The 72,089-nt window shown below is 38.6% G+C and overlaps 1 protein-coding gene across 1 annotated transcript; it reads right to left on the reverse strand.

The window, feature by feature from the left end:
* Positions 1 to 26,760: 26,760 nt before the first annotated feature.
* LOC119730547 lies at positions 26,761 to 38,161 on the reverse strand. The gene is made up of 4 exons (XM_038203525.1): positions 38,134 to 38,161; positions 36,857 to 37,087; positions 29,527 to 29,685; positions 26,761 to 27,867 (listed from the first exon to the last, which is right to left on the reverse strand). Exons 1-4 carry the CDS (start codon positions 38,159 to 38,161, stop codon positions 27,602 to 27,604), a joined length of 684 nt encoding a protein of 227 aa, XP_038059453.1. The 3' UTR covers positions 26,761 to 27,601.
* Positions 38,162 to 72,089: the final 33,928 nt, after the last annotated feature.

Here is a 72,089-nt window from a genome sequence, read left to right on the forward strand (position 1 = left end):
TGGGTTTCCTTTTTATTGAAACACCCTGTACAGCATTTGTTTTGGGTTTTGTGTTACTGTGCGGTATCGTGAGAAGTTTTTGGTCACCGTTATCCTGCCTTAAATTTTAATGCTAGGCCTCAGCTCAGCGCAGCCAGCGGTAGGCGAAGATATGGAGATTGAGCGACCTTTGATTGAGTCCTACAGTTTCCATTTTATAGCTCCATGGTTAGACCTAATTAGGATAGTTGAATTAGGCCTAATGATAGTTAAAGTGAACAAAATGTCCAAATGGGCTCAAGAGTTACGACACATTGAATGCAATATCACCATGATCACTGAGACCAGGCATCGGTGTTGACGTAGGCATAGGCCTTTTATTTGCTAGAAATTCGATCATTCGCTGAGGTTAAGGGCGATAGTTAAATCTAAAAGGCCCTATCCCAGGCGCGGTTCTACGGGGGGGGGGGGGGGGGAAGGATCGTGATGTACATGCCAACGGTCTCCCCCTAAAGAAGAAATAGCAGTGACAAGGGCGCATTAGTTAATATAGCGTGAATGATTTTAGGATTTTATTGGCGCTCCCCATTTAAAATATGGCATGAATCCTGCCCCCCCCCTCCCTCCCCCCCCCACCACCTATTGATTTTCGGAGGCCTATGTGTTTCGAAAAAATAACCGGTCAACATTTCTGCACGCCTCCCTGAAAAAAAAATCTGGATCCACCGTGCTAGCCCCCCCCCCCCCCCCAAAAAAAAAATATATATATAAAATATATTGGTTCTAGAACCGCGCCTGCCCTAACCCCTAAAAGCTGAAGGTGAATAGGCATCACCTGATCACCGAGGCCTTCATTTCGGTAGCCTACTAGGTCAGCTTTATACCTGGGTAGCTTGTTTGCATGATCCTGGTTTCCTGCAGCTGAGCTAGTCTAAATGCTTGATTTATTCATTTCCTTTTGCAATTACCTTCATCAACGGAGATGTCTGGTCCCTACTCCATTTTTTTTGAAAGAGAAAATACAAATTATTGAATTTTAGCAGTGGTTTTGATTCTGCAGCCAGCTATTATAATTAATAATATAATTTATAGTTAGGCCTTAATATTATAACGATATAACGTTGAGGCACGCAGTAGGCTAATGAGGCTTGTTTCATTTTTGTATGGGACCAAAACTCATGCAAGTATTCAGCTGGGGCTAGCGCCTATTTAGCCATTTTATTTGTTTCATTTGTATTTGTCTCAAATCGTGGCCAGAGTGCCAATTTGAAAATTAAAAATTGGCCTAATAAAAACAAACTAACGAATATATTTATATATACTTTAATCCAAAAAAATAATAGACATAGCAGTTCTAGGCAATTATTTTTTTTCAGGCCATTTCTGACAAATGTTATTGTTCTGCAGCTAATCTGTGCCTACCTTGCGGCATTGTTTTTTTTTTCAACAAATAAATTAAAAAGGGGGCCTATGGATAACACTGCGGCAAAACCTGAGCAGTTTTTGGCCAGTGCATGTAACGCTAACAACGTAATTATAAACATAATCATGATAATATAGTACACAACTAAATATAAAGACAGCACATTAATACAAATTAGAAAAAAGACAGGAGTGACAGTGTCCCAGCTGGCATGATTAATCTTGACAGTTCATAAGATAAAATAATACTTCGTTCCACATTGTTTGGGATTTTTGCAAAAGATGAAATGATCACTAGTGCTGTATTTCAGAGCAGCTGCTTTCGGAGCAGTTTGGCATATCACCGGATGGGCACTATATTTAACTATTTTTGAGATGGCATGTTTATTGTTAACCCCATGAACCCGGCCAAGGAGTCCAAATACACAGTAGGCTCCGCTTGATATTGGGTATAAAACCCAACTTTAAATAATGTCGGCAAAATGCCAGATCCTTTTTCACACAATTAGGGGGTACCTCATCATTGGAAGTACAGTTTCTCTCCTGTTTAGCTTGACATCCTTTTCTGTCACTTAGGCCAATTTATGAAGCCATATGAATTAGCCTACTAATATTTAAAAGTATAATGAAATACTAAAAGTATAATAATTAAATAATAATATTTTCCACTAATGCTATAATAGGGAGACTTTCCCATAGACTTGTGCACAAACATAAACTATCACCTTACCCAAGTTTACCTTATCCTTTCTTCACAAGATTCGGTGTTTTTTTTTACTAATTGGACCATGAGGAATCGATCTGGATGGTTTGCGACACTAACAATCGTTGTCCTAAGGGTTGTTTTAAGAATAGGGTGACACCAATTTGTCAGCCCAACAAGGCGTGTTGCCCTAATCTAGACGCGACTTGCAAAAAAAATGATTCTGTACATTAATAATAATAATATATTGATAAACACCCCAACAAAAACAAATAAAACAAACACCCCAAACACCCCCCCAAAAAATACATCTAAAGAGGTGGATATGTTTGCAATGGAAAGCTGCTGCTTTAAGTATTTTCTGCGGACATCCATTTTAATTAAATTGACGCAATATAAAAAGCATGATGTCATAGCGGAGGATGAAAATACACCATAAAGTGTACGCTGTTTTATATGGTCTGTAGAAACCTATACATTTAACCATACGTTGCTTGTTTAAGTGCTTGACCCAGATCTTTTGCAGCCTGGTTTTACTATCCATATTTAAATGTTATTATAATTTCCCATTATCATGTTGATGCACCTTACGTAGGTCTCCTACTGGGCATGATTTTTGTTGGCTTCAAAAACAAGAAACAGATAAAGCTTGCTAGAAACATGAAATGAATATTGCTACGTAAATTACAATTTGGAACTTTGTAAATTAAGTTCAAGTGTTTGATGATGTCATTGTATCGAATTGTACATAGTGCTGGCTATTTTGTAATGTATTTTATTTTAAATTAAACACGGAGTAGGCCTACTCATCTTATTATCAAATGGAAAAAAATAAGCTAACGTTTAAATGACTAATATATTTGGTAGTAACGGCTACTTCAACAAGTTCAATGTATAAGGGAGTGTATTCAATTACAATTATGCTTTTGTAAAAAAAAAAAATCTTAACGCCTCCCGATAATTTCGTTCCAAAAGTATGCAGCAAACGTGGTCGCTTATTAAGGGGCCAGAACCTCTATTGACAACATTATCCAATCAACAAGTTGTGGCGAAATGATTATAATACCGAACTTTGTAATGTGCATTATTATCCATGTTTAGTTTGCATTCTACACCAATATTGAAAAGAGGCAGATTGTTTGGTTTAGGAAGAGGGCCAACGATATGTGGCAAGCATGCCAATGATGTTTACAACATAATTGATGTTTGCAACATTAACTCTTTCTTTTAAAAAAATCACTCCTTTTTTTGGGTTATACTCTTTGGGGTAAAAATGTGTGTACTGCCTGTCGTCCCATGGGGAGCGCGTTGCGTCTTTGGCGAAATTGGCTTAAAGCGACGGGCAGTTCCTCAATTCAAACTAAATAAACAAGTTGGGTAGATAGTTCTTAAGAAAGACTTTGAATTTGGCCGTTAAACATTTAACAAGTTGTATTTAATCTTTGTAAAAAAGTACTGATGGGTCATGCCATCCGTCTCTACATTACGGGCACACTCTAGCAAAATGTGGTTCGGCAGCTTTCGATACAAAAACCTCGTTGGCTCGGGGTGTTGTGCGTAAACCTTATCAGTCAGCCAATCACGCTAAATTGACTTCGGCCAAACCGCAAGTCCCATCATAAGGAATAAGTTAACCAGACCATTTTTTTCCAAGAGTATGTCTCTAATGTACGAGCGATGGACCAAATCGGTGTGCTTTAACTACAAATAAAGTCTTGAGTAATATAGGCATATAAATAATAAAGTCACGTGACAAAATATAAACACTTTGGCTAGCACTCACTTGTTGTGGTGGGGCTAGTGAATGGTTGACAAGCGTTCCAAGGTTTTGGGCCCAGTGATGCTAAGCATGGCAAGAGTTTGGGGCAAGAGAGCCCCGTGTTAAGCTTGTTTAAAATGTTTCCAAGGCAAATATCTTTTAGCGAATGGAAAGGTAATTATTGTTACGTTATAGCTTGTTAACGTATTTACGGACATTTAATACAGTTAAACATTGACCGAGGAGAAATAAATTAGCGGCTCAAAAACTATGCCCAAAAGTCAAATCAACTCTTACTGTGTTTTTTTTTGTGTTGTCTGAGAATAATGTTATTATATCACGTTGTAAGTTTCGAACACTGTGAAATATATATCGTCTTTTGTTTGTAGTGTTCCTTCTGGTGTATCCTGTGCACGGTGTGTTTTGGAGGATGCCTTACAGCCTTCTGTTAGATTTTGTGTGTAACGTGGTCCTGATTGCCTATTGCATGGTGTATTACACACTGCCGGAGAATAAAGAATCCATACTGAATGGAGAAAAGATGCAGAATGTAGATCTTACGTACAAGATCGTAAGTGAAATGTGTGCACATAAAAATAAGGTGCTCCAATATCTTCTCATTCATAATTATTTAGTTCGTATTCCTGTATGGTTAATTTCAAACAATCTACAGGCCGTATCGTATTCGGTAATCCCCTTTGCTATTTCCCATGTTTTCAGCATTGTCAATATTCCTAGCATCGTGACTTTATACGTAATTCCAGTCATGTAGGCATAATACAGGTTATTTATGGATTATGACAAACTGCCTTTGGACAAAAACACAAATTGGCGAACCGTCGACATTTGGCTTGAGAGCATAATTGGTAAAGTGCTGAAATGGCAATTTAAAGGTCGAAGATGCAAACGCAGATTCACTCATATTTAGTTAAGAAATAAAGTCTGGGTTCCTGTATAGGTCATGTTCACATAATTCTTGTAGACGATTTAATAGAGACATTTGTTGCCCGTCTTAAATAACACCTCACGATTCACTAATTTTCTTTCGATCGCAGTTATTTCTGGTCTTGGGTGGAGCCGCTGGTCTTGTGAAGGTTGTTTTGATTCCTCACTCTTTCGGAAAGTACTGGGAGGCAAGAACAATGAAGTTTCTGTGTGAAGCAGATACACCAGATCAAGGTAACTCAAGTTGATTCAAGTGCGCATAACTAGGCTAGCAGGATTTTTTTCTCCAGTGTCTGCTCTGATCAAGGGCTACTAAATAAAAGTGAATCTAAATTGATTTCAATTTCCAAAATTTAAAAGTCAGCAGGCGCGGATCAAGGAATTTGTGTGTGTGTGTGTGGGGGGGGGATGTTTCATCAGCAAATCAATGCTGAAATGTTGACAGGTTTTTATCTCCGGACTCTTGGCTTCCGTAAAATGAAGGGGGGGGGGGGTGCTTGTACCGTACTTTCAATGGGTGCGCTGTTCAAATCCGACGATCATGAACATTATATTACAGAAACCCCTGTACCCCGACTGCCTCTGTCGAAGTGCTGTTGACAGGCAGACATGATTAACAGTATGATTCTTAGAATCGGGTGTCACAGCTTGGGCAGGGGGGCAAATTATTGTTCATATATTTCCTTGAAAAGAAACTGCAATCGGAGCTAGGGGAGGTGGTGTTTCGACCAAAAAAAAGCCCTACTGGATCCGAACCTGGTATGTAAAGCTTACCCCATTTTTCAAAACTATCCTTTTAGCGCTCTGAACATTATTCAAAAAGATAAGAGTGTATGGGGGTCCGCAGTGACTGGCAGGCGCGGCGAATCGGTCGTCTGTTGTCGACTTAGTCCGTCTGAAAAAAGATCAAGATAAAATAAAAACAAATTATGTCCATGCGTTAATGTATTCGTCGATGCATTCTTACGCAATGCTGATGATGACTCTCCCATCCTCTACCAACCCAAGCACGTGTTCCTTTCTGAAAAAATAGCATTGCTTCTGATGCGTCGTCAAGAAAATACTTGATAAAATGTGTGCCAAAAAAAAAGCATAACGTTTTTTTGATACATTGGCATTCCCTCCGTCTAAAAGTAATGAATGGATTCTCTCCTGGGCTTTAAGAAAGAAAACCTGCATTGATCTGTATGTTATTTCTAAACTAAGGGAGGAATGGAAACCGATGATACGGTTCTCTACCTGATTTGGACGGTTCCAACTTGATATCACATGATCAATTTTCTGAAAAAAAAAAATTGTTCTGAAAAAAATACATAAATGCCAGTTTAGTAACATTTATTACAGTAGTACGTGTTTTATGTTTTGAATGCCATTCATTGCTAGATGCGAAGGTCAAACATCTGTTCGTGATGTGTTTGCTGTTGTTGAATCTTCATCTGGACGTAAGTTTACGAATAATATTTTTGTTATGATTGCAATGGAAAGAATAATTTCATGAGGCAATAGAATATTCCATCCTCATGAACCTTCCTTTGCACGATACGAACCATTCACAGATGTGAAACGTCCATTGTTTGTTTTTTCTTACAACACCATAACATATCCTCGTCATGTGATTGGTTATGGGCTCCGTGCCCAAGTACCCCATCAATGACCAGAAAAAAAAAGAGTTGGGGGTGACTTAGACAGGTTCACGATCCATCCACTGTGCATTTCGAATGTATCCAAAGTTATTGGAGGCGGGGAGTAGTCTCGGAGACCATCGCAAGTTGAATTCGAACCTGGCTTTACACATTCAGAAAGTCGTGCGGACGCTGTGCACGCTGTCATCCACGAAGCTCTCAAAAGAGGTACAAACGTGCCCTCTTTTGTTGGCGCACGGAGCCCATTGCCGCCATAAGCTTGACTGTGCAATGGAACGTTCATTGTTTTTGCCTTGCGGCCGTGTGTTGAATAATTTAATAATACGCTTTTAACGTCCCACCAATCAGATGAAGATGAAACTAAATCATAAAACTCACTTGAAATGCTCAATTTGATTTTAAGGTTATATTGATTGATCCGGGTCCAAACAGTTTTCTCTGATCTGTCAAGTTTGTTCCGTCTGATCTGTTTATTGTGTGATCTGTTATGTCAAGTTTGTCTATACTGAATGTTTGGTTTGAATGTTCTACTGTGCATACTTAATTCATGTGTAGGTTAAATGTTCTTACTATTCTATTTTCGGCAGCTGACGTTCGTGGCGTTTGTCCTGAAGATTGACAAGACAGGATTGGCAAATTCAGAGATTGTGAAGCTGATTCTAGGAGTTATTTATTCCACTAGTATGTGTGTCCTTGGCTTCTTGTTTGTAAGTAGTCCATGCTATCGTTTGATTCCCAGTGAATTACAAATATTCATGAAAAATCACCCTAAAAGAAATCTTACTGGAATAAACAAAAATAAATTATTCAGGTATGAGGAGTGTCCCAGGCTTGATATAAATGGTGCTGTTATATTTTTGCAGTTATACAAAAAATGGAAGCTGCTGGTGTTTGTCATCCCTTTGGCAAACTTGGCTGAGTTGGCCTACATCACATACTACCTGATCGTTGTGAGTATGACTAATGCAATCCGTAACAAATCTATCATCCTCTATTCCCTCCTGACAATGACATTCCTGTGAATTCTATGGTTGTTTTTTAACGGCTGAAATTAGTTAAGTAGTTTTACATTGTGGTAAAATTAAAGTCGAGGAAAACATTCTTTACAAAAATTTCAACTCTTCTGGAGAGGGGTAATCTTTTTTAAAAACAACTGATTTATATTGAATTTTCTTTCAACAGGCCGCACAGACCTGGACCAGCTTTCCCGATGAGGTCACCCATGCATTTATCATTGCTGTATGCATCGGAAGTCTTTATGTGAGGATCTCTGTATGCTGGTCTGTGATCTATATATACAACAAAATTCGGACCGAAGTTGGTATGTCAAACTCTTGCGACAAAAAAACGTTAACTTAATCTTTTTCTCATCTCTGTACCGACATTAGTTATTGGGGCCTTTGTTTAATTTTCATTTAAACGTTTACTAACTTAATCATCTTCATTGTTTTAATAACTCATCCCTAAAAATAGAGAAAAAAATGCCACTTTGTTAACCCGATATATTTCTTTGTCAAAGGAGGGGGAAACTAACTATTGGTAATCTCGTCAGTTCTCCATAAATACAATGGAGGTGGGAATATGACTTTTGGGGGACAAACGTGCTGGTATCTACAAACGACAATGTTTGTTTGTTTGTTTTGTCTCAGGACAAAACTTTGATGGGCCTTAGAACCAAATATCTTTCTTAGGACATACTATTACTGTGTGCCAAATGCAATGCTTGTATCATCAAAGGTAAAATTCCCCCCAAATATTTCCCCTATCTACCCAATTATATCATGAAAAACTTTTGAGAGAAAAAAATCCAGTATTAGAGCGTCGTGCATTGGCTCGCTAACCATAGTAATGGTTGTTTAAACCGACCACCATATAGGATCATCATTGCACATCATTGGATCTCTTAAATTAATCACAGTGTCAAGTTAAAAACCGTTGCACTTTTTGGACACAAACAAACAAACAAACAAACTAACAAAAGTATTTAAAAATATCTCACTTAAATGAAGACCGGCGTATTACGTATACAATTTATATAATTCTTTTGGTTTAAAAGTATCGGGTTCAGAAATGCTCTCTATGTTTTATTCAAATTAAAGTGAAAACGTCACAACATTTATGCTAAATTGGTCATCAAACCTGAATCACATTGTGGGTACAAGAGGGCACATGACAGGTCACCATAATTTATAGGCCTACAAGTGAAAGATTCCCATAGCAACGTCGAAATGCGCCTTCCCTCATGATACGCGTCATTTGATAGGCCAGTTCTAGACAACCAATTTTACACTTTGCACCTTTTTTTTCTTGCAAAGATGATGAGACAACCAAACTTGTGGAGATAAAGGTGATAGAATGAAAGTCCTGGTGTTCAACATCTATAGAGGTCGACGGGGGCGTGTCCTAACTGACATTTGTATACAGGCATTCAGAATGTGATTTATATTTTTCTGACTGAAGACTGGTGGTACTTTTTTGTTTCGTTTTAAATATCACAGTAAATAACGGTGAAAACTGTTAGGAAGAGGAGTAAATTTGAATTTATTTTTACATAATTATACACAACAACGAAGTTAATGGGGTCCTTAAAAAAAATCCGTTTAGTGATTGTTCGTCATAGTGATTGTGCATTTTAATAGAATTTACCACTTCGGGAGCCAAATGGGCTATTCGTTATAGCCAAATATTCGTCAGAACGGTGTTTGTTATAGAGGCTTTTTAAATTGTATTTTATTATATAATTTAATGTATTAACTTAAAACACGTATATTACACAGGAGGCAGTGGAACATCAAGTGATGAGTACACAATTAATTTAAAACCCAGTATTGTAAGCTGTATTGGAAGATGATGTGCAGGAAGTAGATTAAGATCACGACAGCAACATTTCCGAAAGCCAAAAACAATCCAAAGTAAGAACATTTTTAAACATCAGGACAAAAATTGAAATTGAAATAGGAAAACAGGCCGGGACTCAGGAGAAAATGTTGACCAAAGGTCAATTGTTGACATTTGATCTTAAGCAGGGTAGCAACGAGCAAAAAGCCTATAAACGATTGTCACACTTTTAATCCAGAGTAAAACGGCAATCTGCATCTGCAATCGTTCAATTTCGTTTCTTTGTTTCACACTGAACGTGTGCGATACTTCAATGTATTGGTTTAAGTAACAACAAAACACTGTTCGTTTTTGTTATATTTTTTTTTTCCTTTAAAAATAGCTTTAGCATATACATCGTATATTCTATTGTATTATATTTATTGCTTATTTTAACTGGTGGGCGATATAGTAGAACCCACCGGTATTCCATGGGTCCCAACATACAGAGAAGACAATTAACATAACAAACAATCAACAGTCAAAACTACGTGTTCACATAAGGTCACATTTATTTTCAAAGTCACCAAGCATATGAAAATAGGACCTGCCCGAAAGTAATATAGCCTATATTATCACTCCCAGTGACAAAGTTCCATGACTGCATGCTGGCAATTTATTCAGTTTAATTCCGTTGTCTGGATGTTTTATCGGACAACAATGTAGCACTTAGTTAATTAAACCTAGCATTAAGATAAACATTCACAGGGTAGCCAAATGAATTAAGGGAAGAAACCTAACATTACTTATATGGAGCCAATTTTCTTCGGGTTGATATATACATTCATCATTGTTTGTCAGTTTTATTTATACCAGATATAAATCGATGGTGTGCCTTGCTATTAACTCATAATCATTAGTTCGTTGAAGTTTTGTTTTCTTTTTTCTATCTTTACTTTGTAAAAATGCCGGAAAACGGTAAATTCATTACTGTTTTTGTCATCCGTTATCAGAAATACTTGGGTAAAACCATTTTGTTTATCAAAAATGATTACCGGCCACGTTTTGAAAATTGGCTACGTTTTACGATCTTTCAGTCAATGCTACTTGATAATTAGTTGATACACATACATTTGTTATATAGTTCAGTTTTTAACTTTCGATTAAACTGCTTCTTTAAAGACATTTTCGATTGCTAATTTGTGTACAAATCCTCAAGTAGAAGTTGCGTTTGCTGTAAGATAAAGCTTTTACGTTATCATGCTACTACGATGATCTAAAGACCCCAAATGCAGACATGCCACAGGGTCGGCTTAAAAAAAAACCCGGAACTGGGTCTGCTTGAAAAAAACGGACCTTTTTTTGTGTGTGAAACAGCCACTCCGAGTCTGACACAAAGTCCCCGTTGTCATCTTTATCTTATAGCCAAGCCCAGTTCCGTGTATAGTTTAAATTTGCATCTATGGCCTTTAAGCTGTCGGTTCGTTCAATCACTATGACTTTTTCCATATTCCTAATATTGTATTTTTACTACCCGAATTTCCAACGTAATATTCGACAGGAAACATGCACGATTCCATCCACAATGCTGCTGTTTGCATTACGCGATGCGTTCGACGAAATTATGGTAAGGCAAAACAAAAAAAACCTCCGGTTTCTGGTATGCGCGCGAGTCGCCGTAGCCATGCGCGTCGGCAAAATGAAAAAGTTGTTTTTCTTCAATGAAAGATGAATGTCTCAAACCGCCAAACTCACTGGTTTGACTGGAATCCTGCTGCTGCACAATTTTAACGTGTTTTTAGATGGGTTTATGATCGAGAATAAGCTTTATGTTGCCTCTCTGGACTCCCATATATTTGCACGAAGTGTAGCCGGGCACTATTTGCAGTCATCAGTCGACATTTGAAGCAAAAAAGTCAGGTAAAAAAAAAAAAAAGTCGCGTCGCCGCACCACTTTTTGGGCAAGCTCCATACCAGAAACCGGAGACTTATTTTTTTCTGGCCTTAGTACCTGGCTTTTTTTGTATTCACAGAAAGGCTAGGGGGCGACACCCCCCCATGAAACCTTGTCCCCCCAGTGGCCCCCCCCCTGCGATTTTGAGTTTCTAAAAAGATTATCATTGATCTACATCACGCCCCCCCCCCCCCGTGAAATGTTCCAGCCAACCAAGCGCCCCCCCCCCCCCCGAAAAATTCCTGGCTACGCCACTGGCATGTTATCATGTTGTGTTGCGCCCGATTATATGACTGGTTTGCTAATCCCACTTGTCTGCATAAAGTTTTGTTTTCCTTGCATCATATTAAGTACTTGTTTGTTTACCAAACTTTGCAGATTCCTCATTATTAGTTAATTAGGGATTTCTTTGCAAAAAAAAAAAGCTGTTTCGAAAAGTTGTAATGTAACAATAATTACTTGTGTAGATGGATGTTTGTTATTAATCCGGGATTATTGTGTAACATAGATACTAAGTACAAATTGATTATATTACAATCTGGTAATTTCACCCATAATAAGATTCAAATCGTATTTGTAAACGTCCGCTGTCTTTTTGTTTGTCTTTGTGTTTACAGTAAACCAGGCAGACTGAAAAAGCCCAATTTGTATGTTAAATATTCGGCAATTTGATCAGCCAGACATATAAGACCAACAAGCCACCTGCAGTCTTCGTCGAGTATTAATATTTGTTTTTGACAGTGTTGTTCCAGCCACTCCCCCTTGACCATTCAACTTCAGTGTTCGAAAATATATCTATACAGAAACTTAAAAAAAAAACTGAAACAGATCCGGTTATGACCTGGTCGCGTAAAATGGCTATATCGGTGACATAGTTGCTTCTTACATTTAGCCACACATCTAAATTCTCGTGATATCCGTATGTTAATTTTTAGTTGAACTTTATCAAGGCCTACTAAGGCCAAACAAAAAAAAAGTCTCCGGTTTCTGGTATGCGCGCGTGTCGCCGTAGCCATGCGCGTCGGCAAAATGAAAAAGTTTTTTTTTTCCATACAAGATGATGTCTCAAAACCGCCAAACTCACTGGTTTGACTGGAATCCTGCTGCTGCACAATTTTAACGTGTTTTTAGATGGGGCTATGATCGAGAATAAGCTTTATGTGGCCTCTCTGGACTCCCATATATTTGCACTAAGTTTAGTGGGGCACCATTTGCAGTCATCAGCTGACATTTGAAGCCAAAAAAAAAAAAAAACAGGTAAAAAAAAAAAAAAAAAGCCGCGTCGCCGCACCACTTTTGGGGCAAGCTCCATACCAGAAACCGGAGACTTTTTTTTTGGGGGGGGGGGGCCTAAAGGTCTTCCAAATTATTATTATTTTTTTGCGAAGAGGTAGAGTCTGATTCGTTTTTATACTGCAACCGTTTGACATCATTATGACGTATTATATTGCAACTAACAATGAAATTCCTGCTTAATCTTTTAAAATACGACCACAGAATATGGAATCTACAATGAGGACAAATTTGCCCTGGCCAGTTTCTGAGCAGACACAAAACCTAAATTGAACGACTCCATTTTCCGTGCTGATCCTTTACCGAGAAATGTACAACACCTTCACGATAGACCGTCAATTCACACGATAACGGCAAATGCACCAAGTATCGTTTGCTTATGTAAATGAGGAAACTTTGAACGTCTGCTTCCTAGGCATTCTTCATAGATAACATTGTCAACGAGTGTGTTATCAGAAGAAAAACATGCACTTTAGGGTCGCGTCGGCCTTACCATGTTTAATGCTGTAGTGTGTTAGTGAGTTTGTTTAGAGGACAATAGGGTTCCCCTGTTCCCGTAGTGTCCCAAATTTGGCGATGTGTACAAAACATAAGGGAGGTATTCCTAAAAGGTACAAACAAAAAAGGGATAATAGGGGGTCCCCAATTGTAGGCAAATACATGCTGCACAGTGGTTTAAGACCCACACATTTAAAAAAAAATCCCCTAATATCATGCTTTAATTTAGTTTAGTAGAATCTAATGAATTAATTTATAGCAGATAAAAATATTTTCCCCAACATCTTTACCGTTTATATCACTTAAGTACATAACGACACAAAACTAAGAGGGTAAAACTTATTTTATTTGGTGCAACAATAAAAAAAACCCTGTTCTTCTATACCGAAATTGTATCTTCAAATTAAAAACTGTGCATCATCTTGTAGCTTGTTTAGTACCCTTTAAGCTAATATAACATTTGTTATGAAAAAGGTCTCAGAAAGTGCACAAACGTGCGGGGACTATTTACGGTAAATTATTGAGAAGTATCCAAAAAAAAGCAAAACAAACTCAAATTATGTTCGCTGATACATTTTTACAATCGGCCATAAACGGCCTGGGTAAAATTGTCTACTTTCTTCATAAATTGGTACTCTGATTTTTTTGGCTACAAATATAATCAACCGGAAAAGTCGCGCAATGCATCGTTGTGCCGAAGAAAATTTATAAGCAGTCTTCAGCTGGGACCTCACGTAAAACGTTGTCGCTGGCGACAAAATGAACAGCGCCCTCTAATGTTGAGATTTGTCTAGCATGATCGCTGTGTTGGCCTAGCTCGGCGTCGTCGATGGCACTTCGGAAATTGTGTAAGAAGGTTCAAGTCTCGGGGCTCGTGTGGGATATACAGTACCATTATTGCAGAAATTGAGCTGTTATGGTTTTCTTTTTTTTAATGGAAAATGCAGATAGAATAAGAGATGAACAGATTTTATTTTTCGCACAACGTGTTGGTGTAGGCCCACACTGGGCGCGATCAGCCAACCGACAACATCATGTTCCTGGTGTTTGTGATTTCAGCCAACCAAACGTGTTTTCCTCACGGAAGCCAGATACTTTCAAGCACTGATTTGTTGATTATAATGTCCAGCCACAACTCCTGACCATAGCTGTCATTGTGATGTAAAGCATCGACAATGACTTAAATGTAAACACTGAGATCATAATATTTTTATTTATTTTCATTTATTTATATTTTTCTGTATGACTTTTGTGAAACCAAGCCCCAACGTCCCCCTTTTTCTTCTTATGACAAGGACTCCTCCACTCCATTGTGCATGGTATCACATTTTTTGTTCTGTTCCATTAATTTGGCAATGGACAAGAAAATCGGACAAACAAATACGCCACCCTCTAAGTGAGACGTGGAATAAATATTTGAAGAGAAGGGTCGGCCGGAACAAGAGGCCGGATTATATAGGAACTAATAATAGACTACAACCGACACAGGCGAATGTTACATATTAAACTGAACATTTCGAAGCGATTAATTAAGAACATTCAGGAAAAATAAGATATGAGCCGAATTTAATAGACCACCACCGCAGCTACTCTCTCAAAAACAACCACATTTTCTTATATGAGCATTTTATAAGTTTTGAAAAAGAGCCGTCTCAAAAACTAATGTTCGACACTTTATCATTACTGTTGCAGAGGATATGGATTTCACAATAACATATGTTTCAGAAGGGGATGAAGCTGATGTTACCAAAGCTGAGCTTGATCGCCTGAGAATTAATCCTCTAGATGAAGTGGGACCACGCCAGCAGCAGAAGAACGGGCGCCGGATATAAGATATATTGAGGAAAGCCATTTTTGTAAGAGCAGTGGCCCAATATATGATTGTATCTGTTTTCACAAATTAGTCTCAAGAATTACAGAGTTTCTCTTAGCTAGAAGAAACAATTGACGGCTGCACCACTTAAGAGCACCATTTTCGGATTTCCACGGTAAATACAACAGTAAATAATAATAAGATTAATGGTAACATATTTTTGCTAATAAATGGCCTTAACACAGTAATAACCTTGAAAACTTGCATTTGCAAGCTGGTTTAATCTTTATTTTACATAGTAATGGGCAAAATAAACAGTGTCTTTTGTAAATTGAATTTGATTTTAAACAATTTGAAAAGATTTGAAAAGATGTGGTCACCATCTATTTTTTTGATTTTATCTTATTGTCATTTTTATTTTCCTTTTTTTTTAACAGACTTAAACACATTTCTGCCCACCATGAAAAACCAGTACAGATTAGTTGTTAATCAGAATAGTGTATTTAATACAAATAATGCTGTTTTGCTAACTACCGCTAGGCATTCGCCATCATCGACGCTATTTCATTACAAAATAAAACCATACAGTCTCGATCGTAGTGTTTTGAAGGCACTGTGTTAGAACTAGTCCGTGGGCTATGGTGGTCCCAGTGCACCCCCCCCCCCCGAACCGCCATCGATATTTTTTTTTTCGATCCTTGGTATGTCCCCAATAGGAAAACAAATGTTAACAGTGAAAATTTAGGGATGCTCTCTCTCAGGAAGCCAATATTGGAATTTCCTATGATTGAGCTGAGAAGGCATGTTCTTAGCACTAGGGTTGGAAGGGGACGAAACAAAATGCCATTAACTGAGTAGACCTTGATCGATCTTAATCAAACTCGGCATACTTGTTCTTCACGAAAAGGTCTTTTTAAAACCATTTTTAGTTGCCATGGAAACTAACTATAGAGGGCGCTACAGTCAAACGAATTATATATACATTTTTATTTTGAAAATTGTCCGAAAAGTTGCTCATCATTTAGGCCTACATTACAGCTTACTTTTCGTCTTTAAAGCCACCAAATCATCAAACAGAAGTTAAGTTATGATTATTCAACAGTTCGAATGTGCATGACGACGCTAATAATGAACTAAATATTTAGAAACGAAATGCAAGTAGTAGAGCTTATGCCATTTGTTCAGCAACTATAGGGCGTGGGCTAGTGAAATCTTATTTGAACGACATCGGATTGCTTCGTTAAACCACAATGCGAAATAACTGCACGTTTTGGACAGAAACCAAGCGTATGTTAGAAGCTGTAGGTATTCTGTATAATCTCACTGGCAAACTGTGATACACGCGTGGCACTCATGCAACAGTATAATACACCCCAGATAAGAGAAATGATGACTCTGTCCCATTCAGAGACGCCTCTCCTATAGATTGGCTTGTGAATAAAAAATGTGCGTAAGAACAACACATTAAGTTATTCGATGGGGTGATATTGTGTGGTCTATTTCTTCAATTGAGACGCATGAAAGGGGTCTCAAGAATTGGGTAGAAATAAGAGGGAGAAATTAATTGAAGTTTTGACCGTAGCCAAGTTTACTCAGGCAGTGGGTTGGGTTAGGTTTTACCTGAGGGCAATAGCAGGAATGCATTTTCGTCCCTTCGGGGACTCATCAGCCACTGGATTCAAAGAATCCGTAGGTATGGGTTATTGAGTTAAGTGGAACTCACTTTGATTAAAAGGATTCCGTCTAATTTATCCGATATTTGTGTTCACAACTTCATTTGGATGGGATTTGTTCATCCAATAATGAAATTAGGATATCAAGTGTGTTATCATCGTTCTCAGTTGTGGAGGATTGGTTATCTTCCGTATGGCTGAGTTTGGCTCTGACAAGTCTCTTCTTGATGTTCTCAGCTATCTTATAGACAACTAAAGGAGGTTTAGGGAAAACTTCCTTCAAAGTTGGGTTGCTTGAGATAAGATGCCAGTGTCTGGAGAGAGCACGCTTGATGTCCATGTGTTTTACATGGGGGTTGTAAGTCGTGGTGAAGACGAGGGGAAGTTCTTTTTCGGGTTTTCACTTGTTCTGTGTGAATCATAGATTTCCTTTGTGAGAAATCAATGGATTGCTTGCACTTGTGAATATCGGCTTGATTGTAGCCTCTCTTCAGTAGTTTTTCTTCGAAACTTTGTACTTTTGGTAAGAAGTCATCCTCATTGTTTGTGTTTCTGGCATATCGTAGGCATATGGGATGATGTTCTTTCCAAGTACTGATATGTTTCCGTATGTTTCGTGAACACTCGTGTGTCCAGGGTACCCGTGGAGAGGAAACGCGGGCCTTTAAAAATTGTACGGTCCAGGTATGTGATGGAAGTTTCGGACGCCTCAAATGTGAATTTGAGGGTGGAATGCAGTTGATTCAACTGGTGAACAAATTGGGTGAAGGATTCGAGTTGGCCATTGTAGACGATAAGTATATCATCTCTGAATCTTGCCCAGAACAGGATTCTGTCTGTGAGGGCTGAGATTTGTAACTCAAAATCATATAACGTAATGTCGCAAATTTCTGGACAAGCCACAGATCCCATTGCACATCCTATTTTCTGTCGGAAGAATTTTCCTCCGAATGGAAAATGGTTGCGGCCCAGAACGAGTTCCAGGAGAATGCGGATGTGTTTTGAAGGGGGTTTGGTTATGGCGTAGTTGTGGTTCTTTTTTCCGTAGGCTTTGCATACTGATTCAATGGCTTCCGCCTGGTGAATGTTGGTATACATGGAAACTACATCCATGCTTGCAAGGAGTGAGTTTCGTGGGAAGGTTTCCTTTTCTACTTTCCGCAAAATGTCTGTGGTGTCACGGACATAAGTGGGTCGGGCGGATACTATGGGAAGGAGAAAATAATCCACATACTCGGATATCTTGGCTGTTGGACTCGTGCAACCGCTGATGATGGGTCTACCGACAAAAGGCTCACCCGATGGGGGAGTCTTGTGTATTTTCGGAAGAAATTACATGGTAGGGCAGTTCGTGGGTTGTTCAAGTGGGTCAAGATAGGCAAACGTATGTTTGTCGATGTGTTTGTTTCTTATCATGTCGGTGAGGGCGCTGTGTACCTTGAGTGCGGTTTCGTGAGTCAAATCTCTGTCCACTTTTTCATAGTGGTGGGAGCTGAGGTGTTTGAACCAACGTTGAGGTAGTCGTCACAGTTCATGATGCAAATGCCTCGGCCTTTGTCGTAAGGCTTGATAACAACAGATGGGTTGTTTTTGAGTTTGCGTATTGCTGATAATTCAGCTTGGGACATGTTTGTCTGAGGTTTTCTCAGTCTGACATGGGCGAGTTCCATCTTGATAGCTTCCAAATAATTCTCAAGAGTAGATTTGGGTTGCCAGGTAGATGGAGGTTTGAAGGGCCTCTTTTTAAGAACTTTTTTGTGCATCAAAAATGCAATTCTCATTTGTCTTTGATACTTGTTTATATATTGGATAAGTGAGAGACGGGTTGGTTTAGCCGGGGTGGGAACAAAGTTTAAACATTTGCCTAAAGCTATTTTCTCGGTAGGTGAGAGTGATAGCTTTGAGAGGTTCATTTGTTCATTTTGGTTGGCTAATTTTTCCGTTGGTTTGCCTGGGACAGCTGTTGGAGATTTGAACAAGAATGGCAAATCGTTTGGCTTTATTTTTTAGTTTTCCTTTTTTTGTGGAATGAACTAATGTTTTTCCTAATCATGGTTATTTAATAATTATAATAAAAATGATGATAATTGTAATAATAACTAAAGGGTAAACTCATTGATCAATCTCTTTTTGAAGATGTGGTTGCTCTGAAAAGAGCCGTTTGTGTTTAATGGAGACCGGGGGTGGTTTAGCCGGGCCGCTTGGTTGGCTGCTTGGTAGACCGCTCACGCAGAAAATGAGCAGTTTCTTGGCTGTGTTGATGTTCCCCTTGGTTGGGAGTTGGCCCTTGATCTGGTCCAGGGCCTCGAGGTGCTGTCTGTCGAAGGAACGGTGGTTTTGCTCCTTCCAATCCTGTAGCTGCTGTAGGCTGAGTCTTGCCCGCCCGAGTGCAGCTGACAAGGCTACCTGCTTCCACACGTTTGTCAAATTCGATTGAATTCGATGGCCATTGGGTGGAGTAGGGACTGGAACTTGGCTGAGAAGGTACTCCGGTGGGTTCTTGTGCTTGACGGCTTTCTCCAGCAAGTTGATCTGTTTGTTCAGGGAGACTCGCTTTGAAACCAGTTGTTGGAGAGGTACCGCTAGTTTTCGGACAAATTTGTAGTCCTCGTGTTGTAGTCGATGGTCTCTACTTGTTTGCTGCCTGTCTCTTGTTCTGGGTGTCTCTTCATGAGATCTGACTTATTGAAATTTGCACTTCATGGGCAAGACGACTATTGAAGGGAGATTTTTGACTGCTCTCAGACGAGTCCGAGTAAGACAAATCAGTTTCAGGAATAACCTGCGCACATGGGAACGGCGAACTTGGAGGGCTTGAATCTTGGCTTGACATGATGTCGTTCAGCAACTATAGGGCGTGGGTTAGTGAAATCTTGAACGACATCGGATTGCTTTATTACACCACAATGCGAAATAACTGCACGTTTTGGACAGAAACCAAGCGTATGTTAGAAGCTGTAGGTATTCTGTATAATCTCACTGGCAAACTGTGATACACGCGTGGCACTCATGGTACAGTATAAAACACCCCAAGTAAAGCGCATAGGCACCTCAAGGCCGCATACCTTGTTTCATACCGCCGCGGGAAAACAGGTAAGATTAGGAATGCTCTTTGTTTCATTCAGATAAAGATGAAAACGTCAAAACATCGATGCTCAGTTTTGCATAAGCCTTCAAAACATTGTGAGTGCAAGACGGAAATGACAAGTCATCAAATTCAAAACACAATATCAAAAGGCGCGTTCCAAATAGTTGAAGCCGTTCTGATAAACCAGTAAACTTTATATTTTTTCCATTTTACAAAATGTTCTAAAAATCACTGGAAGAGGTGGACCCACCTTGAAACTAGCAGATTTTTGGGGGCAAGATGTAAAAAAAAGAGGGCCCAGGAAATTAAAAAATATTTTCACGCAGTGAAATAAAATTAAACTGAGATGATATATTCTACCATTTTAAAATTTTGCATGTGTAAAGGGTTGGTGTATTAGAGTGGTTTTATCATTATTGTGACAAAAATCGTGCTGCAAAATTGTCAAGGGCAAAGTTTTGGCTATTTGGTGCTTTTATCATTCGTTTCTAATAGCGTTTCTAATATTCAAATTCGTCAATCAACATCGATTGAGTGCACTTTAAATGCTTAATTGTGTGTTTTGTAAGACAATTGCAAAATCGGTTAAATCAAATTCCAACAATAAGCAGATGTTTTTTTCCCAGGATTATTTGGTTTCGCCTCGTCTACACCAAAACCTGTTAATCAGAAATCAATCTCGTATAATTAATCTATATAAGACGAATTCCATCTCTGAATGCTGTCACGTCTCAAACATTTCAATATCATTCCCCTGTCCGATAAAACATGCATCCTATTTGTTCACCACACACAGCATCTTGTAATAAAGACAGACGCTTCAGCTATGGGAATCAACTACTCGGCGTTTGCTGTACTAAATGCAGTCAAGAGTGGCTAGAAGATGGGTGTTTGTTTCCTTCAGACAAAGGTGCACCCGCTCCTCGGTAACTGTCAACGGTGTCGTCCTCAAGAAACAACTCAAGATACTCACTGAGGCTAACACGTCCTTCCAGGTAAAATGTAGTCGCACCAAAATCGAGAATTTCAAGTCCCTGAGCAATATCCTAAAGGTGGGGGATCACATCACCTGGCAACGCTGGTTTGGCTACTGGCATCATGCCATCGTGTTAAAAATTGGGGTTGGAGGGCGTGTTAAGGTCATTTATTGGTGCAAGTCGGGCGATAAGTGGCAGATTACACAAACAGAGCTTGACCTAAACCAAGAACAGGGAGAATTGTTTCGTATCGATTACCCTGACGAGATAGCTACAGCTAACCCAAGAAAGTTAGTCCTTGCTCGGGCTAGATCTAGGTTAAATGACAATGGTTACAGTCTGTTGCATGATAATTAAGAAACGTTTGCGACGTATTGTAAGACAGGGCGTGCAGAAAGCTGTCAGGTTGGCTGGTCATTTCATAAGCTAAAAGCGATCATACACACAACCGCAGTCAAGTGTGTGACAACAGAAATTGTCAAATCTCTTACTGCTGAGACCATAGAAATGTTATCGGGAATGTCTAATGTCGTTGGATTTGTTGTGCTTGCTGTCTTGGAGGGCTTCCTTTGCGCTTACGATATTGGCAAGATTGCTGGTGAAATTTCCCGGCTTGATAACATGACCAGTTGTATCCGACGTTTTGTTGAGGCGTCGTTAGGTGTAGGCGTTGCCACGGGGTTGGGCATTGCTGGATCGTTCATTCCCTCGGCTGTGGGAGCTTTCATTGGAGGTATTCTCGGAGATTTTGTTGGTGGAGTATTGGGGAAATTCTTAGGGACTTGTATCGGACTAGCAATTGGTCGTAAGCTAGTCTCAAGAAAGGGGACTGTTGACAGAGCTATGTAGCAAGGCGATCAGATTGTCTTGCATCACGACAACCACGCTATAGTCGTGGGTCTTGACCTATAATGGTAAGGTCGGGGTAATGCATTACAACGCAGCACCAGGTGTCGTGGAAGAGTTGATTGATTTCAAACTTCCCGTGTACAGGCTAGAATATAACGATTGTTATTCACCTGAGGAAGTCATACACAGGGCTAGATCTAAGATTGGTGACAAGACATATACGAGTTCCAAGACCTTTGCCAAATGGTGCAAAAGAAGAAAAGATGATGTCTGTCTTATTTACACGTTGACAGTCGTTTTGCACAAAAGTAGTATACCTTTCATAAAATGAATTGTCACCTTTTTCCAAAACTCATGTAAATAATATGGCTATTTCTTTTATCATGCCAAAACCGATAGACTAGCTTTGATTTCATATCGACATCACAACAAAAGAAAGGCTTATACAATTATAAAACGATTGCTATTAAATTGCTAATTGTTAACATTTAATATTTTCTGAGCAATTTTCAAATATTGAATTTTGTTCAAAGTATGCCGTTTTTACCTTCTGAATATTTCGCTGTTAGGTTATTTGTTTAAAAATAATTTCACAAATTAAATATATTTTAAAGTAGGTTAATGGTGCATTTCGATTGCTAGAACCTTTTTGGACTCTTAACATATATCCGAATTATTGTATATCCAATAGACGTGATTTACACAATAATAAGACTGAAGAATGGTTACCAGGGGTGTGAGTGAACACTGACAAAAGACACCTGCAAAAAGGCGAAAAAAAGCTAATCTTTGGAAATCTCTTTAACTTCTTTACACAGCAAGTGAGGACAAAAAGCTGAATCAAAAAAAAAAAAAAAGCAGAATCACATCCCTGGGTTACATTTGTCGCAAAATAATGTTATCTAGTGTATGGTGTTTTGAACTGTGTGTATATTGTTTTCTACTACCAACATAAAGCACAGTATGACCTCCACAAAAGTGTTTCAGACGGTCACTTTTGGGGAGGTAATGTAGTGTATTTTATGTTGAAACTTTGCTGTAGGCCGGACGTTACAGTATTCAGAGTATTATTCAAATAATTCACTTTAATCATTTGTATAATTAAATTCCATTCAATTTTTCCATTCAGCCAAACAGAACCGGGTTATATTTTTATGCATTCCAATGACCGATGAGTTTTACAATACTTCTCTCCATTGGCCTCCAATTTAGTAAAACGTTTAGTCGGTGGAACTACAATACGGTTTAGCTATCGGTCACTATGGTTCCGCTATGAAAAACAAATATCCGGGAAAGGGGGATTTTTTGGTTAACAATATGCCTTTATTTTTATGAATCTTGTTTCATGCAGTTGATGTTGTAGAACTGTGGAATGTATTTAGCGTAGTTGTCTGCATTACAATGTACTATTGTAGCAATGATGAGGGGGATATACATTAGTTAAATACTTTTTAGAACCGACATAGTAAAAAAATGCAAACTGTGATGCTAGAGTTGCAAATTCGTAAACGTAGTAGATAAAAAAATATAAAAATTACACATAGTTTGTAAGGGGATAGGACATTTGTGGATTGTCTTTTGCTGTCCAATATGTCGGGAGGTAGCGACGTTATTAATAAGATGTTTGCTTCCCTTCATATCATTTTGTTTGTATAATTACAAACCATAATGTATAACTTATAAGGCATGTAGTGCACTAAACATTTGTATAATCTACATTATCAAAAATTGATACGAAACGGTTGTCAACCATAATTGCTGGTATTAAGAGATCACAAATGCAGCGCTCCGTAAACATTTCCAACCGTAAGCAACATGTATTAGGTTGTTCAACAATTATCACTAATATTGCATTCTCTACCAAAGTACAGTATGCCCCCACAAAGTGTCCTCTCACTTGAACATTCTTTGTGCAGATACCCCTAGTCCTTGGCCTAAGCCCCTGTGGTGGTTATTCCATTTCCTTCACGCCTTACTGCGCAGTATTCATTTGATCAAAACAACATTTTTCGGACACGTTGACCAAATTTCTTGACTTGCTTTGCTATTTATAAATCCTCCAGGATTAGAATCGTTAGCCCTTCATCATCAGATTGTGGTCTTACCACGATGACTGATACCGTGATGGCCAAGAAAAGGATTCATATACCCAACCGCAACCTATTTTTCACAAAATAAAGGATTTTACACAGCTTACATAAAGCATTGAAAATGACTATTGGTCACACTGTCTTAAAATGTTGTTGTGATCATTTGACAATTGTGCACTGAGGTGTGATTCATAAAGGATCAGGAGTCTCTGCACAATAAAAAAAAAATATTAAAATTGTTGTCATCGTTTTGTTTTGTTGGACGGACATTTTTTGGGGGGACGCACTCATATCATTTTCTCCGAATGAAAGAAAAATGGGTACACTTTAATATTGTCAAATCTGTAATTTTACCCAGAGGAGGTGTCTAATTCAAGTATGATATTGCGTCCTACGTAGTTTTTAGGTTAAAAGTAGACTTACAGCGCCATAAATTAGATATTTTGTTTTTCAATGCATTATGTATCTTACAAGGGTTTCGTCTTTAACTTATAAGGTAGTCTTACTTAGTATTCGTTTTCTTCAATTTTAGTCGAGGTACAAACTTGACAACAAAACAATGCTTAAGTGCTGTACAGTTGCTTTTAATACACATGTAAGGCCAAAACAAAATAAGTCGGTCTCTGGTCAGCGCGCGCGTCGATTTTCATCATGCGCGTCGATCTTTTTTTTTTCCAAAATGTTCCGCGGTAGCTCCAACAGCGCCCTCTATTTCCGCACCTCCTCATTTTTTTTTATACCAAAGAGCTCCAAGGAATGGGAAATTGCACCAAGGCAAATGATCAAAAGCACCAAGGCAAATTATGGAGGACACCATTGTACATGAGGACACTAAAAAAGCAAAATAGTACCCCACCTTGTCTGTACAATCCAAGCTTAAAAAGAGAAAAAAACAGCAAAAAACAAAAAAATATGCCGCGTGGCCGCGTCAATTCCGGAACTTTGGTCTGACCAGAGACCGAATATTTTATTTTTTTGGGCCTAATAATCGCAGTGTGATAGTCACAAAGAACTGCCTTAATCATGGTAATATGACGGTTTCCACTCGATCGTCCAAGCGCTAATTAGATATTCCAAGGGTTCATCAGTCCGAAATTAGATAATTTGAAGGTTCGTTGGTCCGAAGGTTCCTAAGTCTGAAGATTGAAAGTCCAAAGGATCTTTTAAGACCGAAGTCTTGATATTCCGAATTTTTCATTATTTTAGTACGTTTAAAAAGTAAGCCTAAATAACCCAAATATTTATAGTTCGAATAGACGATGAGGTTCTATCGTCCGAATCGTCAATACGGTCCCAGAATGGAAAGGGACAAATATGAACCTTCTGGCTATTGAACATTATTTGATTTCGCAGTATTGAACCTTCGGACTAATTTAACTCACTTCTGACTAATGAACCTTCCGGCTATGGCATAAAATGCTCGGGTCAATGTACATTATTTCATTTTTAGACTAACTTACCCCTGTATATGGGCACTTCTGTGTTTAGACTATCGAACCCTGAGACTATGGATCTATCAGACTATCGATTGGAACCAAACATTACAACTGTATTTGCGGGGGTGGAATTGCAAAGTGCTGTTTAGAGTTCTTTATTAGCAATGTGATTCCGTTATGATTTAACACTAATATGTTTGCGTTGTCATACCAATATGTGAACAATGTGTCCTGTTCAGGTAGAGGCTAACATTCCAATTGTATTTACAAACAGTGGATTGTCTAGGCGAGCGTACTCAGGTCGTCTGGCAAGAGCACCAACGATGTTTTGATTCTAGGTTTATGGAAGCGTTCCCATTTGTTAAGGGCAAGGATGTCCATTCTTATTACACAATTTAATGGAATTTAATTAATGACCCTTTGACCGTAACTGTATTTGGCAAGGGTAAAATGAAATCTATGCTAAAAATCAAATTGTTTGGTAGTTCTATCCTTCCTGTGTGCTGTTTGAGAATAAATAAATTGCTTCCAACATGAAGTTTTAATTATTGTTGACACAAAACTTCCAAGCCCACTCTTCGCCTTTCGTGACATGTCTGTATTAATTAATAATGTTTTCAGGAATGATGCTGAAATATCCAGATTTCCCACGCAAGTCGCTGCACTCGCGCGGAGTGAAAAACCGACCGACGACATGTAGAAGCTCTTGCCAGAGCTTAAAAACGGGGGAAAATTACTTGCATCGTTAACATTCTTTCGACCCGAATTTTCGATCGTTATTTCCTTGAGTGTTCCTTTTCATTTTTTTCAACGGATTTCCTTGCTCCAGCATTTTACTTGAACTGATTTTTAGACAGAGATTTACTTTTGTGTCCCAAAATATCCACCTATTCATACTTCATGTACTAGTATGCGGACCTCTTCTTTCACAGGTCCACATAGCATATGCAGTGTTAGAACAAATGTACACACAACCATACCAATGTGGTCTGTGAGAGACTTGCAATAAATATTCTCATATCATCCTTCATTAGAATTCCCCTGGTACTGTCAGACAAATACCAGCTTGTGGGGTACCACTGTTCTGTTAGTGCGAGTACCCAACAAGTATACCCTCTCGTAAAAATAAACACTTTTATCGTGGACCTCTTATTGTTTATGCTAAACATTAATTTATAAAGAACCCTCATCGGTTTTGTAGATGATTTTCACTTTTATTTTTGGACCTCCTCTAGTCTTGGCAACTGTTGTTCTCCCATGGTCTACCATTGTATGCCAATATACATGGTATACACTTATCCCATGCAAAATTACCACCCCTGAAAATTAAATCTTGACACCATCCAGACACCATCGGACAATGTGAGTAACATAACGACTTACATATTCTTTCTCTTGATTAGTGAAAAAGTGCATCACGTGATTGTATCAATGTAAACTTTTTGCCCTACAGACTATACAAATCCCAAAACGACAAAACAACGGTTGTAAACTATCATCTACATAGCAACCAACGTCGTTCACACAATCATACGCATTGCTCCCTATACGCGTATTGTTCCAACGTGTTGCATAGTTAATGTCGAACATCAATGAAGGGAGTTTAGAACAGTGCTAGTGGATTAAACTATATTTACATTTAAATATTAAAACCATATCATTTAATTTCGAATTAATCATTTGTTTTCTATCGCACTCTAGCAAAATACTCGTGGTAAACTAAAACATCGGTAAAAAAACAAGCTTAAAAACAAGCTTTGGTTTCTGGTATGCGCGGGCGTCGCCTTAGCCAAGCGCGTCGGCAAAATATCATTATTATTTTTTTTTTTTTATGTCGGATGAAGTTTCAATACCGCCAATCTCACCGATTTGACCGAAATCCTGCTGCTGCGCAATTTTAACGTGTTTTTAGATGTGGTTTACAATCGAGTATAAGCTTTATGGGGCCTTTCTTGGCTCCCATTTGTTTTGCACAGAATAGTCGGGAAACATTTGCAGATAGTGATTTTTTTTGTGAGTGTGGAAGCGATGGTCGTATATCTGGAACCTGTAAACACTTTATAATTAATGCAATATGTAAGGGAGCAGACTTATGACCGGCCTGGCAGCCCATGCACGATTTCGCTGTATCGTCTGACGTTACCGCTTTCTCTGATTTCTGTCTTGACTATCCAAATTTTCCGAAGAATTGTCGTGTCCGTCGAGATCGTTGGCCTATGGGTGCAGATTTCTCAAGCCTTATGCCTTGCTGAGGTCACCTCAAGCTCCACCCTAAAGGATATTTTTGAGAACTTTAAGGGGATCAAAGCGTCATCATTTGCAACATCAGCTGACATTTGAAGAAGAAAAAAAAGTAGAGGAAAACAAAGCCACATCGCCGCACCCTATTGGGGCAAGCTCCATACCAGAAACCGAAGACTTTTTTTAAGGGGGGGGGGGGGCATAATCCGTGGAGCATGTTAATTCTCTATATATCTTGCAAGGCTAGTTTTACCGCTAGTTTTAAAAGGCAAACATGTATGTGTGTGTGTCGTGTATATACAGTCAGACACCCAATATTTCTGACATGTAAACGATGTCAACGAGAAAAAAAATGGAACATTTAATAACGAGAAGGTTGGCGAGGAACGCCCACACCTCCTTCTACCAATTCCGCAGGCTTTTAGTGACAGGCATGATGGGCCGCCCAGGTCTGGGGCCAGTCCCAGCTGGCAAAGCCATAGAACAACGGGGCAGCTTTGGGTTCTGGGTCGGTCCACTTGAAGTAGGCTGCCTGCTGGTGCTTGCCTAGGGCGAAGGTGCCGTTGTCGTGACGCAGCCAGAAGCGTCGCATCTCCTGCTCGCTCAGTACGCCTGGAGATGACACGAAATGGAGTTTTCTGCACTCCGTGCAACGTCTGATAGCGATGCCCCCACCGATTCCAAGAACTATGAATTCAGACCAAAGGAATAGCGGTTTAATAGGTTGAGGGTTACACTTCTGAAAAAAAAGTTCAGAAAACGAGTTCTGTAGTACAGGTTTGGAATTAGGTAAACTGTGTGTGTTTCTATTCAGTTTGATGTCCTGAATCCAAACAAGTAATGTTGTCAATAAAACACAACGGAACATGACCTACTTTAAGGTCCCGTTTCAATCTGATATATTATAAATAACAGGCGCGTGCCTTTACCAGTGTCGTTACTGACAATTTACGCGATTGTGGTGGAAGAAGTGATTTTTCCGTTGCAATTTCGTCACAAACACCACAAAGTAACACTCTTTGTGTTAAACCATATTTTGTTGTCGATTTTCAGGGTTTTTTTTTGTTTTTGTTTTTTTTTGTTACTTTTTAGACATTAATTATCAAGGCCTGACACAGCACTGCACGAAGTTTTAAAGCTTCTCGAGCTTTTCTTCAAGAATAAAGCTAATTACCCATAATCTTTTGCGCAAAAGTGACAATTTTCTTTTTCCATAGTAACACTCATATTTTTTTCCATTATTTATTGTTGATTTAATACACAAACGGGTGAAAAAAACAGCAGATATAATGAATTCAATTCATCAAGTGTCCACAACGAGAAACCCAACTGAAAATTCTCTGGCGTTTGACGCAAAGTGTTGTTTTAGAAGGCATTTAACTTTAGATGCCATTTTCTCCAATTGTTAGTTTTTACTGGTGTATAGATGGGAGTAACTTCGTGGTGTTGCTGACGATTTCTTACTTGAAAATCCGTAGAGAAAACGCGCTTACAAAACGACCAAAAACCCAGATCGTCAATGGCATATTTTGAGCGAGTACTGCGCGGTAAGATGGCTGACAGGTAGCTTCAACGACTCACGACGTGTGCTAATCAGTGGACGAACTTGCGGTTTCAAACGTGGGACATTATTTCATGTAATGCGCCCAATAGGGCTAAGAAAAGCCTTTCAAACGAAATAATGTTACATGTATTTGGAAAGAACACTGAAAAAATAGGACTTATACGTCCACACAACCATCCTTACAAAATGGGCGTTTTTTATGTAATTCTTTTGAGAAAGAATTTTGGTGTCCAATTCTGCGGACGTGCAAGAAACAATGTTAGTGTATTGGCTCTGCGTGTACTATGTGCCAAACACACACAACGTGTGATGTACATGAAACTGACATGACTGGAAACACGTATGCGTATGCCACAAAATGTCTGCAGCGTCCAATGTAAACAACCACCTTTCCCGTCTTTTCTTGATGACATTTAGACATTAGTAGTTTGCTTTCAACCAGGCCTTTGAAGTAGGAAAAGTAAACAATCTTAACCATAAAGTGTTTTGTAAAGGCCGAACTGCCCATAACCACGCCACCACGCACATGACGGGCTCTTGACCAATATTAATGGATAAAAAGTCTTAAATAGTTATGAATATTGAATAAGAACCACCACCTGTATAACTACTTTCGATTTGATTTTTTCTTCACTGAATATTCAAGAAACCACATTGCAAACATTTGATTTGTTATGCCCATTCGAGGGCAGACCACCAGTCACGACTCAGCTATTTGAGATTCTACGTTTTTTTTTCTGGTGACGTTATATATCTTGCCCCAAACCGTTTGCTCTTCTTACCCATTTGGTACTGATCGCCTGCCTCTGTACCGTCCGTGGACAAGACGACCATTGCGGCATTGCGGGCCTGCACGGAGAAGTCCAATACGAACGCGTCATGAAAGGCAGGGAATGGAAACTTGCGACGATAGGGCACCAAATGGTAGGTGCTGTTGCATTCTGTAAGAGAGATTATCGGAAGTAGTATTACGTGTCGCAATGTATAATTGGCAAGGCCTTCGTAACTTTGGAATGTATGTATTTAATGTATTTACATTTCCAAATGCCTAAGGGTAATACATTGTTGTATACTTCAAACAGGCTACTACTATCGACTCGTCAACTTTTCAAGTGTATAAGTTACGATACCCCCTCCATCTGCTCGATAAAAATCGAGGGCCGTCGGATGAACAGTTAAAATCGCGCCAAGACGAGAACTTGTATAATTATAATACCATAGATCCGAATATCCAAGACTGTTTGATCGTTCAGGTGCCAAGGAGTTCGATGATTGTACATTAAATAAACAATACATATATTAACAACTAGTGCAATTAAGTATTTTCTGTCGTTAACTCGCTGCCTTTTAATTGTTTGTATCCCCTCGTACCGAACTTGGCAGTGATTGGATTTTAAACTGGTTTCTGCCACGGAAATCGTCTAATCGTCCGACATATTGCGAGGTACGTTTTATTGCTGTAGACTACGTTTTTAGCTTATGCATGAGATCAGCCACTGCGAGCTTCGAACTATAATTCCAAATAATAATGAAGTTCAAGGCAAATGACAATCTTCCTTATTTTGGATATGACCCAATTCCTGCAGAAAGATCACGAGACCATCTCTTATCGTATAGTAGAGATCAAAATGATCTTGACATTACAGAAAAATAGAATGGAAGGGGTAAATTGCAAGATAATTTAACAACGGAATATATATTTGCTTGGCCGGTTATAAACACTCTTTTTAAGACCGGTTGGAGTCTGGATGCTGACAATTACCCGAGCCGAATTAAAGCATCCAAATTCTAACTGGTCTTTAATAGAGTGTTTAATACTGTATTCCTATTCATAAATACCTTTTTGGTAAAGAAAAACTTAACTTTGCGGTCCAAAAGTCACAACGAGCCAAAAATTAAAATTTCAACCGATTGTTGTCAACAATTTTACTTCATGTTTTTATTGTCGCGCAGGCCGCAGCTGTGGTTTGAGATGAAAAGTGGGAATTACTAATCCTGAGGTGTTGGTCAGCTTAACTACCACCTCAAACGAAGCTGACTTATTATCAAAAAGATGAACAGGTTGCAACTATAAGCGTGATTTGAGTTACCCTGGTCACATAGTTCTTCTTAAACTCCCTCTTCCTTTGCAACTGGCATGAGTTTCAACATCTTACATTTATTTTCCTATGCCTTCATGGACGATCATAATAACACAATCTCCCAAAAGAAATCAGCAAACATATCGATTGCTAAAGGCTCAAAACTCCATTTGCAGGAGGAATTCTTCTAACTTATCCGTTTGTAACTATTACCCCTTTTATTTTGAACCTTTCCCCCATTGACGTTAGAAAGGAATAAATTAAGTAAATTAGCTTCAAAACAGGTAGCACCAGCGGCCACACTCAGACAACGTTTTGCAAAGTACAGTCCGTTTTGCTTAGGTTTAAATAACTCAGTAGGCCTATTTGTTGATCAAGAAATTCATATTTCACACGAACTAAAACAGCCATTTTGGAATTTGTATCCTTGTGGTGTCATTTCTTTGTTTTGAAGCACTAACGTTTTCGAGTTTGAAAATGTACTTTAAAAATGCTGCTGTTTTAACCAGAATGAATTTCCTGGGCTGAAATTCGGACTTAATATCCCTTACTTAAAATGCAATATATATTCTGATAACCTTGTGGAGACGTATTCACCTATCAAAAGTGCTTTGTGGAGAGGAATACAATGTTTTGTGCACATGTCTCCAGAGGGTTCAGTGTACCAGATCACATATATCGAAAGTGATACACACAAGACAGTGTACATGTTTTCCTAAGGAGCAATGGCAACAACGACCGTATAAACACCGCGAGAGAACTATGGTTTGGTAATCATTGTTCCATAGTAAAAATATAGAGACCAGCGATGCTGTAATATCAAAATGGCAGCGATGCATATCTTAACGTGTACACGATAATGAACAAAACACCTACGACCTTGGAAAATCGATGAATGCCGTTATTGCCCTTATACGTGCATTTTATTGAGAACGCCTCCTATGTCGAAACACACAACGCTCCCAGAACTAGGGCACAGAGTTGTTTACGTCCAAGGAATTAGTCAGTAGAATTCACTGTGATAGAGTGCACATACATTTACTTGAACTAACGTATTTTTTAAATAATGTACATTTTGATGTTATTCAGCCCCTGGGCTGCTATGTCGAATAAGATAAACCATTTATAATAATAAACAAAGCCTTTGTCGAGACTTCATTTCGTGCTGTCATCCCCGTAGATTAAAAAATCAAATCTTCATTTCGTGTTGTCATCCCGTAGATTAAAATATCAAATCAAAACTTGTCCAATCTGTCTAAAACGTTTTAACATTTAGATGATGGATTGTCTTTCTTCTGTGTTCATATAATTTCACCGGTGATCACTTGCATCACCGTTAATTACAAAGGCAAACCTTTCGATTACATAAAGTTTGGTTTCTAAACCAAATAATAGTTAAATAAAAATAAACAGCTCATAATATTCAAGTGACCATGTTTGATTAAAGTTTCATTCAAGTGACCAAGGCTGCAGTGGCGTCACCAGACTTTTCAGTCTGGGGGGCACAGGGGGGGGGGGCACCAGCATTTGATGGGGGGGGGGGGCACTTAGGTGGATACGGATCGCCGTCCTGGGGGAGGGGTCTAAGGGGAGGGGGTGCCCCCCTCCCCATTGGAAAATTTTCGCATACGGAGGATGGGCTAGATGCAAAATGGTGCCACATTTGATGCTAAATTCGATCTGAAGATATCTCAAGAAATTGATATTTTTGAGGTAATGATTTTAACAACGCGCAGAATTTTGCAGAGGATAGGGGGCACCAGCATTTGATGGGGGGCACTGGGGGGGGGGCACTAGGTTTTCCAGGGGGGCACGTGCCCCCCTGCACCCCCCCCCCCCCTCTTGGCGACGCCACTGCAAGGCTGCAGCTATCAAACTAATTGGTGTTAACAACGCCGATTGTGCTGCAAGTACTAAGGCTTTTTCAGAAACATGTAGATGTTATGCCAGATCGCAGACATTTACATATATACAGGATTGAGATGCAAAGCATCAGAGTTCGGCTAATTGCTTATGTGCAGGCTTAAAGATAAATCATTTTAGCGGCTGTATATGCACTGTGTACGCGAATGATATCACACAACATAAATTAAAAAAAAAAATGTTGGCTTGTTTTCCCAAGTGTCATAAAAAAATGAAGTACCACGTTTACACTAATGCTTATTCAGTATAGCATTGTCAATATACCATGACACTCACTATGGGAGACCCTCGTTTGAGTTTTTTCTTTCTTTTGCATGGCATTATTTTCCTGAAAAAAAACATATCCTAATATTCTACCGGTTGTCATCAGCAGGTCATCAATTTCAAATTGTGTACGCGTCCTCAAGCAAGAAATGGGCGTTGAATTTAAGCAGGCGACTTAACGGGCGACTTGACTCCTGTATCAAAAAGCGGCAATTGCTGCAAAAACATTGTCCCCAATTACATGAGATCGTTGCCGTGGCTATATGGTGTAAGCAAAAAAATGAGACTTTTTGATCGTTCAAATGTTTAATTTTGAATGAAGACCTGTTTTATTTCATGTCTAAATTGTTGAAACCCCGTAAATACAAAATCTAATTTTAAGCATTTAAAACCGGTTTAATTATACCAACTTTTTAAACATGCGTTTAGAAATTAATTGTTAACGTCACTTAAAGTGCTTGCCTACTATTCAACCAAGTTTTAAGACAATAGGAAATTCCATGTTTTGAAAAATCGCATTTTGATGACGTCACGATAACGTCACACATTTCTCAAAAATCTACGGGTACATATAGTTGATCTTCCAAACCTCTTACACAAGGAATGTGGAATTGAGCATCTTCCATTCGTGAAATATGCAAAACGAAGGACAAATGAAACAAACGCCACTTTTAAAATATCACATAGAGAGGACATTATAACGTCATTACAATTAATATTTACAACACATCAATTTTACCGTGTAGTACTCTAAATATAATATCTATACAGGGTGAGCAATTTAAAAAAAAAATATTTGGCTCACTCCATTTTATTTTTTTTTTAAATGGGATAGAGTACATCTTATTGACTTTCAACTGTGAACATTTCACGTACTTTGCATACTGAATTTAAAAGTTAAGTATATTCCAATAAAGAAAAGATTCCAAAACTCATCTGTCCACCATCAATCATTTACTTTCTACAAACTGATGAATACCCATTGAGTACACTGAAACATTCACGTTTTCCCACCTCCACGAATGAATGAGCTCTTGCAAGAGAAAACATACAAAAATCACCATCAATAATTCGGGGAAAAAAAAGAGACGACCAATATTCCTTATATTCTGCTTGTGTGTAATCTGTAATTCTCATTAGGCTCAATATTTCCGATGGCATTCCACCAACTCTGTAAAATGGGTTATGCATAACTTCTGAAATTATGGATCAATTTCAGTAGTTCCTTTTTTCAGATGGAAGAACGTGCTTTTTTGACTCGCCCATCTTTATATACCATAAAAATCATGGGGCATACCTTTATTTCGTTTTACCGTTTTTGATTTCCTCCAAAACAAAAACAGTAAACGAACCATCAACCGTTTTGTCGTTTTACAGTTGTATAAAACGACAAGCGGTATTAAGATAAATACGGTTTCTCCGTTTTATAAGTTTAGTAAAATTCATTATAGCTTAACGATCAATGTTTTCTTTTGTTTTACAGTTTTACACAAAAAAACTTTGAAAAACAGCAAAACGGTCAGCATTTAATACAGACTGGTTAACAGTCCGTGGTGTATTTTGTGGCGGTGAGCGAGGGGGTGGAGGGGGACCATGCTTTACACGAAGAAGTGTTACCTCGGCATTATTATTGCGTAGTGTGATTCCTGGTGCGGACCCTGACCCCCTTCTCACGCGATTCATTTAAGCTGGTGGGGCTTTAAGAGTTGCTAGCAAAAATGGTGCTGGAAAACAGGCAATGACGATCCCAAGGACGCATTAACAATGACTCTTTCCCCAGGACGCATTAACATTCCTAGGTGCATTGCTTAATTGCCGAACCTAAATAAAAAAAAAATGGTGGCAAGACTATTGACCGTTTAATCATTGTCATGATTTTGTAAAACAACACTCAAAAAATAAAGCAACTAACCGTTTAACGCTTTTCAATTTTCAACCACTTAACATCCTGTACTATATAGTCACGCTTTTCAACCTAGTCGGCCCTGTAGTTCTCTAGATACCCTGCGTTCGAAAATGTACGTTTAAGATGCCGTCACATGACTTGTGGCAGTAACACCGAGAATAAAACATGAACAAAATCCATGAAATTTGAGAAAGAAGAACAAGGAGAAGAAAAAGAAGAATAGTATGTCGGATACCCCACATTTTTTAAGCTCTGAAAGGTGCTTCTATACACGTCACTTTGTGGTCTGTCGGTCGGCCGGTCGGTCGAGTCCTGAGTTTCCCATAATATATAACTACCAATTGACCTACAATTGACAAAATGCAATGCCGTCGTTGGTAAGTGCACTCTTGGTGAAAGTTTTCGGAACATGCCCATTTGTTTCGATCGATGCGCATGCGCGTCTATTTTGCATATGTAGTGAAATTTTACGGAACCGGGCCAGAGCTTATTGTGCACTCGCGATCGCGCTTGTTTTTAAATTTTTTTTTTCATCGACCACTTTCAGGAATGCCAATTTGTTGGGTTCAATGCACTAAGGCTCTTTTAACATGTCACGTATGTTTCATCCGCTAATTTAGCATGCGCGCATGCGCACTCAAAGTATGACAACTGAATTTGTGTTTGTCCGTGTCGTGTAGTACAAAAGTATTGGGTCAGAAGGCGAAGTAAAAAAAAAAACATGTTTAGCGTCGCCGCCCGCTTCCTTTTTAGAGGCCGCCTCCTTTTTTTTTTTTTTTTTTTTTTTAAAGACAAAAATTGATAAATTTTAACGATCTCCGACGAAAGAAATCGTATTTTTAGACTTCTATACCGTGTATAAAGCTGTGGAAAAAGTCAATGAGTCCAAGTGGCGGCCATTTTGAAAAAAGCTGGTAACCATATTGAAAAATAGCCCGGCCGCGTTGTCTTGAAAAATGTGTCGGGCGGCCATTTTGAAAAAAAAAAAAAAGGGCCTCCTCCTTCCTTTTTGTCAAAGAAGCAGGACGCTAAACATGTTTTTTTTTTTATTTTGCCCAATATCAAATCAAGCGACAGTTTAGGGGATAATTTTTCAGTTTTGCCGAATTACTGTTAACTTTTCGTCACTGACAAATGATAAAGGATGACACGGAAATTGCGATGTATAAGTATCATTAGTCGGAAACCGTTTGAATGAAAAAAAAAAAGGTTTCACGTTATACGTGTTTACGTTGAACATGGACTGTACTCGACGCGTTGGAAATGTATACATAGCTGAAACGATTTACAACTGACTGGTTCCCGCCCCTGAAATGCAGTTAAGTGCAATCACATAGGCAGACTTGGACTGCAAAGAAATTATATTGCACATTTTCTGTTTTAGTTCGTGAATTTGTCTCTAAAGTGATAGTATTTGTTAAAGGTATAAGGACAACAATGCCCCCACATGTCAAGCATTCATACATTAAACGCGCACATTTTGAGAACACTTTGAAATGCATGTACATTGTTTTCTCGAGGCATGTGTTTCTGTTGAAAAACGCGATTGTTTTGTCGGTGCTGAAAAGACGGTGATTCTCTTTTCTCAAAAACGACAGTAAACAAGACGCATGAGATTAAGATGTACATGGTATTGTTAAACCAAGTGATCGGAGGGAGGGGGGTGTTCTCTTTTAACGACCTTATGATGACTTAACTCACGAATTGGACCCGATGTTCTAGAAAAATGGTATATGTTTTTATCACACGGGAAGAAAGACGACATCTGCGTCTTTGTTTTGCCCTGTCATCTCCTGTAAAGTGAATAAATGGTGGTCGTACCCGATTACTAGAAATGTATGTTATGTTATATATATTTAAAGTAAAAGAGAGTAGGGCCTTAACGAATTAATTGCTTGGGAAGTATTTCTAATACATGCAGATAAGATCCAGTCCTACCTTTGCAAGTGTAGAATGTCTGTATTTCAGCGGGGTCCTCACTGATGATGAGCTTATCAAGATAGCGAGGTGCTTCTGACCGGTACGACGAATCAGGAATGTCCACACCTCCGAGACGTATAGCGGTGCATTTGCACGGATCTTTGTACGGTAAAAACCAACGGAGCGGGATACCAGATTGTGGGTTGCACTCCCAGCCGATGAAACAGACTTGATGGCACGAGACAAGCACTGAAAATTGTGCAACAAAATGTAAATTAACTAACTTAAGTATGTTTGCAAATTTGCATACGCCAACTTCACAAATAATTACATCTACTATGTTCTCCGCAGGAATTTGTCGAAACGTATCAAGCGAGGTGTCTTTACCCATGTTACTAGGGTCAACGAATTAATTAATGCCATTTATACGAAGAAAATGTGTGTACTTTATGCATTCTATGCAAATAATCAACCGCCATTCTCATAAATAAGTACAAAATGTATATATTTTCTATGCAACGGCTGAACGGGGGGGGGGGGGGCTGCAACTTGCAACCTCTACATATGCCACTAAAATACTTTATTAAAACATATTATATTGCAACAGGCAGGAAGACCCATTGATGCCGGATGCGGGTATGGAATATCATTCGTGTTATTTGAACTATTTTTGTCTGTGAATTTTTTTTCACTGAGAACAGGAAATGCCTTTGATAATAGTAAAGAACATCAAATGAAAGTTTAGTACATAAAGACTAGAACAATATCTTCCACTTGAAAACAAATATATTTAAGTGGCCCTTTTTCTTTCGTTATCCTGCATTACAAAAACCTAGGCATTTTATTCAAACCACTTAAATGGATTAATCGCCTGTTAAAGTCCCTGTCAGTTCTAATCGAATAGAATCATTATGCAAATTCATATAACTCAATGACAATTTGAACTGAATGACGTTTTTGGAAATCTTCGATCAGGCAGCATACAAATGCATATGAAAATGACCCAGTTTGGTATTCAATATATAAAAAACAAACAATCCTTTCAAACCTTTAATAATTAACAGTTCTTAACAGGACTTTGAACGAATGAAATTGCAGACTTTGTTAATGAGTTACACGAAACTTTACGCATTAAAGTGATTAAAATTTGAAGGAATAGATATACAGTACAACAAATGTCGATAGTTAAAGTGGACTTGCAATAAGTGCTTTTCTTATATAGTTTAACTGACTAGATACCTTGCTCAAGGCTTGGCATCAGATAAATTGTTGTTATGGGTAAACAGTCAGCTTACCTGTTAGTGTTGATGCCGTCAGAATCATTGCTATTACCACGTCCATTCTCCAAGATGCAGTAAACGTGAATCCGCCAGGTTGATCTCACGTTATATCAACGAGTACACCTACATCCCAACGCGTCAATACGGTAGCAGTCGCGGCAAGTGAACATAACACATGACGTCATGCATCATGTGGCGTGCCAAATAAAGAATAGTTAAGGTTAAATTTATGCAGCTTGAAAGGGAAATTACGGCCCGAAATCCCGGAATCTGGTTATCCTTTGGATTGTTTACTTATCCTATATCAAAGGTCTGGTTGAAAAGGAACTAATCCGTTCCCGCGAATAAGAAGAAAAACAAACCCGGTGTTTATATTGTAAGAGGCGGATATTTTGTGGCATACGCATACGTATTTCCAGGTGTGCCCATTCAATGTACTGTTAACGTCGTTTGGGTGTGTGTGTGGGTGAGCTTGTCTTACATACGCAGTGTGGACTTCCGAACAAAACACGTCCACATAATGTAGGTAGCACCGACGTTGTGTGGACTTGCCCACGTCCACACAGTGTTTCCCCATTTCTGGAAAACAGGTTTAGAGGCATTTTTGGGTTAGGTTTATCGGTAGCAGAATGAAGAGAAACACTATAGGGAATCATAGAAAAAAAATTGGGTTGTAAGAGTTTTCACAGTTTGAGAAAAATGAGTTTTTCCACTGGTGTTCCTTAACTACACGAAAAGAAAGGAAAGTCCACACTACGTATGTGAAACAAGTCTGTGTGGGTGTGTTTGTGTGTGTCTCAGCACAGCACCCGTGTTGTTTCTCGCAGAACCGCAAAATACGATGCAGTGTGTGTGCATGATTCACAACTAGCAACCAAAAGCTTGATTTTTGAAATTTGTTATAGCATGGTTTTCGCAAGAAAAACACAAACAAATAAATACAAAAAAAACCCAACTGTTTAAATGATGGTTGTGTGGACATTTACATCTTACTTTTGAATGTTCTTTACAATTAACATAATTTTGTTTAAAATTCATCTTGTATCCAATGTGGGCGCATTCAAGGAGGTAACGTCCAATTAATGGTATTAGTATAGATTGAAACAAATCCCCGTATCAAAATACCACTCCAACCACGTCGAGACAAGTCAATGTATCTTCTTTGAGGTACTTAACCAGAATGTGGATAAAGAAACATGAATTTGCCCCTATATTTTCTTTCACTTTCTGTGTTTTTGTTTGGTTTTCAAGTGTTTACTTTTTTCAGATTTTCCCCCTAAATTAAATGTAATAAAATGTTTAAAAGAAAGCTCCTGCACACGCTGAGAAAAAGGGTCTTATCTGAGGGAAAATGCCGAGAAAGTTCTCGGCAATACCCAAGAAATATAGTTATAATGAGCGCTTGAGACCTCCCAGTTTTTTTTATTTGACATTTAAAATGGCAAGCTGTATACAAGAACAGTTATTACAGCGTCGTTTTTCCAAGGTCTTTAGTGTATTGCTTCATTTTGCAGATGGATAGATATGTATACATATATATTATGTACGTATGGAGATGTAGACATTGCTTAATTGTTGCTCTCTCTTGGTTGTGTACTACCCTGAACGCAACACTGGGCAATTGCCGTGTTGTTAACTGATGTGTTACAGACTAGAGAGCAGAAACGATCAATACTAGACATGATAAGACAATTTCTTTTCGATTGCATGCATCGTTCTGTTCATACTTACCCAAGCGAAAAGTTACTTCTCATTAACGAGGGAAGGCAGGTTTGATTGCCAACATGAGTGGCAAGTGCTTATCAATGTGGTTCGCTCACAATTTCCGGCTCGGTTCACGATGCGAGATGAATTGTATGTTGATTCTCTTCGGTGCAACGACGGTTTTTGACTTTTGTCCAAGCTCTCCGGTATATACTTCCCCCCTCGGCAATAATATTTACACTAACAACCACAATAGGGCGACACTTCCATAGACTTGTGCAACAAATGTACCCTAGCCAAAATCCCCTCTAACCCTAGCCCTCGTGAAAATGGCGGATTCAATAACAGGGCGACAGTACTACTATCGCCCTAATAAGGTGTGCCGCCCAATATAACAACAATAATAAAACAAACTGTCAACCCAGCCCAGAAAATGTCAATATAATGATAATTTATTCTTATAATATAAAATGTTGAATTTTGAGAGAAAATAATAATAGAGATTATCGGCGTCATATTATTTTGTAATATGGGACAAACTCTGACAAAAATGAGGTCACGGTTTTTAGACAATCGGCCTTACTCTTAAAACGGAAAAAGAATCACACCTAGGTCACACGATTACTTAAAAACACATCATAAACAGTTGTTGGTTATTTCAACCAATGATTGGTTATGTAAGGCAATCTTGTTTTAGAGTGTACGTAGGCAGGAACACATTTGTATATTTACAGAAAAATCCGAAAAAACAGTAATATCTAATGTAATTTTACAGAAGTTTCAACAGAAAAACAAACGTTAAGTAACACTTTGTTTTTACAGTGTACCTGACCTATTGCGTTCACTCCATATGTCTAACGAGAGTTTGAGTGTTGCCATGTGCTTTTAGATGTCCCGCCATTTTCTTCTATATTGTGTTATCTTGCTAACAGTGGCAAATGAGTAAATGCATTATCTGTTGTTGTCTGCTTTCCAGCAGTCTGTTTATCTCTTTAAAAGTCTCCCTCTAGGTCCGATGCATAAGCGTAGCCAGCAGGGGGGGGGGGGGGCTCCAAAATATTTCGCAAAGACTGCCCTTTTCTATTCAAATGCCCTTATTTTTCACCAGCGCCTTTTTTTAGGAAGTGCCTTTTTTTCTGAACAAGTGCCCTTTTTAAAAGTGAGTGGTGGCCTTTTTTTGTGCCATCGGTTGTTTCGGGTGCCTTTTTTTTTGGTAATTTCGCTCATGTATCGCCGTTAAAAGCACCATATACTGTCCGTTAGTGTGCATAATCGTCGGTTTTGAACAGCGCCCACATCGACAGATGGTACCAGCCCCCCCCCCCCCCCCGTTACTATGGGTGCACATCGGTAAATAGGCCTAAATCCATCCGCCGAGCTCATGAATACAAGTTATACTCTCAAAATATTCTATTTAGAGAGTTCTGAGCGCCGTAAAATTGGGGAATTAAAGAGATATGGTAATGAACCTCTTGCCCGGACTTGGGGCTTCCAATTCTAAGCATTTTGGATGCTATTTGGCTCGAAAGTGGCGCTATTTTGCCATGTTGTGGAGGGATCGTTTTTCAAGATGGATACTATTCCGCTTTGGGGAAAATAGGGGTCGTCTTTTTTGGTTGAGAATATCTCGAAAAGTCAATGGTCAACCCACCAAAAATGAAAAGAAAACGAAAGATGACATGTTGATCTTCACTTTACCCTGCCGCCTTTAGTTCTTTGTCAGTGATGTTAACATATCCGGGAACTTTCGATTTTGTTTGTGAAGGATTAGGCCCACTGGCTTTGTATATCACAAGGAATTTGAGAACACGATTTGTGTCTTTCTCGTCATTTATGCATTGTTTGTTGTAGAGTCTTCGAAGTGTAGTTTCCACTTGTCTTAAACTTCATCATTTTTGCCAACATCATTTGCAATTTGGGGACTGTTTTTCCTTGTTCTCATGTATGCATTTGTCGGGGCATCCTATTGGTTGTTTTTCTCTTTAATTCCCGATTTAACCCTAAAGGGGCCGGGTTATTTTGACCATCTCTCAGCCGGGGGGGGCGGATTCCGCCCCCCCCCTAAGATCTCGGCCATCGAGTGACGAAAATTTTTGAAACTCACTACATGCATAGAACAACTCTTCCTCAACATGCCCAAGAAATTTCATGACTATAGGTCAAAGGGTTTTGGAATTATGGCTAATTAATTATTCATATGTATGAATGCCAATTCTGCTCGGTGTACACGACGTATATGCGAAAATTCAGTTTTCACGGCGCGTAGCGCCGGAAAATTTTTCGCTACGTGCAAACCCGTGGTCCGATTTTTATGTTTTTGGTATCAAAAGATGCGCAAAGCTCGAGGCTAAAAAGTCATAATAGCTCGGGTCGCGAAAAAAATTTTTTTAGAAGCTATCGCGGAAAATGTTGAGGGGGGGGGCGGATTCCGCCCCCCCCCGGCCCTTTTAGGGTTAAGAAGTTGTATTTCCTCCTTTTGGCTGAGGCTAAGAGTGTGTATTGCTTTACTTCGATGCGCTCTTCGGGACTGCTGCACCAAGTGAAACTAGCAGCTCAAATGGAACACATGCAACTTACACATTCTCCAAAACTCTAAGGACCTAGCGTTTAATGCAAGTTGTTGCCCTAAACGTGCATAATATGGTGATATATCAAGACTTTACCTAGTAGCCCAATACAAGGCTTTATATGGGACTTATTGCACAAAGGTCAATCATAGCGGGTAAAGTTGATACATCTGCAAATTTCCCCAAAACTATTCAGTCCGTAGATTTACTGTTTAGCGAATCTTGTTGGCCAGCCTTAAGCTTTCTTCACTGATCTCTTATTCGACACAGCACAAGCACGACGTTTGAAACCAATTTTGATTTCCGCTCGGCAGAAGACTTCGAATGGAAATTGTATTCGACACGGCAGTAGCACGACGTTTGAAACCGTTCGTCTTGCTAATGCCGTGAACATTGTTTATAATTAGGAATGCGCATGCTCGCAACGTGTGTACGAGAAAAGAACGCATCAACATGTAAACTAACAAACCGCATCAACAAATATGGCGACTTGCATGGAGAATGATCTTCAAGAATCAAAGGGATGCACACTACCTGTAAATGAGCCTAAACCCCTCCGCCGAGCTCATGAATAAAAGTTATACCCTCAAAATATTTTATATTAGAGAGTTCCGAGAGCCAGAAAAATGGGAAATTGAAGAGATATCTTCAATTCCCCATTTCTTCGTGCAACTCTAATCTAATTGATTAAGATCACAAAATGACGTTTTTGAGTGTAAATGTTGGTCCGCCATGTTGGATGTATTTAAATCCGACTAGGCGTTGTAATTAATTTCGACGTTTGAAACCACTGCAGCGCTTATGCCGTGCTAACGTCGCGCTAAATTCAATTGTATTCGACACGGCATAAGCACGACGCCTGAAACAGGCCTTACAAACGCATCAACAAATATGGCGAATCAAAAGCATCATTTTCAAGAATCATAGGGATGAACACCTCTTAATACGCCTAAACCTATCCGCCGAGCTCATGAATAATAGTTATTCACTCAAAATATTTCATATTAGAGAGTTATGAGAGTAATAAAATTGGGGAATTGAAGAGATGTGGCAATGAACCTCTGGCCCGGACTTGGGGCTTCCAGTTCTGAGCATTTTGGATGCAACTGGACTCTAAACTGGCGCTCTTTTGCAATGTTGTGGAGGGATCGTTCTTGTTGAAGATGGCTCAGTACTTCTACGCTTTGGGAAAAATAGGAGACGTCTTTTTTTGGGTGAGAATTTCTCCAAAAGTCAATGGTCAACATGCCAAAAACTGAAAAGAAAATTAACAAATGACATGTTGATCATATTTTTTTTCTGTACAGCATAAATTACCCATGAGAGTTCTGAGTAATTTAAACAAGACTTTTGAAGTATTTAGCTTTGGTGTCTATGGGGATTTTAATACAATGTTCCATCCATAGGCAAATTGGGATTTAGCGTAACGTTCTCATTAGGCCTTGACAACAAAAAGACTACAATAAAGCAAACCATAGCTTTCCTCCGGGAATAAGTACCCGCTGAAGCAAAATTCGTGCGACTCTTACTGAATAAGAGCAGAAAATCACGGGTTTTTAGTTGTGACTGTTGGTCCGCCATGTTGGATGTATTTAAATTCGACCAGGCTTTTGTAATTAGGTTCGACGTTTGAAACCACTGCCGCGCTAATGCCGTGCTAATGTTGCGCTAAATTCAATTTTATTCGACACGGGATAAGCACGAAGTCTGACAGGTCTGAAAGGCCTGTTTCAGATGTTGTGCTTATGCTGTGTCGAATACAATTGAATGTAGCGCGACGTTACGATTTTGTGCTCTTAATCAATTAGAGTTTCATGATGAAAACAAATTTTGCTTCAACAGGATCCTTAATCAAGTACTTAATCCCAGAGGAAAGCTTTACTGGTGTCCCTTAATGTAGTCCTTTAGTTGTCGTGGCCCGATGAGAACGTAACGCCAATTCCACATCTGCCTATGGATGATCCTCTGTATTAAAAAAACCCATATGCGCCAATGCTAAATGCCCATACTTCGTTTTTTTAAAATACTCTCACAGGTATTTAAGCTGCATATAAAAAATGATAATTAACATATCATCTGTTCATTTTCTTTTAAACTTTTGGTAGGTTGACTATTGATTGACTTTTCGAGAAAATCTCATCCAATGAAGACGTCCCAAATTTTCCCAAACCGGAAAAGTAGCAATCTTTAAAAACGATCCATCCAAGACATTTCAAAATAGCGCCAGTTTCGAGTCCAATTGCATCCAAAATGCTCAGAATTAGAAGCTCCAAGTCCGGGCCAGAGGTTTATTGCCAAGTCTCTTCAATTCCCAAATTGTATGGCTCTCTAATACAGAATATTTTGAGGGTATAACTATTATTCATGAGCTCGGCGGAAAGGTTTAGGCCTATTTACAGGTGTGCACCCCTATGATTCTTGAAAATTATGCATGTATGTCGCCATATTGTTGATGCGTTTGTTAGTTTAATTTCTTTCTCGTACACACGCTGGGAGTATGTGCATTCCTAATTATAAACGACGTTCACGGCAGTAGCATGACGCGTGGTTTCAAACGTCGTGCTACTGCCGTGTCGAATAAAATTTCAATTCGAAGTTGGCCGGCTAACTGCGAATTAAAATAATATTCGGCACGGCAGTAGCACGACGTTTGAAACCGCGCCGTGCTACTGCCGTGCTAAATTGATAAGCACGGCAGACCCTGTGGAGCTAAATCTTCTGCCGAGCCGAAATCAACAATAGGTTTCAAACGTCGTGCTTGTGCCGTGTCGAATAAAGACAGTTCAATTTTATTTCTATTCGACACGGCATAAGCACGACGTCTGAAACAGTCCTAATTAGATTTTGTAAACATTCTTCTTCAGCGGTACTTGACTAAACACGTTGAGACCGTGAACCCCAGGATAAAACCACGAAGCTGAGTTTTGTGGTTGGGTTAATAACCCCCCCCCTCTACTTTTTCCGCGATAGCTTAAAGAAAAAATCGCGACCCGAGCCGTTCTGACTTTTTTAGCCTCAAGCCTTGCGCATCTTTCTGTACCAAAAACATAACAATCGGGCAATTTCCGGCGCTACGTGGCGTGAAAAACTGAATATCCCCACATACGAAGTGTATACAGAGCAGAATTACCATTCAGGCATATGAATAATTAATTAGCCATTATTCCAAAACTGTTTGACCTATAGTCATGAAGTTTCTCGGGTATATTTATAATAAGTTGTTCAATGCACATGTACTGAGTTTCAAAATGTGTCGTCACTCAACGGCCGAGATCTTAAGGCCCCACGCCCCGGCTGAGAGATGATCAAAATAGCCCAGCCTTTTTAGGGTTGAAGAATGTCCTTACTAATATATATATATATATATATATATATATATATATATATATATATATATATATTTTATGAACAAAAAAAAATCAAAGATAAATCAAAATTCGGTTACACTAAAATTTAGTTTGTAAAAACACAAATTACTATCCTGTAATATTAATTTATTAATTGAATTGTTAAATTAGGATAAAATATGTCGACGCGTGAAAGTTTGATCTTTGATACTTGCTTAATTTCAAGTACATACAGTGTTATTGCAATTTGGCTACCAAATCGAGCCAAATTCACTTACTCCTGAATTTCAGTAACTCCTGATAACAGAAAAGTAAGGTAATCATATTCAGTCATCGAAATATAAGTTTACAGCTAAAATGTCGCATTCCATGCGATTTTTTTATTCATTTTGATAACGCTGAGTACATTATGAACTGAACTCGTTTAGAACTCATACTCCAAAAATCATGAAAAAAACATCCAGCACGATAAAAAAAAGCTCTTTTTCTTTTTCCGAGTTTCTGTGCTTGGCTTTTTTGCAACTTTGCGGAAAATCATTTGTTCCTGTTATTTTTTTTCTTGGAAATTGCATCACAAAATCACTTAGACTTTTATAGTTCTTTCATGAGGTCTCTTTGGGCATTCATCTTTGTCATACTTGGATGGATGTTAGCATGCAAAGACCTCGTGGCAAAGTATGGCGTCTTCATCATGTGTTAGGTGATGTCGTCTGAAAGGCATATTTTCCAATGCTTATATCTAAATAACTACCTAATTTGATAAAACTTTAACTTGTATGATTGTATTTCAATTTATTGTAAACACTGTACATTTCCAAGGACAGCATTGAAACAAACGTACTATACTACGACTACCTGGCGGATTGGGTTGAAACATGGTGGGTCCATAAAGATATAAATTAGGATGACGTTATGATGCCGTATTCATATGATTTCGAATAGATCTTTTAAAGATAATCACCATATCTTACGCACTCAAAATTACAAACTCAACATGCTAAATTCAGTTACTTGTTTTGTATTGGGTTTTTAAGTTATAGACACTTCCAAAGCAAAATCAAGGGTAGGTCTGATCGTAATAATAATAATAATAATTACCGGCAATGGGGTAATATGGAGACTTTCTCATAGACTTGTGCACAAAAAAATTCCGACTTAAATTTGCCCTAACCCGATATTCCCTGGTCCTTTTTTCCACGAAAATCGGTATTTTTTTACTAATTAGACCACGAGCAACAAATATAACCCAATTGCGACAGCAACATTTTGTCTCTAAAGGGGAGCTGCGCCAATAGGGAGACACTTAGGAGACACCGTGTCTCCCTACTATCGAAATGTCTACGCTAACGTGTCTCCCTAATGGTACATTTAGTAATATAATTATAATCAATCGAGACAAATTCAGAGTAGCTCTGGACTGACGCTTGATGAGAAAACAATGAACCTGTACTATGATGTTGTACTGCAATCTACTAATTTGAGTGGGTTTGCGAGGAGACGATCCACTGAACGCTTCATCGACAACACGGGTATTCCATTCTGCAAATAAAGCTCTTTGAGGAATTGAAAGGCAAGCTAATGGCCTCACTTTAATTGCTTGAGCTGAAGTACAATAAAAAGGAGATAATATTACTGCCAGCCAAGAGTGCATCTAAATCCAAATGAACTTGAGAGAGAAAAACAGACTGAAACGTGTTGATAACTTAGAGTAGCAGGGGGTGGCAAAATCCAATGTCAAAATATGAAGACACCCATCTGGGAAATGGTTAACACCATCAATACAAGACTTTTGACACCAAAACTAACGTTGTATCTCTTAAATAACCCCCAGCCCTTGGAATTCAAAATTAACCCCAAAATGGCATTTTCTGGCTATTCTGCCGATAATATCCTGACTCGTCCTGTTGTTCGTTTGTTCGTTCGTACGAAGAATATCAAGGTGTACATCATCTAAATAGGAAGATCCTTACTTAGCCAACTTGATGGTCTCATCATCTAGCTCTCGGAGTCCAGAAGCACCGTGAGGGGATTTGTAGATAGGACAAGCATCGATGATGTGATCCATAGTTTGGATCTTTGTCCTGTCGTAGTAATGATGAATAAAGACTTATTATTTCAAACTGGAAACATTCAGGCACAGTAGCATATGGAAAGAATTCAGAAGGATGCTTAGCTTGAGGTGCCGCCTTGAAAGTTTAACCCCTGAAAGAGGCTACAGGAGCATAGCAAGGGCATTTGCATGAATATGGGGGGGGGATAACAATGTCTTGAAAAGGGTACTTGCACATCCAGGCTGAAATGTATATACAGACACCTTTTTTTTTTTCTCAGTACACTTGGCCTCCGTAAAATCAAATCTAGGGGGGGGAAGCGGGGGGGGGGGGGGGAGGGGCGGGGGAGGGGGGGGCCTGGTACCATTTGTGGATGGGGGTGCTATTCTAACCGAAACTAATGCTCACTAGTATTGCAATTTGGCTACCAAATCGAGCCAAATTCACTTACTCCTGAAATTCACTTACTCCTGGTAACAGAAAAGTAAGGTAATCAAATTCAGTCATCGAAATATAAGTTTACAGCTAAATCTTCGCATTCCATGCGATTTTTTTATTCATTTTGATAACGCTGAGTACATTATGAACTGAACTCATTTAGAACTCATACTCCAAAAATCATGAAAAAAACATCCAGCACAATTAAAAAAAGCTCTTTTTCTTTTACCGAGTTTCCGTGCTTGGCTTTTTTGCAACTTTGCGGAAAATCATTTGTTCCAGTAATTTTTTTCTTGGAAGTTGCATCACAAAATCACTTAGACTTTTATAGTTCTTTCATAAGGCCTCTTTGGGCATTCATCTTTGTCATACTTTGATGGATGTTAGCATGCAAAGACCTCGTGGCAAAGTATGGCGTCTTCATCATGTGTTAGGTGATGTCGTCTGAAAGGCATATTTTCCAAGCTTATATCTAAATAACTACCTAATTTGATAAAACTTTAACTTGTATGATTGTATTTCAATTTATTGTTAACACTGTACATTTCCAAGGACAGCATTGAAACAAACGTACTATACTACGACTACCTGGCGGATCGGTTTGAAACATGGTGGGTCCATAAAGATATAAATTAGGATGACGTCATGATGCAGTATTCATATGATTTCGAATAGATTTTTTAAAGATAATCACCATATCTTACGCACTCAACATTAACAACTCAACATGCTAAATTCAGTTACTTCCAAAACAAAATCAAGGGTAGGTCTGATCGTAATAATAATAATAATAATTACCGGCAATGGGGTAATAGGGAGACTTTCTCATAGACTTGTGCACACAAAATTCCGACTTAAATGTGCCCTAACCCGATATTCCCTGGTCCTTTTTCCACGAATATCGGTATTTTTTACTAATTAGACCACGAGCAACAAATATAACCCAATTGCGACAGCAACATTTTGTCTGTAAAGGGGGGGGGGGGGCTGCGCCAATAGGGAGACACCTAGGGAGACACCGTGTCTCCCTACTATCGAAATTTCTACGCTAACGTGTCTCCCTAATGGTACATTTAGTAATATGATTATAATCAATCGAGACGAATTCAGAGCTCTTGGCCTCCGTAAAATCAAATTCAGGGGGGGGGGGGGAGCGGGGGAGGGGGGGGGGAGCGGGGGAGGGGGGGGGGGGCTGGTACCATCTGTGGATGGGGGTGCTATTCTAACCGAAACTAATGCTCACTAGTATAACGGATGTATGGTGCTTTTCAGGGCATACAATTCTTACGAAGAAGGCGCCCATACTGCCGATGGCACAATGGCATGACTTTTTGTAAGGTTACATTTTGTAGACATTCCTGTATAATTCGTGATTGCACTGATAAATAAGTAGACTGATTCAATGGATATGTATGAAATCACTATGCGATCCTTATTAAAGATGAAAAGACGGACAAGGATGGAAATTCTTGACATTACTTTCATTCTTATGATTAATCCAGCTCGTTCCATTTATATTACTTATTAAATGTAGAATTTATCATTCAACACTAAAGCAACCTATTTTATTTATGAAATTGAGATGCGACTTGATACATGTTCATAACAAGGACACACATTTGTGACAAATTTCTGTCCCTGTTATGAAAATGTATGACGTCTTGAAGATGTGCACATCCATGTAGTTTAAAAATATCTACAGGTTTAATGTAAGATTGGCCAGTGACAATCCCTCAACGGATATAGCCTAACTGAAGGAAGTACCAACTACATCAACGCTAAATTTCTGGATGTAAGTCTCACGAACGTGTCACAATACAAAAACGTAAACCCATACCACATTCATATAGCTACGCCCTAGAAAAATCCCCTTGAAATTTCTCGAAAACGTAAAGATTAACTTTAACACACTTCTCTTTGAGGTAAAGCCCTAAATGTTGACACGTAAGTGCGTGTTTAGCGTCAGCTTGATATCTTTTTTTTACTGTTTAAACATTTAAACAAAATTTAACGTTTAAATATTCGTTAAAGCGTAATAATTTTTCCGAATGCACGTTTGTAATCTTGCTGTTTTAATAATCCTGTCTGTGTTATGTCTTACAGGGTTATAACATCAAGTATGCCCACCTAGCCACCCAGGCACCTCTGCCTAACACACGGGGTAATATGTGGAGGATGGTGTTTGACTACAAAGCATCTTGCATCGTCATGCTCAATTCCATGGACAATGTCTCGGTACGGTGCAGTTCATTTAGTATCATTGTTGCTGGATCATGACATAAAGAAATTAAAAAAGGTTTGCAACAAAATTGCAGGAACCATAACAAAAGAAGTCGGAAGTATATTACCTACTGATACCTGCATAATTTTATTATGTTTTACTGGGATCATAAGAGGATAGACAAATAAATAAAGAAATTAGTGAACCAGATATAACGATGACGAAGTAACAGGATGGGCGGTGTCGACGGCCCCCCTTAGACCAACTGCGCCAAGCATGGCAACGTGGCTCGTATGTATATACAAAGGCATTATTGCGTAAGATAGAGGTTAATCCACCACAAGATTAAGTAGGCTCAAGGAGCTATCAGCTAAGTTTGGGAAATTCAAGAAATGCTTCACAACAATGTCATTACCCTCCAAATCTATTATCACTCACGGAGCTTTGATAAGCACTTACGGGATAGATACACTATAATATTGTCCCGTAAGCCATTGTTTTCAGTTGACTGTTGTTATTCTTTTCCAGGGCGTTGTCCAGTATCATCCAGAAAAAAAGACAGTTTGGATGTTGGACCACTGACCGTTACACTGACCGTTACACTGACTAGTGAGGACTGGCACAACGAGGACATTATCATACGGCAGTTTAATGTTTGCTATCCCGTTAGGAAGGTAGGCCAATAAGAAAGTAAACAAGAACATTCATCGTACAGTCGTTGACTCGTGACGTACCTTGCGCATGCGCGCTACGAATATTTAATTTCGAATCAGGCATGGTACTATCTCGTGGAACTTTTGCTCGAATGGTGGTACGAAGTTGCATCTTACTCAAGACAGATTACATTTTCAGGGACAGTCTGGTACCTCAATTTGAATTGTTTGGTGGTATTTTGTTTTTACAAACTTTCAGCTAACGAAAATATATTAATTTTGACAATGCCATAAAATAGTGTAGGTCACTGTAGGCTAGTATGCTAAACCATCATTGTCCACTGCCTGTGGGTAAGTACTCCACAGGGCCGTGGCAGCGCAGATGTACTTTCATTTTTACTTTCCTCACCTAAAGTATCCATATTTGATTCAATGGGATCTCTGAAACATCATTTCAGCTTCTTTTCCTCCAATTTGCCTGAGATAAACTTTCCTCTTTCAGGTTTCTTCATCAGCTTTCCCATCCACATGGAGGACACCGTTAAGAAAACTTTTTGTCAAATTGAGGACCATGAACCCAAGTGAGGACAGTCCTCGAATGGAAAACGTGTGTAAAAGCGTACTAAAATAAGTCTTAAGTATAAAGCAGACGGATTGAATGTCCTCGATTTTTAACCATTCACAAACCTGTTTGCCTTGCACTTATGAGGTACCTGAAAGACTCATATAGGCAAAACCACATACCATGTATTTTCACCACTTTAATTAGTAAAATTTCAGTTGAATTAATTTTCTTTACCCAACATGTTGTTCTTGTCTTAGTGACGGCGTTGGATGCAGCGAAACCTTCTGCGCCTTACTCACACTCCTGGACCACCTCGCAGTGGAGAAAGACGTAGACGTCTTCCAAGCCGTCAAGAAACTCCGCATCACCCGGGCTGGGATTGTAAACACTTTGGTACGTTTCAAAGCATTAACTTTGCATTGCTAAATCATTGGATCATGCATAGCCTTTTTATTATGCGCAATATTGCGATTTGGCATTCAGGACTTTTTGAAACTTCAGCCTGTAAACCTTTGCGGTTTCATGAAATTTTGGGCCCCTGACTTAAAAGGGTACGTTGGTGCAGTTTAAGCTTCAGGAAAACTAAGTCCCATATAAGCGGAATGCCAGTATCCAGTGTTTGCAAGCTAACATTTAAACACTTTAATTGATTATGTAGCAAGAGAGGGATCCGAAGCTGTAAAAAACCAGCTTTTTGGAAAGTCCCCTACCCTCCCTTACGATCTATTGAATCTTAGTTCGTGTCCGAATCAGATGTAGTGTTACCTAAACGGTGACCAAATGTAATGCAGTAGCCAGAACAACTGTGTTAACTGAAGCATCACTTTTATTCATGATTGGATGTGAAGAATACCACCAGTTAAATGTGAACATGAATTAAATCAACTCATACCTATGTTATTTTTTATAATTTCAGGCTCAGGACCAACTGTGCTATCAGGTGATCCAAACCTACTTTGATTACGGCTCAATCTACGAACATTATCGATGAATCAGAGTGGGACAACATAATAAACATCATAAATGTCAGATTTGCATGTCAATTAGTTTGTAACCGATACCTAAAGTTTTTGTAACGACAGAGAGAAGTTTTGAAAGGTAGGTTTCTCTGGTTTAACGTCAGTATTAAATCTATAGTTTGAAATTCCTGCTCGGCAAATTTCTGTTCGTCGTGGGGCTAGGCTAGTAGCCTCTTTGTTCCTATCTTTCTGACTGTCTGACTGACTGACAAATTGTCAATTATAGACCTGAGACGTAATGACGTAATGGCTTTGTTTACATATGCACTTTCCTATGGGAGCGAATTCGGGAAGCCAGATAAAGTGGGGACCGACTACTACTTAGGAAAACGCAAAGTAAACAAAGCGTGACGTCTTTACGACTTTACGACGGTTTATTGTGACATAGACTGGTTGTATACTGGCATAGACAGCCGGGCAGTGTTATCGTATAGGATTAACTTGTAATGTGCTAAATCCTGTCCATTGTGTGGACCAGACGCTTCACAACTCTTCCAGTGAATATCCATTCTAAATCAATTCAATAAAATGTTCTTACTTTGTTGTGAGACCATGCAGGTTATCTAGTCTTACTAACATTATGTAGCGCGAATTTCCCCTGTTTAGCAATGGACTGTCCTCCTATATCTTAAACTCAGCATCATTTCGTTTTCTTTCAACTTTGCATTTATTTCCCCGCGTTCGGAGAACAAATCCTAAGTATAATTATTAAAATTCTTATACTCAAGATGTGGTTTAAATGTTGTGTTTTTGTACAATTTTAGTAATAGTTATTACATCAATCAAGGGTATACACTTCAAAAAATGTGTTTAGAAATAAAACACATTTTTTCTGCACTTATTATATTAAATATGTCTAGAGCTAAACATTACGTGTCCAATGCCTGAACGTCAATGTTCAATTGCTAAATACTGTCCATCAATACACTAAATATGTTTAGTATTAAATCATGTTTGCAAAGTGATAGCCAGAAAGCGTTTGTTTTTCGCAGCTTATCGAAAGGGTTGACAAACCATCGAAGACACAGACATTAAAGAGATGGTTGTGCTGGGCATTAACATAGTGATACAACTCAGCGGCGGCTTTTATTTTTTATGAACACTCACTTAAAACCCACTAGGACTCTAATGTTACACGAGGCTTTTACTAATGGGATTGGTTTGAGGTAACGCTCGAAACTAATCGTTTTATTGACGACAGAGTTTATAGTAAGCTGTAGAAACAAAGTTTTTTGAGATATTAAACGACTGCTTGTACTTGAAGCTAAAAATAAAAACCAGTCTAACGACCTCCGCAGAATGGTATTTGATGTTGATTGCTTGAGATCAATTGAGGTCGCAAAGAGGGAATGGCGATTACCGTCAGTCACTGGCAAAGTTCGGGATAAACTCGAAATGAAACAACACAAAGTTAGAACAGAAGACCGAAGCCCTCCAGGATGCGACAGTCGGGCAGGGGTGATTGATACTGTGGGGAAATTGGGTTGATGCATGAATGTATGGCTGAAGTAAAACCGGCATGGTTGCTGACAAAATTAGCAACCAGAAACGAAATACAGGTAATTTGCTTGGTTAAAAATGTGGCATATTCCACCATGATTTCCGTCAAACATTGGAGTGTACTTTTTGTGCATTACAGTACTCTCATGTTGGTTTATTCATTGCGTGTTTTGATATTCTCAGAATTACATTCGTCAGGTAACAGTCCAATTAAAAAGTAGGCTTATGTAAACGACATATATTATGAACCGCAAAGTGGTTTTAATTTTAAATGGATTTGTTTTCCCTCATGTCTTTTTTATGCCGGTACATCATTTGAACTTTAATCCACAACAATATCCAACTAACACACTGAGCGAATTACTATTTCGATTTACAATCCATAATAAAATGTCATTGTACGGCAGCGTTAAGGTTGACTTCGGTTTTGTTTTGTTTTTTGGACTGAGAGCCGCTTTATGTTATTTAAGTTTATACAAAGGAACAGCATAAATTCAATTGTTTGAAAATGTCATGTGCCAAGCCTGTTTGTCCACGGATGGCTTTATTCCATCGGCTTGACTGAGCACCGAGTGATTTTGGTGACTTGTACTGAACTTAATATATTACCATTATTCTTGCGGGGTTTTTTTAAGGTTGCTTTTCACCATGTATGGTTGAAGAGCTATACTTCACTACATTCTAAAAACAGTTCAAATAAGTTAGGTAGGTATGTAAAAGTTCCTGTTAAAAGTTGTTTCCTTCTTTTGGCACCTACCTGTATATGCATTCTTGCAAAGTAAAGAAATATTTGATATCCACTGACCATAATGACAGTATTTTACGAATTAGGTCATCCATGACAGTCTTAGACTGTTGAATATTAACATTGTAGGCCCTTGCCTTGAACATTATGTCTCCTTTCTCGGTCGAATTTTAATTCCCCAGATTTCAGCTTAAACACTCAGCTCACATTCCAAAGATGACCCATTGCCCCATCTAGCCGGTTCTAATCCGCCTAAGACAAGAAGTAAAACTCATTATTGCATATAAATTACTGATTTTTTAGGTCTATCAGATGTTTCCAAAGTTAAGAGATTTTTTTTTTATTATTGAGAATTAGCCAATCAGATACCAAATAATCTAGAGTTGCTAATGGACTTGATGTGCTGAGGTACTGCATTAAAATAGAAGAAAAAAAAACCACAGAAACACGTGACCCATGTTCTGAATTTAGGGGTCGGGCAATTTTACCATTAGACATTCCTTGCTTAATGTGTCTGGTAAAGCTTACTGAGGTTTAGAAAAACCATTGGGCTAGCATGTCATTTTAATAAATGAAAATGATGGTGTACCAATTCATGGAGAAGTCGGCAGTTACCACAAATAACCTTCCTTGAAATTCTAAAGCATCGGCAATTGGCCTGGTTGTGTACGTTGAGTTTCTGGTCGACATTGAAGTTCAGCTCCGCTGGGCAAGTTGTACATTGGTTTATCGCTCTTTTCGCTTCCTCGGTACCAAGAAATGTAATATATATATATAGAAAAATGCATGGCTTCGAAAACGCCGATGGAAAACAGAAATACACGAGACCCGCCTTTTCTGAAATTTAGGGCTATCGGACAGTGAATATCACATGAAATACTCGTGACCCGCCTTTTTCAAATTTAGTTTTAGTCGGACTAAAATAAGGAAACAAACAAACATGCGACCCCTCCCTTATAACTACTGACCTTTGCCTTGCCCTGTCTCTTGGTTGGTCCGGCATTTTATCCTACTGTGTTTATTCAGTCTGCTTAAATTGGGCTCTGAAATTCACTTTAGTTTTCGGGGTTTTCACTTCACTTCCATCATTTTCTAAGGTAAGACGTCAATTTATCGATTTAAACACTTCCCACACAAATTGTTTTTACCCCTCTTGTTCTATTCAAATCGGAGACAAGAGAGAACAGAGCCCGACCACAGACTGACTACGCTACCAAAGGGTAATAACGAATGAACAAATGTAAAATTATGTATTAATGAATAATAAACACCGAACACAAGAGAGCCACTATAAACTCGCCGTCATTCATACATAAAATATTAATCGAGCTCTGATGTGAGCGGTGATGAAGCGAAGCGCCTTCTACTGCTCACCCATGAAGCGCGTGTAGAGTAGAGGGCGCTTGTGACTGTTTACAGCGCCCTCTGGGGATCGTCTTCATACTCATAACCATTATTGTGACAGTCCTTTTGGTTGCAGACCAGGAAATCGACCGATACACCTCAGTGGTAGTAACGCGCACTTCCCAAAATTATTATAAATACTCACAATTGTCCAAAGTGTTTGAGACGCACTTAAAATTAAAGCTTATTTCATCATATTAAATTGTCTGTTCAATTCTTTGGAAGATTACATTGACGTTTGGAAAAAAATTATTTAGAGATGATCACCCCTAAATGAAGGCCTATAGTCCTGAACTCCATCGCTATTTTTAAAAAGGACGTCTACTCTCAATTGAAAAAAAAAGTAATACAACAAATAAGGGCTTAATTTCACAAAAACACGAGCTCGCAGTCCTGTGCACGGCTTCCTTCTTTTTTACAAACCCTCAAGTTCATGTCCCTCAAAATGCTCGAATACTGGATAAATTAGGCGAATGCGACTCGTAATTTAGCCGGCGTAGGCAATTTCTAGCCTATTTTCTGGTCTTCACCCTTTAGGGTTCACGCATTGATCTCAATTATAAAGATCAATGGGTTCATTACACTGCAATCAGTAAATTCTCAAGAGCCGCGAATTTTATTAGCGCCCTATTGCGTTGAAGGTTAATATTTCATAGTTATATTTTTTTATGAGATATGCCTTATATGGCACCGGGAAATTCTCCACATATTTCTGTTATCGTTCCATCAAAGTGGAGATTTTTTGACTCTTCACTTCCTTGTCTAGTATTTTACCATAGCTATAATTATCTTATTAACACAAGCCAGCCTGCATAGTCTTTGAACGTAGTTGACTGCAATGAAAAAAAGCCCTTCCTTTTTATCTGATTCACTGTCGCTCTCACTTTTATCGACTCAAAAGTAAACGCTTTACGGATAACAGTATTTATAATTATATTATAATTTTATTCTAACTGGGTAGCCCACTCAGTGGAATCAACTGGTCTCACAGAATAGTGTACTGAACATATACCCCCTAACTATAAGCTAGCTCTGTCCGTATTTTGTGGAAAGACAGATATTATTACTATTAAAAGCAATTTGGGTGTCTGAGCGGGGGGGGGGGGGGGGGGTTCGCATTTTTTGCACGAACTCATATGGATTTTTTTTTGGGGGGGGGGCGGAACAGAGCTTGGGGAGAGGGTTGACCTGGTTCTTACTTCTAGTGAATAAAACATATAAGTGTTACTGATAGATTAAAAACATCGGTTACAAATTCGTGAAATGCAATTCTAACATTTGCATACAATTATTTATTTGCCATTTTCTGTGTTACCTACTCTAGTAATTTAGATTTCGATAAGTAAGCGTGTATTGAAGATTGATATTGTTGTACACAAACATATCTCAGAATTGGCATAACAAATTGTAAAATGCAAGAAAAAGTGTCAATGGGCTCGGGTAAGATTATTTGGTTTGATTGTTTCTTTCGAGTTGACGTCAAAGAATTAAAAGCCCGTGGCTGAGGAGCAAGTTATGTCCACACAAAAATCACCCAAAAAATGATCTGTAGATCTGATCGTATTTGAGAAATGAAAAGTTAATGAGATTTGCATGGCCCTGTCCCCTGATTGGTCGGGCAGTTTTAACATACCGTTAGTTTAGTCTGCTTAAATGTTTGCACTTTAAGTTTTGGGATTTTATTTCACTTCCATCATTTTTAAGGCAAACCGAAACGTTTGTACATAAATCTCTCTGATACCAATGTCCTCCCAGCTGTTTTGCTATTCAAATCTGGGACAAGATCTCAACCACTGAGTACTTAAACCATTCAAAATAACATATAAATTAATATAGGACCAACGATAACAAGAAAATAATTGAAACATATTAGACAATGCAATTAGTGGCAGCTCTTGCTTATAGGATTAATAGTTCATATTTTTTTTTATTTACGATGTTGACCTAAGGTGACTCCAGCAAATCTCAACATATTGTGTGTTGGCGTCCTAACAGGTGGAGTTTTTTTTTACTTTCCTCTCTAATGTCTCTGTCGTACAACAATAATTATCTCCTCAACCTCCTTGCTATCACCTAGCTTGCTCCCTCTCCCCGGGTAGTGATTTTGATTTTTTTTCAAACGTTTTACTTTTATTACATTTATAAAAGTGTGATTTTATTTTTTTTTACGCCGACCTATCCACTTGATCAACTTTAGTCTTTGACGAACATATCATACTGGCCTTATCTACATCTAACAGCCAAAATTCGATTGAATCACTTTTTCATCATAATAATACTGTAATAATAATAAGTATTACCAAAAATGGGACCATAGGGAGACATTCCCATAGACTTACGCACAAAATTAGTCATAATGTGCCCTAACCCAATATTCGCTGGTCATTTGTTTTCTTGCGAATTTCGGTATGTTTACTCAATACACCACGAGCAACAAATATAACCCGATTGCGACACTAACATTTGCCTCTGAAGGGGGGCTGTGGAATTAGGGAGACTTGAAAATGACTCCCTAATGACCGGTGTCTCCCTATTGTCGAAGAAATTACGAAAAGGCGAAGAAAAAAAAAACATGTTTAGCGTCCCCGCCCGCTTCCTTTTTAGAGGCCGCCTCCTTTTTTTTTTTTTTTTTTTTTTTAAAGACAAAAAATGATAAATTTAAACGATCTCTGACGAAAGAAATCGTATTTTTAGACTTTTATACCGTGTATAAAGCTGTGGAAATAGTCAATGAGTCCAAATGGCGGCCATTTTGAAAAAAAGCTGGTAACCATCTTGAAAAATAGCCCGGCCGCGTTGTCTTGAAAAATGTGTCGGGCGGCCATTTTGAAAATAAAAAAAAAATAAAAAAGGGCCTCCTCTTTCCTTTTTGTCAAAGAGGCAGGACGCTAAACATGTTTTCTTTTTATATTGCCTAATGTGTCTCCCTTATGGTACATTTGTAGTTTTAAAACCGGGCATTTAAATACGCTCTACTTTGTAAATGCGCTGACAATATAAATGAACAAGAATACATTTCATAATACAATGCTTAATTATGGAACAGGAAGGTTTTTTTTTTTTAATGTACAATTGAGCAAGCAGATTTTATGTAGGTTTTTATCTATAAGATGGAATGTTTCCGTCGGGGTGATGTCAATCAAATTAGGTTTTGCCCTCCACCGACGTATATACATTGTATACTCAGTGTGTTACTTCCCGAGTGAAAGTTGGACAAAATCACTCGGGTGGGACTTGAACCCACGACCTCCTGCTTTCAAGTGCAGATATCTAACCTAATGTGTTAGCTCGGTGGTCGAGTGGTAAGACATCTGCATGATAAAAGCATGAAACTTCGCACGTTGGTTCTTCATGCAATTTAGTGCAGACAATTTTCAAATATGGAGGCATTTCAGGTGAACTTTGAGAGGTCAATGAACTTACATACGTTATTCATTACTTTTTTTCTTTAAAACTTCACTTTCGTATGACCCAAGTCTAAGTCATACATCTTCATACAATGAAAATAATGAACAAATGTGGGAACAATTAATTTCTGACCTCTGGCGATCCTTGAGAGGTCAATGACCTCTTGTAAACCTGTTTATAGCTATTTGTAAGATTTATTCTTGAAACCCCATATTTTCACGATTCATGTCTAAATGAAAGGTATTCATGCTAAAAAGAGACTTTTTATAAATACATCATTTCATAGTCAACCTATGGTGACCTTACAAGAGGTCATGACCTTTGTAAAACCATAGCCTACATATTGATATTAATAAGAGTAACACAATTGTAAATGCCACTTTTTTCATGACGCAAGTCTAAAAGTTTACTCTGTGTACCGTGAAAAGAATTTTCAGATGTGGAGACATCATATTTGACGTATAAATACCCTTGGAGAGGTCAATGCACTTTGTATATCTTTGTATATGCCGTTATTCTTAAACTGTTATTTGTCAAAACGCCATTTGTTTTCGTGACCAAGGCCTGAATAGGGCCAAAGAACGATATCGCAACTATTTTTTTACAGTCATATTATATAGTCAGACCCCAAAAACAATTTTTGAGGTGACCTTTGACCTCTTTTCTCCTTCTTTTATTGGCAGACGCAATATAATGAGATTGGAATAGAAATATGTGGGTCTGTTTTGTAATGGAAAATGTACATAATGTCAATGAAAATTCATTCTTTTGTACTTAATTCCACCCTGCTGTATCCAGATGAACTTGGATAACCACGTTCTTAATCTGTTTTTACCAAGCCCAATTGTTACTGTTAGAGAGTGATGCTTGTCCGATGTCCCGTCTATATTTGTTTCGCTATTGCGGAAGACGTCAGACCAATGGTCTGACTTCATGTCATGTTGCAGAATAATTATTAAAATACACCTCTCTTGCTCTGATTAGACTTGGGTCTTGAAAACAAAATGGCATTTGGAAGATTTAACATGATAAATGACGGCAATCAGAGTGTACAAGTTTTTTGACCCAGCAAAGGTCATCAGAGGTCAAATATGAGATGTCTATTAAACTTAAAATTCATACCATGGCAAGAATACCCACAATTTAGATACGGGTAATAACAAAGTGATTTTGGATAGTTAATCCTCTTAAATAATAACAGGAAACGCACAGTTCATTGACCCTTGAAGGCCATTAGAGTTCAGATATGAAAGTCATAGCATGAGCCATCCAAAATTATGATCTGGGTCTTAAAAACAATTAAGAGGTAAATCGTACCAATAGCTATAAATAGAGTAAGTGCAGTTAATACAAATGACAATGACCTCTAGAAGGTCACCAGAGGTCAATTGTGAAATGTTTCCGCATTCGGTCGGTAGTTAAATTGTATGAAGACTAGATATAGTCATAGGAAAGTGATGTTTTAAAGAACAATAGGTATAATTAGAGTTTTCATATAGAGATATTAAATTCCTCCATATCTGACATTTTTGTTCATGGTATGAAGACCTCACATGCCGGGTGCTTGCAAATGCTTTTATCACAAAATGCACCATTGTGTCCCCATGCCACACCACTAAAAATGAAAACAAAAAAGTTGTGCATGTTAAACATTGAAATAACAATTAATAAAAAAAAAGTATAAAACAATGAGAACAAGCGAGAATTTCAATTTATAAAATATATCATCGCGGAAAATAAAACAATGCAAAGAGAACATTTTGTGTAAAAAGCTAAAGATTTAAAGGACTCATGTAATGTAAGTTTTAAACACAATATTTGAAAAATTTGTGTCGCAATTAACATTATTTCAATTTTCATTTTGCCAAATATAAGTGCATTTGGTGCAATTTTGGTGTTTATGCTTACATGATTTTCATGTCCATGAGCCAAAGCCAAATAGCATTTCAGTCAGAAACCTCAATGTTACAGCTATTTCAACAGTAACAATTTGTCAGAATGTTTGATATTTGCTCCCATTAATGTTCTATTTATTAAACAGTATCTTTCTGAAAGGGCACAACACACACTGCTGACAAATCATAAGGGTTAAATTTACCACATTGTGGGTTAAAACTGCAATTTCCCAAAATCTAGGTAAGCCTACTCCCATCGGATGTATTTAGAGATATTTACCTACATTTCGGGTAGTTGCAGTTTGCACCAAAAATTGGGTAAATGTAACCCCTATAATTTTTTCCAGGGCAGCAACAGCGCTATCATTAGTCATGAAAAGTATGGAAAATATTAAATGTTAAAAGAGTTTACATCAGTTCAGAAGTAGATTTGCACAAAATATGTTCCCTAATTATGATTCATGTCATAAGCCCTTTAACGAAAATATGTAATGTGGTACCTGTCAAAATATAAATACATAAAAAACTAATCGTTTTATGTAAATGTGGACTGTTTCTTTAAATAATCCAGTCAGTCCCGTTTATATATGCAATTGGTTGCAGAAGCTATTCAAAAACATGAACAATACAGTAAGTATGTACAAAAATAATGACTTGTACGGTGAGTCGTAGCCTCGCAAAATAATCCACATTCATAAATGCCTTAGACAAATGACCCATTCCTATTGGTAGAGAGCCCGTCACGTGGCCTGTCTGAAATGGATGATAAAGACCGGCTGGCCGGTCTGAAACACTTTTCCAGGTTCAATGAAATTTTGACTCATTTGAACATATTGGTTGAACGTTCACAACCATCACGTATGCATGCGAGATACCACCAGTGACTGGCTATTTCATAGTCATATTCACGCTACACCGGAAAAAGCTGAGTTCTGGGCCACATCGCGCAGTCCGGACGGGCACGCCAATGTCCATACAAAAAGTTGTTGAACACTTTGTGGGACAGGGAAATTCCATAATATAGCTAGAGGGTGTTTCGAAAGAAATGAAGTAAAATCGTTAAACAAAGCCGTTGGAAATATTTTTTTTTACTTGTTTTGATTTTGAATTGTATTTTTTTTTACCGAAAAGGTATTTTTGAATTGAATGAATATTTGCTTGACCGGTATTAAACACTATGAATGAAAAAAAAAACATTTGGAGTCTGGATGTTGATAATAACCATTACCCATCGAGACTCCAACCGGTCTTAAACAAAGTGTATAAAACCGGTTAAGCACACATTTCCGTAGTAAATAAATGAATAAAAAAACTATCTACACTTTTAACAACTTAGAGACGTCACAAAAAAGTAAAACTACAGCTCAAACACGAAACGATAAAAAAACAGCATATCATTAGCTTTGCGTGCAGGCCTAATCACGCCACATTCTAGCTAGTGTCGGCTAAAAAGATCACCAATGGAAAACGTTAATGATTGCAAACACTATATAAAAGAATAACTGATCTAAGACTATCGGTCGACTAAACTGGTAGTCTGGTTCCTTCTGCACATTATATGTACGACGTGCAAAGGTCTGAATCCCTCCTCCTGATTTGAATTCAAATTCACAATGGTAAAATGTGCGCGCAACCAACCTTTTGCAAAATGGCATTATGACAAAAAATGTGCCGTTTCGGTGGTGATGATCTTCGATTGTTGATGAATTCTAAAGTGTCTCTAGGAATATTTAATAAAGATATTACTCTTTAGTATTAAAAACCAATTAAAATGCTTGAAAGTTGCATTCAGGGAGACACTGGCGATTTTGCGTACTTTTTGTCGTAAGACAAGAGTCAGTTTTTGGATAACCATGTGTTCAATTATCGTCCTTGCACAATGCTGAATAGCGATTACAAAATCAAGCAGTGCATTTGATGACAAACACATGATGTTTCAAAAACTGTGTTTCAAAAATCGTTTTTTTTATGAAGCCATGATGACGTCAAACATTTTTACGAAATTATGTGCAAATACTATGACCTACCGAACCTAATACAAACATATTTTTAATATAGCATTTTTATTGAGGAGATATGGAGATGAGAGAAACAACATTAAAAATCCACAAAAAAAATTAGTGTTCCTAAGTGTGTTCCTAATCCTAGTTTGAAGTCAATCTGATTGGTAGACGAATAACGTGTACAAACCTTTTGGACAAACAGACTGAAAAATAGGGGAACACAATCTTAACGAAAACAAGATTTGTTTTGCTGTGTCTCCGAAACAGCTAAACACAATCTGAACGAAAACAGCTGTTTCGGCTGATTGCTGAAACAGCTAACAATCATGCTCCGCGTGAAGAGTGATCCAATCAATGGCTTAAAGAAGGAGCTAGCTACCGGTCCCCATATTTTCAAGGGGGTTGGGGGGAGGGAAACAGTCTTCTAGATCTGGTCGATATGTAGTAACAAACGCTTGGGTACTGAAAGTATCCCAACATCCTTGCTCCCTGTTGTTCGTTGTGATACATACGGCTTTTAACAATCAAGGACGGATCCGGGGGGGGGGGGGGCCTCCCCAAGAGCACACACACACAAAGCGAACCCAATATTGTTTTAATTGCCGTCACAATAAAGGCAGGCACAGCGTACACCACCATCTTTCCTGAAAGACTAATCAAAGTGCTCAGAAATTGCCTAAGATCGCACCACAGAGAATCTAGCCTCCCCCCCCCCAAAAAAAAAGAAAATCCGGGCCCTTAAGGGCCCTATCACACTTCTGCGTATCCTAATTCCTTATGAGTTGCGCATTGACTTTTTTTCATACGCAGTCGTACGCACAATACGCACCTCATATGCATCTCTATCGTTTTATGTAAGTTTTATGTACGCAGGCATACGCATGGTACGGCCCAGTACGCTGGATAGTTTTGGGATTGCACAAAACTACGCTGCGTACGCTGTTACGCAGGTCATAAGTTATAAATACGCAGCGCATCGGTCCCGCATCGGTCGAGCGCGGTACGAGTATGCTATGTGTTCGTGAGGGATAAGCCGTTCATACGCGGCAATACGCTGACCTCTATTATTGGACGTATACATAGCGACGTATTGCACGAATTAGTACCGCTCGTCCTGCGAGCGGGCAGCGCATTGTACTTATTCGTAACTTATGAGAAACTCACAGATGGCGAACTTGCGCACTGCATACGCATCTCATACGCAGTGGATGCGCTGAATTCGTTACTTGTTCGCTAGATGTGCGTCGCACATATGTCAAAGTAATCAAACAAATTCGACGTTTTTGATCGTACGGCTGCGTATTGAAAATTGTTGATAAGGAACTCATAAGGAATTGGGATACGCAAAAGTGTGACAGGGGCTTCAGCGGGCACCAAACCCTACGCCGTAATTTTTGGGACCCACTTTTTTGGGACCAACATTTTTTGGGCCGCCCCAAAAATTGTGTTCTCGATCCGCTCTTGTTAACAACGATGCCATCAACCTTACTATGCTGTGTGCAAATACAGGGCGAATCAGAAAGAAAGTGTGAACAAGGTTACCACGTAATAGATATATGCATTTTACTCCAAAAATAGGAATTTCCAATGTGTGTTGATCCGTCGCAAATTGAAGTATTTTATGTAAGGGATATTAAGTCCGAACTTCAGCCCAGGATATTAATTCTGGTTAAAAAAGGAACATTTTAAAAGTACACTTTCAATCTCGAAAACTTTAGTACACGAGAACAAAGAAATGACTCCACCAGGATATATTTCAGTATGTGTGTACATGCGGCCCATTTTGGGGCCCTGACGCCTGCTGGCTACCGGGCTGTGTAATAGTGTGTGTTTTTGATTATGAGGAACAAACAAAACTAGCATGTTTCATTTTATTTAATGGGTATTCATCAGTTCGTAGAACGTTAAATGATCAGTGGTGGGCAGCTGAATTTGTTTATCTGTTTTATTAAAAAAGCGGGGAACAGGGTACTAAGCAAATTACTATAGTCAAATTACTATGTTATTAATCACTTTGTTATGGAAGAGACCATGCAATCACTTATGCCTGCCCGTATGTGATTCCGTGCGTATATGGTGTTTTGGTTAAAATTAAAAAAAAAAATGGTCTCATTTAAAAAGTTAAGGTCCAATTGGAACCAATCTTACGTCATAGATGCAGCATAGTATCCTTCATATATTAATGAAGTCAAATGTCACATACCAAGGTCAAATCCCATCTGAGGTCAAGTTGTAAAATAGTCTGAACATGTTTTTGATGCAGATGAATCACCGTTAGACTGTCAAAGCGCCTTTAAGCAGTATTTAGTGGAGTACAGAATAACTGCCTCGAACAAACGAACAAAGTCATGCTGTAGCAACCACATTTTTGCATGAAATTTTGCGACATTTTAGGAAGATGAAGCCAGATGATTTCTACGAATCCTACAGTAGACTCAAAGGATGCAAAGAGGTAAATGATATATTCTCTGTTGTGTATTGAGATTGCAGAATGTATTTTGTGCATTTTCAGAGAGACATTTTAACCAGATGTTTTGCCACACTTTGGATTTGTATATTTGCATGCATGTACATGTATTCACCTCGTGACCTAATTACAAGTACATATGCCAATCTATCTGCATTTAAGGTGTTTGTACTAGTTTTCACGGAGCCAAGAACGATGATTATGGATTAAAGGCTTCTGTCGAGACCCTTGCGAACTCTAGCAGCTGTACTTTAAAGAAGTCTACTTTATTGCGTCACCTTTCCGTCAACTTTGCGTCAACTTTGCGTTAAACCTTGAGATTGCGATAATGTAAATTGGTATCATTTGAAAAGTTGCAGTCCAATTGGAACCAAATTTGAGTCAAAGATGCAACATGGGGACCTTCATTATGATTATGTCAAAGGTCACATACCAAAGTCAAAGGTCATCTGAGGTCATATTGTAAACTCGGCTCACAATTTAAATTTTATCTCATTTGATCAGTTTCGTTTAATTGGAACCAAAGTTGGGTCACATTTGCAACATGGCAACCTTCAATGATAATGATGTCTTAGATCACACACCGCGGTCAGAAGTCACTATTTAAAGATAATCGCGAAATCAGGCGAGACGCACGGTTCGAGAACCGCCTTGTTATATCAATCGGCCACTTTCTTTTTGACCTACCCTGTAGTTGATATGAGTTTGTCAAAACATGGTTGACCATAGTATCTCGTCCCCAATACACACACAAACAAGGGAAAGGTGAACCTAATGGCAGGTATAATAGAACACCCAAGTCTGCGGCATGGCATAGCTGGAGATGCCATAGAACCTAACTGCGGTAGCCTTGGGGTTTGGGTCGGTCCACTCAAAAAAGGCGTCCAGCTGATGCTTGCCTAGGGCGAAGGTGCCGTGGTCGTAACGCAGCCAGAAGCGTCGCATCTCGTGCTTGCTCAACAGGTTCGGAGAATCCACAGAAGTCAGTGTGGAGCATTGCAGGCATCTTCGGACAACGGTACGGGTATTAGATGACATTCCCATTACTGTAAAGGAGATCGGAAAAATTAATTGAAAAAAAAACAGTGGTGCACATCTCTGCAAACGAGTGGTAGGGATGGATTGATCAAAATCCAAATATTTCCCGGCTGTGAACATTGGAAAAGCTAGGAGAGGAAGGGGGGATGTACACCACGTTTCACTAGAGGGCACTGTTCGTGATAAAGATGTACATCGTACATGTTTGTGTACCCATTCAGAAGTTGGAATTTGCGTCGAGGTGATGTACACACAGATTATACGGTCATTATAACAAGAAACATTGAATGTATACTTCAGCGGTTATATGCATTTACCTTACATCAACACGGCGTATTAAAACTGTTTTACTATTTTTTCTCCGATTGTCAGTGCTATTTAATAGATTTAGGTGCTACGAACTTCGAAAAATAACTCAAGAACCGCACAACGAAAAGGGGGGGGGGGATGGTCAAATGCCCCCCCCCCCCCCCGTCAAAAAAAAGTGCGGAGGGGGTATATACCATCCACAAGGGATTTACGCCCTCGGAATGACACTCTCCAGTAAGTCAGTAATACTCATAATAATAAATAAATGGTTAAACTCTTATAATACAAACAATTACTAGTAGTTCTGTTGCGTATTCTTTTTACCTTTTTACCTGCGTGAACGGGGAATTCACGCACGGTTCTTGATTTTTTTCAGGCCTTAAAGGCCTGCTTATTTCAAATCTACAAGATTCAGACTCGGCATTCTGTGGAAACTGAGATCCGAGATCGCCACCAATATGGCTGTTTGGATGATATATTACCTGATGTGCGCTCATAGTTGATATCGAGTAATATAGTGCCCAAATGTGAATTTCATTGGTCAGTTAATTTTTACTTTTTTCCTTTCATTTCACTCTTCTTTTGCAACCCAGCATGGCTTCCAAATAGCTGCCAAGTTGGCTGTATATAAATGACATATGGGCATGTGTTTTTTTTCTCCGGTCAGCGGACATGATAACGGATTTTAACAGTTAATGCAACATTTTCTGGAGGTTTCTTGGCAGTTGACCTGCAGTCCTACAACTGCAACTGCGTGATGTCACCTCGGCATCTTGGGGACATTTAGGTATCCAATATGGCCACAAAATGGAAACTTTCTATGGCCTTTGCGTGTCATCGAAAGTAGTTCTAAAACTCATATTACATAATCCACAGTGTCTGTTTGAGATACAACTATTTCTGAAAATGAACTTGTGTTCTTAACAATATGATTTCTCAGTCTTAAAAATGAGACATTCTGTTCACAATTGTAGCGTCGTTAAGAATATCCCAGCATTGTTCCGTGTTCTAAAAGATTCCCGAATAGCCCTCATGAGATTGCTGTTTCCATAAATTCTATTTGTTTTGTCCTTAATGTTACCACTTCAGAATGACCAGCTCCTTTCGCCTAGACTGCTGTTGCTATGTTTTCACTTGTTTTGGTGTTGGAGACTTGAATATTTTTAAGGGGGAACAGTTCGGCTATGATATAAATTACTCTTATCCACCCTTTCCCAGACCGCTGTTGAAGCCTGCCTATCTCTTCTCGAGTTAACGCGTAAAGCTCCCCAAACACCCTCAATGAGAGGGAACATTCTCTGGTCCACGTGTTCTTCTCATCCGCAATTTAAGAACTTAACTATTTTAGTATGTACAGAAAACGACATGAGTATTCTTCCTAAGCATTATAGTTAAGAGTGGGCTGGTTGCCGAACTCGCCTTATTAAACAAAGGGAGTGCGGCAACATCTTTTGTCTTACCTATTTCATACTTGATTCCTGCCTTTGTGCCATCTGTCGATAACGTGAACGTTGCTGCAGACAGCGCCTGCACAGAGAAGTCCAAGATGAACTCATCACCATCGAAGGCGGGGAACGGGAACTTGTACGCATAGCGCTCGAGTTGGTAGGTGTTGTTGCACACTGTGTAAGAAATTCACTGATGAGTCAATGTCATTCTTCAAATACAGATACATTTGTCCCTGCCGAATTCATCAAATTGGCGTTGTAACTCATTCTCTTCGTGCCAGATTCAGGCACTCAAAACTCGTTTTCAGACATGCAAATGTGCGTCATTTATTGCCAAACCTCGATCCGTCATCCGATTACGGCCAGGTAACATGACAGGGCGATTCAAGCTCGAGTTTTTATTTCAGTTTCGTTTACAGGAAATGAGTTGCACACATTGTAATCTACAGAAGTACAGCGGCGTAACTAGGGTTAAGCTGCTAGGGGGCACCTGGGGTAAAACCAATTTTTCCAAAGGAAGGGGGAACTGGGGAATTGTAATGTTGTTTGCGTGCAATTCAGGATTTCAAATGGGAGGGGGGGGGGGGCATCCGGGGGCATGGACCTCCGCTGCTATAATACACAAGACTCAAATACCGGGAATTACAGGAAATTCAGTTTGCTTCTGTAAGTGTCACAAACAGCTTATACCAAGGCCCAGTCGTACTACCACTTAGACATTTTTAATTAAAAAAAAGATGTCTAAATTTTCTCCGGGTAATTTAGGTGCAGGGTTCGTCCTACAAATGGGTTTTGGCTATAAGTTAAGGTTGGGCTACATTCAGAGGGCTGACACTTCATTAACTGACAAGGCGAGTGCTACATATATAGAGGCTTGTGAGTTCAATGGAATTGACCCTATACTGCATTAAGGCATACCTAAAGTTTTTATCGCGGTATTGGGTTGCGGCTATATTAATAAGGAAGCTATATCGTGTTTGTTTAGTAAATCTGCGCATGTCTCTGTTTTAACTCAGAGAAACCTGCCATGACACGGGGCAATATCAAAGCTATTTTTTTCCTGGACCATTCTTCATTAACTCTTCATAACACGCTGACTTTAAAGCCACGTGTTACCGAAATGATCGTTCACGTGAAATGAGTAATTAAGGGGATAATCTTGGGTAGGGAGAAGTCATTACGGGATTGTGGCAAGTCATCGTAACAGCCCGTGCAGACGGTAAATAGGTAGAAACCGGCGGGAGAGTATCTCAGTGATGCTTATATTTATGTGCGTATAGATACCCAACCCATTAACAAGACACACAGGACCTTGGAAAATCGATGTCATATTTACATGTAACATATATGATGCATTTGTTGAAACAACCGCACAAAATGGTGATATATTTCCGAGCCGCATAATCAAGTAGCCTGTACGGGTACCTATACAGGATACGTTCCACGCTTGTAAAAAAAAAACCACTTGTCGATTGAATCTCCGTTATGTTATTTGATATAAGATGTACATTGCACGGTGTGTGCTCGAGGAAAACGACACAAGATACTAATTTGGCACAAAGCCGTCAACGTCTCCAACATTCAAATCGATTATTTTGGTCCATAATACCAAAGTACGCGAGCGCATAACGCTGGCAGTGTGTGTTTTTGAGTACCTTTATCCTAATGTTAGCATGTTTTTATTGACAGATTTTAAGAAAAGTGACAGGCTTTCGTTATTTGTATAGTAATCGATTTAATATTCCATGAACAAAATGTTTTGAAAGCTTTCATTTTAGTCCCCTACAACTACCAAATCCTTAAAATTTTACTTTTCAAGCGAATTTCAAACTTTTTTTTTTAATGAAGATGCCTGTTGCAAGATTGACGTTTTTTCCAAATAGTCATCAGTGACTGAAAACAAGAGACCTAAGGCGTCGACCAGAACAGAATAATTAACGTTTAATTGCGCAGTTTCACGGCAATTGCACTTGAAAAAAAAATAGTCAAGTAGCCTTTAGTTATATGGCCATTCCAGCACGCACCAAACAGTATTCATTAGTAGCATCAGCCTTGTGCAAATGTAGATAGGGAGGTTGCCATGGTTATCGTGTTATTTGTTTCTAGCCGATGTGTGTAGCTGCCTTGTAAAATGATCAAACCGGTATTATTTCTGCTTCAGATGTACAATTACAAGACATAATACGAAAAAGATGAAGACTGGAAGGCTATGAATCATAAGAGAAGCGGTGTTTTTGCTGATATTTTGCTGATATATTTTTGAACTATATTGAAAATAAAAAAAATGGCTACGCTAGATCGTCAAAACATTTAAACGCATGAAATATAACGTTTTCTTCTGAAATTCACGGGTTAATACGTTGTTCCTAATGTACATACCCCTAATAAAATGACTTTTCCATTTTTACTACAAAAGGCATTTTGTGGGAATAGCTTTTTAATAATGTTATTCCAATGTTGGTAATTCATTGCAGTCAGAGTAAATAAATACCTAAAAAAAAAATGTGTGATAAACAAAACAAATGTACAAATATACGAGACAACAAACTCTTGGGAATTCAATTAATTAAAAACACTCACATTGAAAAAATGTATATATAAACGAAAGAAAGACAAAACAGCTTATCGATAGTCGAGCATCATCTTAACAAAAAATATAAAAGGGCGAAAAATAAACACAAACTTAGAAAATCGCGTTTGTTAAGTTACAGACGCTGCGTTATCGGGTTGGAAACTATTTCATAAGACATTGCCCAGTAGTGAATATTTTTGGAAGAACAGAGAAAGGATTATGACATTCAGTCTTTCCAGTGAATCTATTTAAATTTGAAACAAACATCATCATTTGCGGTTTGATAAATTCAGTTCATGTTATGTATCCGTACACGTTATTTCCGGTTTGATGACGTCAGGATGTAAAATGTGCAGACTGAAAAAAATTCGGTTCAGAGGGAATAATGTGCATCATTAAGGGAAAGCACCTAGGAAAATTATAAAAAAGTACAATGAATGTATAAATATATGTATTGATAAGACATGACTGCCAGTTTGATGACGTCACAACATTTTGACTCCAAAGATCAACATTGTACCGGATATCACTGTCTGTGATACGAACAACGGATCAAATGATGAATTTCAACCCCCCAAAAAGTAGGAAAACTGATCATTTTTATAAGATGGAATTTT

This window comes from Patiria miniata, unplaced genomic scaffold, assembly GCF_015706575.1.
Source record: "Patiria miniata isolate m_02_andy unplaced genomic scaffold, ASM1570657v1 HiC_scaffold_1, whole genome shotgun sequence".
NCBI classification, from domain to species: Eukaryota; Metazoa; Echinodermata; class Asteroidea; order Valvatida; family Asterinidae; genus Patiria; species Patiria miniata.

Bases quoted from the DNA above. Each gene is read 5' to 3' on its own strand.
- LOC119730547 (XM_038203525.1), bottom strand. From the start codon at position 38,161: ATGATTCTGACGGCATCAACACTAACAG. The intron at 37,088-38,133 runs GTAAGCTGACTG...CACAATTTTCAG, and splicing joins GACGGCATCAACACTAACAG to TGCTTGTCTCGTGCCATCAA. The intron at 29,686-36,856 runs GTAGGACTGGAT...TCTCTCTTACAG, and splicing joins GACATTCTACACTTGCAAAG to AATGCAACAGCACCTACCAT.